The sequence below is a fragment of the Ochlerotatus camptorhynchus genome, unplaced genomic scaffold, assembly GCF_037179485.1.
Source record: "Ochlerotatus camptorhynchus isolate MF236.1 unplaced genomic scaffold, CSIRO-AGI_Acam_v1.1 ptg000078l, whole genome shotgun sequence".
Classification (NCBI taxonomy): domain Eukaryota; kingdom Metazoa; phylum Arthropoda; class Insecta; order Diptera; family Culicidae; genus Ochlerotatus; species Ochlerotatus camptorhynchus.
In genome coordinates, this window is record NW_027040568.1 from 2,280,063 (window position 1) to 2,352,151 (window position 72,089).

The 72,089-nt window shown below is 38.9% G+C and overlaps 2 protein-coding genes across 2 annotated transcripts; one reads left to right on the plus strand and one right to left on the minus strand.

The window, feature by feature from the left end:
* The first annotated feature begins 11,328 nt into the window (after positions 1 to 11,328).
* On the plus strand, positions 11,329 to 13,043 carry LOC135697876 (uncharacterized). Its single transcript, XM_065217737.1, has 4 exons — positions 11,329 to 11,631; positions 11,679 to 12,143; positions 12,471 to 12,675; positions 12,778 to 13,043. The coding sequence occupies exons 1-4, from the start codon at positions 11,329 to 11,331 to the stop codon at positions 13,041 to 13,043; spliced, it is 1,239 nt and encodes a 412-aa protein (XP_065073809.1).
* A 7,100-nt stretch (positions 13,044 to 20,143) lies between these two features.
* mts (protein phosphatase 2 catalytic subunit mts) lies at positions 20,144 to 53,068 on the minus strand. Its single transcript, XM_065217631.1, has 5 exons — positions 52,459 to 53,068; positions 25,875 to 26,084; positions 25,455 to 25,808; positions 25,197 to 25,387; positions 20,144 to 21,020 (listed from the first exon to the last, which is right to left on the minus strand). Exons 1-5 carry the CDS (start codon positions 52,558 to 52,560, stop codon positions 20,948 to 20,950), a joined length of 930 nt encoding a protein of 309 aa, XP_065073703.1. The 5' UTR covers positions 52,561 to 53,068; the 3' UTR covers positions 20,144 to 20,947.
* Between the last annotated feature and the right edge of the window lie 19,021 nt (positions 53,069 to 72,089).

Here is a 72,089-nt window from a genome sequence, read left to right on the forward strand (position 1 = left end):
AAATTCAAATGAACATTCTCTAAGCGTAAAAGTATCACTCTTAGCTTCTGAACTACTTCATTATAGCATAGAGGTAACTCTAAGACTAGAAGGTCCCGAAATAACGTGCTCAACTTTTTGGCGCAGCTCTGGTACTCTCTTCGGTCCCAAGCTAATCGATTCACCTCTCGAAACATAGGAAAATCCACTAACCCCTAATTTTATCTGTCAAACTTTTATAGCTAATCAAAACAAACATGGTGTAGAACTAGAATTTCGACTATAATGGGGTACGTTAATCGTTTGCATGGGACCAATAGGCTAGTCAAGTAGTGAGCCAATTTAAAATCGTTAGTTTCGTATTGATTGCTGCTACAATGCCTGAATTGAGGCATCACTATCAATTAATTGAAACATTGTTAATAAATAATAGGTAAATAGTTTCTTTAATTAATCAAAAATCACCTTTTTTAAAACCTCACATGGGACAGGGATTCCACCCATACATTTATTAATAAAATTATACAAAAATATCAAAGAAATTGCCTCATTGTGAATACACACAGCAAAAAAAATGTAATATCGATCAACGTCGTAATTCAAGCTGATGTATGAAAAAATGATGTAATAGCAAAAAGCAGATACAATATTACATCAATGGATGTAATTTTGTTCGCAAAATCGATGTAAATCGTACAATGTGATATTACACAACCGATGGATTGACCTGGTTGCAGCATTTCGATGTAATATTCAACAACTTTTTTTGCTGTGCATGTCTTCGGTAAGCCTGTTTTCACCAAATTTGGCAAAACCTGCTACATAAAATATCATCAACAATAGTTTTCAATTGATTTTATTTGTATTGAATAATATTTGTAAAATTCAATAGCTAAATTGAGTAAACAATAATAGCTGATTAATCAAAAGGCTATGTTTATAAACAAGATTTAATCGATTTCACTCAATTCAAGACGCATGGCCAGTGATCCAAAATATCATGACTCTCACGTGACACTCGTCTACGCATCAACCGACTATCACTGACAGAACGTTTTGTCACGCAGTGAGAGGTAGAGCCATGGCAAACAACAATCACCAGTAATGGTCGCCGCTCACAAGCGAAACGTTACACTCGCTGCTGATGATGAAAAGCACAACGAAAACAGTGAAGACTTCTGCAGTACGATCATGAGAAAACGCGAAACGACAGAAGAAAATGAAAACAATGCCTACGCATTCCATGTTCGTCTCGGCACGCGCGACTCTGTGAGTTACAAACAAAGAAGGCAACATTAAACGGAAGCTGTTGCACTCACTCACCAACACACAAAGCAAGCAAAGCAGCAACTGCTTCAAAGCGAGCACAGATGAGTATCGTGATTGTCGGGAATGACCAGCAGATCGGTAATGGATCACAACCGAAGACGACATTCACCAGTTGCTTTTTACTTATTTCGTCAACTTAATGGATGGTCATGGAGAGAGCTTCGACGAGCACATCGATAGGAATGTACAAAGCGTTACTACACAGAAAAAAAAGTTGTAGAATATTACATCCAAACTGCTGCAACCAGGTCAATCCATCGGTTGTGTAATATAACGTTGTATGATGTACATCGATTTTGCAAACAAAATTACATCCATTGATGTAATATTGTATCTGCTTTTTGCTATTACATCATTATTTCATACATCAGCTTGAATTACATTGATCGATATTACATTTTATTTGCTGTGTACCATCAGCTGTTTGGCGATCGTGATTGTGATAGGTCGCAACTCTGCGCATGGCTCATTTGCCCCATAAAGGTTAACATGGCCCCATTGCAGTTTAAAAAAAAATTTAGATGGCCTTTTGAAAAAAATCGTAAACAACTTTTGACGAGATTTAAGTTGCATTACATGGTTGATTTATGAACGTAATATGAACATGTAATACGTTGAACTAACTCCACTATTTGGCACTATTTGGTTGATCGTACAGTCAACCGGTGGAAACTATCGATTTAAATTTTAGTCGAAATTCTAGTACTACACTATGTTTGTTTTAATTCGCTATTAAAGTTTGACAGGTAAAATAAGGGGTTCGTGGATTTTCCTAGGTTTCGTGGGGTGCATCGATTAGCTAGGAACTGAAGAGAGTACCAGAGCTGAGCCAAAAAGTTGAGTACGTTTCTTCGGGACCAACGACAAACAGAATTTAACAGTAAAATCACGGGCTCGACGTTTCTACCAACCGGTGGAAACTAACGATTTTAAATTGGCTCAACACTTGACTAGCCTATTAGTCCCAAGCAAATCGATTAACGTACCCCATTCTAGTCGAAATTCTAGTACTAAACTATGTTTGTTTTGATTCGCTATGAAAGTTTGGCAGATAAAATGAGGGGTTCGTGGATTTTCCTATGTTTCGAGGGGTGCATCGATTAGCTTGGGACCGAAGATAGTACCAGAGCTGAGCCAAAAAGTTGAGCTCGTTTCTTCGGGACCTTCTGGTCTTAGAGTTACCTCTATGTTTCTACTGCGAATATTTGACAAAGTTTTATATTGCTATGGACGATGCAACTTATGTCCTGGAGGATTTTCGCGAAAATCTGACAAATTGTCCAGAGTTACGTCCAATCGAGAGATATTGGGCTCTGATGAACCGGAAGCTTTCTGGAAAGAAGCAAGGAATCAAAGATATCTAACACTTCCAACAAATTTGAACAAAGACGGCCCACGGTACCTCAGCAATATCTTAAGCAAGGATGTTGAACATAAATTAAGTCGAATTATTTAAACTAAGATCTTACTAAGTAAGAGGGGCAGTTGCAAAATATTAACAAAGTCGTTTAGTGGGAGAGGAGGATATTGAATAATACTTACATAATGATTGAATAATCCTTAAAATGTTATTTTAGAGGCTGTTCATAAACTACGTAGACAGTTATTTTGGATTTGAGACAATGGTCCATCCATTTTTTTTTTGTATTTGTATGGACCGTAGACAATCGCCAATTCGTCAAATTTGAGTCGACCAATTGTTGACTATTCCACCCTTTAACTGAAACACACTGGTCATTGTAATGTGCAATTCACTTTATATTGCTGATTGCATCTGAAACTGGACTGTCCCAAAAATGCAAAAAGTGTGATAAAAGTACACGTTTCCGTCAAATCGTTTTGATGTCTTCGAAGCACTTATTTCTTGCATCATAAGGAATAAGTGCACCGAAGACACCAAGACGATTAGACGTAAACTTGCAGTTTTATCACACTTTTTGATAAGTGAAAACGCGCTTATTAGTCCAATTTGGTGTGAAACGCGCAATAAAAGCCTGAATGAAATGTGGCGCTTATCACTTGAGTATACGATATGACGGAACCCAGGACGGAACATTGATACTGTTTGTATAAAACACAAATAAATGCTTCCCAAAATTAGTTAAGATTGAAAAATGTTTTAATTGTAAGCCAAAAAATTGAATGCGGCATTGAAATGAAATACTTTCAACCGTGGTAAATTTAAATGGTCCCTAATTTCACATTCGCTGAACCATTCTGAACGGCCATCTCGTTGTGGCTATTTCACAGGATCGGTAATCTATATCTATATCTATATATATAAAAATGAATTTCTGTCTGTCTGTCTGTCTGTCTGTCTGTCTGTCTGTCTGTCTGTCTGTCTGTCTGTCTGTCTGTCTGTCTGTCTGACAGACCCTTATAGACTCGGAAACTATTTTTTGGAGGCGAACCAGCCTCAGGCTGAAAGCCTCCTAAATAAAGATAAATCAATCAATCAATCGGAAAGTACTGAACCGATCGGCGTGAAAATTAGTATGCGGTGGTTTTTGGGGCAGGGAAAGGTTCTTATGATGGTTCGAGACCCCTACCTCCTCTATAAGAAGGGGCTCGCATACAAATGAAACAGAAATTTCTGCAAATGTAACCATATTTGGCATGTGAAGGTCATAGGGGGTAGCCCCTTAGATAAGAGGAGGGGCTACGTACAATGTAGCATGCTTTTTTTTAATTGGCGCATAAACTCAAGCTAATATTGAATCCCGAGCAAGGCCGGGCACACTCAGCTAGTAATGTATAAATCTATATCTTTTCCGATACCATGGAGTCAACAAAATAAAAGTTAAAGAGAGCAGCAAAATGAAGCACATGCGACACGTCAATGGAGTAATGCTCGTTAAGAAAATACCCGAAGATGGGTACTGTCTATTTTCCACGCTGGTGTTACAATTTTATAAGACGTAACTAGGAATTCAAGATCATCATACAAAGATAATGGACTTACGTTGAAATGTCGTGGTACACATCAGGGGAGAATAGTAGTAATTCTGACTGTAGAAATACGAAGAGTACTAGATATTCCAAAACAAGCAACTAAAGGCGGCGGAAGAGCGAAATATGGTGAGACCTGTCCAATTATTCTTTATAAATTAAATATCAAATTTAAACTAAATAGGGGAAAGGGATGTAATGTCAGCCTAAATGCCCCTAATTTGGGCCAATACATAAATTCAGCAAACGACTAAATTTTCAATAGCGAACAAAACTATCCATTAGTACCGTCCCAATGACGCGTTCATCTAGATAAAATTGATAAATAGCAGATTTTTACGGATGGGCCCAATCTCAGATCCATTAGAGCCATTTCCCCTACGTACCAGGTTTGAAAAGAATATTTTCGTACCTGAAAGTGTGTATGTAAAACCAATATCCATTTGATAACGGTGATGCATATATACGGGGCTTATTGTGAGTGAAAGTGACCTCGGAATTGGCGTGACTCTCCAGACATTCTGAAATGGGTTGCTGGATCTGCAATAGAGCTATCACCTTCTAACTACAGGACTAAAGCTGTCAGCAACCCCGTAACGTGGTTCCTGTTCACCTGTTCGTGGTACCTTATCTGGTACCTTATCTGGTACCTTGGATGTAAGATCTATCACCCTTTCCTAGTCCTGACTTCAAACTAGGGGAACAGGATTTTTCAGTAATCAAAGGAACACATCTTAGTCCTTGTTACTTTTTATGCCTTGTTAATAGTGGGTTGCTTGGACCGAGGATGATCTTGAAACAAGGAAAAAAATAGTTAGTTAGTCTTCATATATGTGATTCCTAATATTATATTCGTTGTTCCTTAGTTTGAAGTGGTTAAGACTAGGGTTCTGATGCATGGTTATTATCGGTGTCATTCCTTAATTTTGTTGCTAAGGAATCCAATTTTCACTGACAAAGGGGCGCGCTTTTGGAAGGTGTTCAACACTCCGAAGGGTATAAATAGCGGGACCTTTCAATTAGAGTCAGATCCTTGCGATAAACGCAAGAATGACAACTGTAAAAAAATCGAATGCCTCATTATTTCTCAATAGTGATGGAGTACCTAATACGCCCAGGCTTAATGGAGCCTCACTCGCGAGTTTGAAATAAGCCGAGCGTTTCATTTTTCTGAGGAGTAGAATGCCTACTGCCAAATCATTCCACTGAGCTTCAGAGCTTGTGAGCAAAGGGGGATAAAATTAGAGTGAGCCCAAGTAACCAACAAGCCCGTTAATCGCCGTTTTTGGTATATAAGGCTGCTATACGACTCTTATAATGTTCGGAAACCCTATATTTACCTTATATTGCAAAAAGGGCGATTATCGGGTAGTTAGCGGGCTTGGTAGTTACTTGGGAGGTTTGCTGCCATTCATGCTCATGTTTTCTATCACACGCTCTTACTCTAACTCTGGGTGAACTCTGAGCTTCTTGCGTCGAACAAAAAAGTCATCCGGAGTCTCGAAAAGCGCACCTCACGTCAAATCATCCTCTCGCTGAAGTTCACTCTCCCTCTCTCTCGAGGAGTTTTTGTTTACTTCTTCCATATTCCTGACGCCACTCACTCGAGGTGAGGGCTGGCTAAACTCGCAGGACAAGAGTGTTTTAAAACCTCCAGTGAGTTTGAGGAGTTTCAGCAAGCCTGAATACGACATGCACTAAAATAAGGACACGGGATATACTACAATAGATCTAATTACTGGTTGCAGTGGTGTTAGGTCCCGAACAGAGGAAAAAAATGCTGTCCAGAGCCGCACGAGCTGTTTATTTGAAAATAACGTATTTTTAAGTGAAAATCGTTTATAACTTTTCAACAACATGTGATAGCAACTAAGTTGCTTAGGAACAATTTAAATATGCAAAAAAAAACAGGAACATACCTTATACGAGAAATCAATGTATAAAAAGTTACTGTTGAAAAACCTATTTTTTAGGGCCCACCCTAGGTTACTTATTTTAAATCAGTTTCAGTAAAAATCGCGAACTATTAGAGATAGAAAATGTCTTCCTTCAGTAATGTTGTTTCAAATAACTTGTTCTACAACTTTGTCCAACATTACGCTGGTCTATCTCAAATAACTAAAAAGTTGATATTTAGAACTAATCAGCTGTATGGACCACCCTAATGTCTTGCACATGCGCATGCAGATTGACCAAAATAAATGAAAAACTTGTGAAACTGTGAATGATAAAATCCGAGTCAAATAGTCAAATCAGGCTGAATCAAAATGATCAATTCGAAATTATCCGACTCTAATTCTATTATGTTGTAAGGGCAATGAGATAATAATTATGTAAAATCATGTTCGCTCTACTGAACATTGCCATTTCGGTGACGGTGTGATATAAATATGGTAGACGAATGATTTCTCAGCTCATTTTCCATCTATTACTAGCCTGCGACGCACCGAAAATGAATTTTCTTCCCAGTACATTGTTCGCGTGCTTACTACTGATTCATTCACTACCCCATACAACACACGGTATCATCGTAGAGTACAGTACGTTTGTCATCAGTCATCAACCAACGAGCTATCTCCCGAAGAACCCGTTACCCACTGAGTTCTACGCACCGCTTTTTCTCAACGGGTTTTCAAACAGTCTGATTTTTTGCATGTGCTTAGTGTCAATGGAGAACTAGTCATTCACAGAAAATCAGAGCGATTGGTTGAAAACCCGTCGAGAAAAAGCGGTGGGTAGAACTCAGTGGGTAACGCGTTCTTCGGGGGAAAGCTGTGTATGCAGAACATCTTTAACATATTTCTCGATTTTCCACAGACTTCCCTTTGCAAGATCAGCGAAAAACGGACGAACAACAGAACACGCAAAATTTCCATGAGGTGGACGCTTTCGGCGATGATTACGTTGACTTCGGTGCGCACACCGGTGCAAATGGGGCATTTTATTGGCATGCCAATTTCCCCGTCGAAGATCGCAACGATGGATACCGGCGGGACCAACGAGCGAAAACAGAAAATAGTTTTGAATACGATTAACGAAGCATAAAAGAAAATAAACCGCAGTTGGACAGAGTTGGATGTGTTTCATTAATTCCACATGATTGCATCTGTTGCATATTCGTTTTGTTTTAGCTCGGTGTTCTTTTTTTTCCTGGATTTGTTTTCCAACTAACTTGTTTTCCATTCTGAGTACCAATGTTACCGACGCCAGGGAGGCAGCTCCCACACCTGGACCCTATCTATCGACCTATCATCAACTCATGGACCGGGGACCAACGGCTTTATTTCCATTCCGAAGGAAGGCATGATCAGAGATGTTATGCCTCAGAACATCCCGGCGGCACCGACTGGGATTGAACCCAGACCTGCTGGGGTGAGAGGTAATCACGCTTACCACTACACCACCGGCGCCGCTGGAAAATATTTAGTAGGTTAAGTGTACTAGTGATGGCTTTATTTGCTTTATATTAAATATTGCCGAGATTGAGATTGGCGACGTTGTCGTGTAGTCGACGTTGACTAGCTCCGCATTTTATTTAGCAATAATGTCAGTACCGCTTTTCCCTAAGCCTATGTCAGTATCAATCTTCTTTATCATGCAAGGTGATGTTAATTATAACATTTTGAGACCCACCAGTTAGTTTGATTACTCTGTGGTAGGTTCCGGATACCCTCGGGGAAGCAACTAGAATTTAAATAATACCAAAAGTGGTCATACAGCACATCAAACAGTGTCAATAGCTAATCCATTCATGGTCATTTTTAATCTTTAGGATCACAATTGGTCACATCCGGACATGATAAGAACTTCTTTCGGATGATCCTGGAGATATCCAAATTTGGCTAGTGCCGAATATTCTGCCCAAGCCCGTATATTATACATTCAACATAAAAAAAATAAATCTAGTCCAGTTTTAGATGCTAGATAAATCAACTCAATTAATCTCTTCATTCTATTATATTCGCCTAAAAACCATTTGTCCGAAAACACTCATTTTGAAAAAAAATATTTTAAATCTTATAGACCACCCTCGTGTTTGATTCATATCCCCAGAATAGATCAGTGCACGGTCCCTAACCTCACTTTTTGCTCCCTATCATTTTGCTTCTGAGTAAAAGAGATAGCAACGAATGGGAGCCAAAACAAACCACCCAAAACTGTCAAAACTTACGGGTGAGAGAAGAGTGCGGCAAATCTTCGTGAACTGATCAATATGCCTGCACTCAAAGATAAATCAAATCAAAAAAGCTTAAAAAGTATGCAGATTCCCGCTTAACCTTATTGAGTCCGAGCCATGATTACTTCGGCAGCAGTCATGCATGATTAAATTCGAAATAATCTTTCCAGTATTAAATTTAATTCTTTTTCAATACTGATATAGGGGAAATGGCTCTAATGTTTACCTTTGGATCTAAGATTGGGCCCATCGCTAAAAATCTGCTATTTATCAATTGTATCTAGATGAACGCGTCATTGGGATGGTACTAATGGATATTTTTGGTTGCTATTGAAAATTTAGTCGATTGCTGAATTTATGTATGGGCCCAAATTAGGGACACTTAGGCCGACATTACATACATTTCCCCTATAATCAAAAAAGATTAACATTCAATCAAAAATTATTAAAATTTATTCAAAAAATATAATCTTCAATCTAATCAACTATGATTAAACTGGGATTAATTTCAGATGCTTATTTTTTAAAAAGAGAGTACACTCAGGTCTTTTTTACACTGGGGATACGTACCGTGTAAAAAAAGACTTCAGTGTATTATTTTTTTATCAATCGATATGATTAATCTGAGTTTAATGTCAAATCGATTAAATTTCAAGCAAAATGGGAATAGTTTAATTTATCAATGTGTGCAAAAAAATGGGAAAGTTTGATGAAGGTTTGGCGCGCAAACGGTACGAAGTTTAGAAATAGATAATTGCTTATCCCGTGGATGAGCGTGGGCGATGTTGCCCACGGATTCACTCAAACCGTTGTTGGCCCTTCATACAATTACATATTGAGTACTGTACGAGACGAACACTTCCTAAAGCGATCCAAGTCAGCAACGTCTTTAGGAACAACAACTAGCAAACAACGTTGTTCTAGACGTTGTTAGGTTAGCAACAGTAACAACGTCGTTAGTAACAGGCTTGTTTCGAATGTTCTCGAAGTAAGCCAAACTTGGTATAAATATGGGACCCCTAAACCGAGGATGATCAGAATAAAATTGGAAGTCAACCAGTGAAAAACAAAGAATTAAAGAATAGAATAAATAATAACTAGTTAATAGCAGCAGTACGTGAATTGTTTGGATTATACCTGCCTACCCTGCCCTGGAGTTGGTACCCGGTGGTGAACCTTGTGCTGTCCGTAACTCCCAGTCCACCGTTCCGCCTATATCGTCGTTGTGTTTACGGCCGAATACAAAACATTGGTCCTTCGATCCGGATGCTGGACCGGCGTGCTGCTGCTAGGTGAGAAAAGCGTTTTGCGTGGCTTGACAACGTGAAAAAGCGTTCGCGTGGCTTTGACAACGTGAAACCCCCGTGATTTTATTCCGTCGTCGCGGCGCCCTAGTGCTTGTTGATATTCCTCGTCGTGACGTCCGTGAGTGTTTTTCGCCCTTCCGTCACAGTTACCATAGAAACGTAATCCACGTGTCGTACTAAATCGAGCGGATATTTCGTGAGTGTATGTTCCACCGTTGCGATTGTAGTCCGAACGTGAACCGTGCCAAGAAAACCTGCGAAGGGTGAAGTATTCCTTCCGAGTAACCGGAAACCTTCACGTGTGAGGAGATGTTACCTCGCACCCCACCCCGGAAAAGGGAAAATTCGGAAGATGTGAAGGTGTTGATCCAGAAGCGTGGCCAAGTAAAGGCGAAGGTCACACGGATCTTCAATTCCCTTCAACCTGTCATCATTCACACCCAGTCTTACCGTACTCCTCTACCAACCTTCGACGGTCGTTATGAAGCATGGCCACGCTTCAAGGCCATGTTTCAGGACATGATGCAGCGATCAAACGATTCCGACGCTGTAAAGCTGTATCATTTGGAAAATTCGCTGAAGGCAGATGCTGCAGGTGTGATCGACTTGGAGACACTGCAAAACAACAATTATTATGCACGAGCATGGGAGATCCTGGAAGAACGATTTGGAAACCAGCGATTGATCATCGAGTCACACATCCTTGGCCTCCTGAATATGCAAAAGGTTCTCAAGAAATCATCAAAGGATCTGCGCAACCTGGTAGATGAATGCACCCGTCACGTCGACAATCTCGTTAATCTCAACCAGCGTTTAACCGGAATGTCTCAGTTGTTTGTGGTGACACTACTGACACGTGCCTTAGACGAACAGACTTGTGAACTCTGGGAAGCTTCAATCAACCAGTCCGAGCTTCCTGAGTATGAGCAGATGATCGCATTCCTGAAGCAGCGGTGCATGATTCTGGAACGATGTGAAACCACTACTCCTACCGCAGCATTTAAGGTACCGATCGCCAAGACTGCTCCATTGAAAGGTGGACCTTCTAAGTCGTCGCATGCTACAACAGCAACATCGGTATATGCGTGCGACTTTTGTTCCGGCCAGCACCTGAATTTCAAATGCTCGACTTTTCAAAGGATGACCGTAGACCAGCGTCAAGACAAGCTGAAAGCGACGAATCTGTGCTTCAATTGCAATAAATCCTGCGGAAAGTGTTCCAAAAAGCACCACAGTCTAGTTCATTTCGAGCAACGGGAGAAACCTGAAGTAAGAACGAGTAAGCCGCCAAAGCCAGCCGAAGTAGATCCAGTACCAGCAGTGGCGGAGCAGCCTGTGAATGCTTCCTGTTCTAGCGTGTTTCGTTCACCAAGCCAGCAGGTGTTCCTAATGACAGCGATGGTCATTCTGCCTTCTAAAGGAGGCCACACTCACCAGGTTTGAGCACTGTTGGATTCTGGATCACAGATCAATTTGTTGTCGGAGTCTGTGGTGAAAAAATTAAACCTGCCGAAATTCCCAGTTAATGTTCCTGTAGTCGGCGTAGATGGTACGCGTTCCCAGATACGCCATCGAACGGTGGTGAGAATGACATCCAACTACAGCAACTTCACTGCCAATGTTGATTGTCTCGTCACACCGAAGGTGACTGGCACCATTCCGTCGGCAAATGTTAGAGTGGATTCCTGGCATATTCCATCCGGTGTACTGTTGGCCGATGCTTCATTCAACCGTCCACGAGAAGTGGAAATGCTGATTGGTGCCGAACATTTCTTCAACATTCTGAAGCAAGGCCAAATCAAACTTGCCGATCACCTGCCTACCTTGTACGAAACGCAGTTCGGATGGGTCGTGGCTGGCTCGTACGAGGAAATGCAAGAAGATTCTTCAGTATGTGTCAACCTTGCTGTGACCGATGGATGCTTCCATGCTTACAGCGGTTTTTCGACCAAGAGGAAATCGCTGAACCAGCAATGATGACGAGTGAAGAAGGACGTTTCGAAGAACACTTTCAACGGACTTATCGTCGTAATGAAGATGGACGATTTGTTGTCCAGCTGCCATTCCGTGAATCAGTGGACCAATTGAAAAGTTCCAGATCCCTGGCGTTGAAACGATTCCTGTTGTTGGAGAAAAGATTGGCGCGAGATCCTGACCTGAAGGCTCAGTATGCGGAGTTCATCGAGGAATACCAATCGTTGGGTCACTGCCGTGAAGTGAGCGAGGAAGAAGATCCTCCTGGTCTACAATCGTACTATCTGCCGCATCACTGTGTCTTCAAGCCATCCAGTAGCAGCACAAAGTTTCGTATTGTGTTTGACGCAACAGCCAAAGCGAATGAACTGTCCCTGAATGACGTACTAATGACTGGAACCAGCAGCCAAACTGACCTGTTCAGCATCGTACTACGTTTTCGAACCCATACCTACACACTTAGAAATAACTAATTTTACACGTGACGGAATCCATCTTTCACATAAAGAATGAGACGTACACAAACATGTCATGTAATATTAAGTGCTGCGAGACTGAAATATTCATTATTCGACGAAAAGTACGTTTGATGGAGCTGAATACCGCGTCTGTTATGACTCAATTTTATGTCAAAATTGACGCTCGTATATGTCAGTCTCAGAGCACCTAAATTTACATGATTTTTTCTAAGTGTGTACGTTTTCACCGTAGACGTATCCAAAATGTACCGAAAAATTCTCGTTGATTCCTCCCAGACTCGGTACCAGAGAATCTTCTGGCGAGGACACCTGTCGGAAGCACTAAAGGTCTTGGAGTTATTAACCGTTACCTACGGTACATCAGCGGCGTCGTTTCTCGCTGTGAGATCACTTATCCAGCTAGCCCGTGACGAGAGTGAGGATTATCCAGAAGCGGCCGAAGTTATCCTGAATGATTCCTATATGGACGACATTCTGTCTGGTTCGTATTCAATTGAGTAAACCAAGAAGTTACGTCGTGATTTGGAAAAGTTGATGCTGAAAGGAGGATTTCCAATTCGAAAGTGGTGTTCCAACTCAGAAGATGTGCTTGAAGGAATTCCTGAAGGAAATCGAGAGACCCTAGTGCCCATCCAGGACTCCAGCGCAAATGAAGTAATCAAGGCTTTGGGACTTCTGTGGGATCCAAAGAAAGACTTGTTCCTGTTCTTCAAGTCGTCTGAACCAACGGATAACGAAGACAAACCAACGAAGCGGCGTGTCCTGTCCCAAATAGCGAAGTTATTTGATCCATTGGGATTAGTGTCACTAGTGATCGTCGAAACAAAGATGATCATGCAGTGCCTGTAGGCTACCAACCTTGGATGGGATGAACCTATGGAAGGTGAATTACTCCAGCGATGGACAGAGTTCCAGACATCATTGAGCCACCTCAACAATGTCAAGATTCCAAGATGCGTTGTGCTTCCTGATACGGAAACAATGGAGATTCATGGTTTCGCTGATGCCTCCAAATATGCGTATGGCGCATGTGTTTACCTTCGCTGCATTCGTAAAGATGGGTCAGCAGTGTCTAATCTTTTATGCAGCAAATCCAAGGTAGCTCCCCTTCGTGAGTTGACCATCCCTCGACTAGAGTTGTGTGAGCATGGGCCGCATCATTGGAAACGAAACGAAGAAAGAGAACGTCATCTACACGGTTAGAAAAAAAATACCCAAAATTAAGTTCTTTTCACTCATCTCGGCACTATAGTGCAGGGACCCAAAAGTAGGTAAAGCGGGTCAAAGTAGTTTTCATTTACTTGTGTGCAGTTCGTATGGAATTTTCCACTAGCTTTTTAACCAAAAGTAAGACCCAACAGTAGGTAAATATGATTATACCCAACGTTGGGTTCCCACACTTAACTATCCCTGTAGGGTGGTTTTGCTCCTTCTTTTTTGACAACATTAGAAGGAGAAAGTAAGACAAACTAGTCAAAAGTAGGTAAAAGTGAACTGGCCGTTGGGTACTTTTTTCTTACCGTGTACAACATTTGCTGGCAACGTTTCCGCCGCACACACACACTGACACATAGCAGACCATCAAGCAAACAGCGCTGCCATTTATACAGATTTATCTGTATTATACAGATTTTTTAATCTTAATACAGACCCGATACAGAATACAGATTTATCACAGATTTTTAAATTACAATACAGATTTATACAGATTTTTATAAAATGCTTGAGAAAAAAAAATCTATATCAAAATAAGTTATCAAGCAGTTCTCACTAATATCAATATATGTTATAATTTTGATATTCTTCGCATATCTTTTAGCTCTCATTTTTGTTCTGTTAGCCATCAACTCCATCAAAATGAAATCAATTTGAGTTATCAGGAATAATGAAAACAACATAATTCTTGTTTTCATTTTGTTCTCACCCTCTGCTCGGGAACCTATCAAATTTCCATCGACAATTAATCATGTGATGGTGTTTTTGACAGCATTCACAACCAGAGGACCAACCGCTTTCGGATGCATATGGAGCTGGTAGTAAACTATTTGAGATTGTATGGGGATTTACAGTATTAATTGAATATTTCCAATTTAAGCATGTATGTTAAATACAAGAAAAGTGCCCGAGCACATTAAAATGGTACAAATACAAGTACTCGTAAACATTTTACTTGCATTGAAAATGTATTTCGTAAGAAATTGCGGATTTTCTGATATTCTCCATACTGCAAAAATGATTTTACCAGCACTGGCGGGGCGACATCTCTCGACTTTTCGGTGTAACTACCACACAAATGATGTAATTAATTGTATTCATCTATATTAAAAGTATCAAATAGTAATGAACTCGTGCACTTTTTTGCATTTAAAACTGCTTATCAGGAAGATAATGAATAGAAACTAAAATCTCCATACATTTTCAAACGGCTTCATATCACTCTTATAAATAAGTATGGACGATATCACAAATGGCGCAATTATATCCCGTATGGTTAGTACGATAGCCCGAATAGGTGGTTAAGCACTTTTTATGGTTATTTTGTATGCACTGTATTTGTAAAACAACAAAACATGATTAATTAAGAAAAAAATCGTCAATACAGAAAATACAGATTTTTTAATAGAGTGGATACAGATTTTTTATAAAACCACCTGGCAGCTCTGCAAGCAAAGCAGCGAAAGCGGCAGAACAAAAGTTTCCTTGTCCGGATAGCACGCCAAAACGGCGAGGTTCAGAGTACTGTGCGAACAATCATTTTCCTTTTCCAGTCGTGCCGTGGTGTTTAGATTGTCGGTATGATTCGTGGTACGGGCTGCCGTGGTAAAGAAAGAAAAAAAAAGCAGTGTAAATAGCACATAGGAACGTGCTACTCCTTGTACGGACTGACGTCCGAATGCATGGCAGAAATTGACCGTTAATCATTGCTTTGCCAAGTGAACGTTATCGGCCGTACCTTGGAGTGCGTAGAGGATCATCTCGTCGTGAGTGCTGCCACGGAAATCGAATCGAAACGCGGATCAGACAGCGAAATTTCGCGACGATTGAAAGGTTAGTCCAGCAAATTGAGATACATTAGATGTCAAAATTAACAGGTGCATTTCAACACAGTTCTGCGTCACGAACGGCACACATCAGTGCACTGTGCATCAGTGGAAGATTCGACCGTCGTCAGGCAGCGAGAGTGCGTTAAACCATCCGACCATCGGAATAACCGATCGGGAGTCGATTAGCCAGACGAAACACACGTGATTGTGACGGATCGCTGCGTTGGAGAAAAAGCCTTCCAAAAGAAGGCTTTTGTTTCCAATACTTTTTTAGGTTGAATTTTTGCGTCAATTGGGAGCAACTCAGACGAAGGTGGTGGGATCATCCGGCCCCGCATCAGCTCCACTTTTGGTCATATTTTTAAGCAGTCTACAGAGCTGCGGGTACGACGGCCAGGAACGGCGTCGGCAAGACGCACCACTCGACGAGACTGGTCGTCGGGCACTACGGGTCATGACAGAGACGAAGCATCCAACAGGGACACGGCGTGAATTCCTGCGACGTAGTGAACCGGAGCATCGATTTGTGTCTTGCCCATCCAACGCGTGAGTCGCAGCAAAAAAGGGTGCATCCGGCCGGTAACAGTGAGTACCAAGAAGATTATCTGTAGTTTGAAAGAAGAAGTTATGAAGAATGAGGAAGCAGGATGGGAGGAGGAATAAGGCAAGATAGGAAGAGAAATGAGGGGATTAATAAATGTACGTAAAACGATCACGCATCCCTACTTTGATTTTGTTGGTGCACATTGCCCTAAGTGTTTGTGATTGGTCCACCCTATGGTAGTTTCGCTCTACCGCTACCGGGGAACTGCAACAAGCGCCTATACACCAATTCGCGATATCATCCCAATTTTATGTGGTATGGTAGTACTATCTATGATATCGTTAGTGTATGGTAGTCATTTATTCGGGAGGAAAAAATATTGTTTTTGTCAAAATTAAGATAATAGCAAAGACAAACAGACATAACACATTGAATATTCATCACTGTAAAACATCGTTGGTAAAACATTACCGCCATCTGTTGAGTACACTGTGGTGGGTAGTACGCTGAACAGATGGCAGTAGTGTGTAAATGTCAAACACAAGGGGATTGACTATGCGCGCCACAGGTGGCGGTACTACTACCAACAATCAATACGAAACTATCAATTTTAAATTGGCTCACTACTTGACTAGCCTATTAGTCCCAAGCAAATCGATTAACGTACCCCATTCTAGTATAAATTCCAGTACTACACTATGTTTGTTTTGATTCGCTATGAAAGTCTGACTGATAAAATGAGGGGTTAGTGGATTTTCCTATGTTTCGAGGGGTGCATCGATTAGCTTGGGACCGAAGATAGTACCAGAGCTGAGCTCGTTTCTTCGGGACCGTCTGGCCTTAGAGTTACCTCTATGGTACTACCAAATACGATACTTTTAAATTAATCGCTAAATGCTTGTTCGATGAACAACTTGCGAGCGTTATGTCTGTTTGTCTGTAATAATAGCGTGACACTTACCTGACAATTAAGGGTATGCGGTATAAGACGGAACTGTACGAAATTTAACGCACTTTTGGGTTTTGGCTATGAAAACAGCAGAATTATAAAAGTTGAACATGCGGAAATGGTTTTGCTGGCATATATCTCAGTTGAATACAAAGCAGTACCAGGCCAAATCCTTCTCCGATTTGCATGAAATTTTGCATAATTGTTTATTATGGGCAATCAGAGTTGCGACCTATCACAATCACGATCGCCAAACAGCTGATGGTAATAACGCTTTGTACATTCCTATCAATACGCTCGTCGAAGCTCTCTCCATGACCATCCATCAAGTTGACGAAAGAAGTAAAAAGCAACTGGTGAATGTCATCTTCTGTTGTGATCCATCACCGATCTGGTCATTCCCGACAATCACGACACTCATCTGTGCTCGTTTTGAAGCAGTTGCTGCTTTGCTTGATTATGTGAGTGTGTTGGTGAGTGATCCCAACAGCTTCCGTTTCATGTTGCCTGCTTTGCTTGTAACTCACACAGTCGCGCCTGCCGAGACGAACTTGGAATGCGTAGGCATTGTTTTCATTTTCTTCTGTCGTTTCACTTTTTCTCATGATGGTACTGCAGAAGTCTTCACTGTTTTCGTTGTGCTTTTCATCAGTAGCGAGTGTAACGTTTTGCTTGTGAGCAGCGACCATTACTGGTGATTGTTGTTTGCCATGGCTCTAACTCTCACTGCGTGACAAAACGATCTGTTAGCGATAGTCGGTTAATGCGAAGACGAGTGTCACGTGAGTGTCATGATATTTTGCATCACTGTGGGCAATCATTCACATTTTTGTAAAAAATCGCTATGTTAACCATGTTGGATTTTGTAGTTTTTTTTTTCAATTTTCCGTCTTTGACATTTTTCAATAAATTGTAGCACGAAAACGTCCCTTCTGATCTGAAGTCTTTCTTGGAAAAAAATATACACAGTATTTTAAGTAATTTTGAGAAAAAATCCGAAAAAAATAAAAACTTGGATATCTTATAAAGCTTTTTCAATTTAAAAAAAAAATGTATAGAAAAAGGTCAGAAAAACTGCAAACTTTTGGAATATTTAAAACTATGGATACTTGTAGGACATCAACTTTTGGTCATATTTTTAAACTTCTTGTTAGCAAGCTTTTCCATGTAATTTTTGCACAGAAAACAATTTAGAATGTCGCAAGTATTGTTTCCTATGCAGAAATTATATTAAAAAAAAACGTCGAGGAAGCTGGGGCAAGATGTGTCATCTACCTAATTTATTAATTTTATTGATTTACAAACCATCATTGGGGTTGCATTGAACCTGATGATTTTAACAATCAAATAAATTAACAAATGTACTAGTTGACCCATCTTGCCCCGTGATCCATCTTGCCCGACTTTACCTTACTAGTAAAATGTTCAAAATTTTGCATTTTTTCATGAGCTTTTTACTAAACAAAATTTATTTACAAATTACATTGAATAGGGGAATTTACGTATTCTCGGCAAACTAAGCAGCGACCTTCTTTCTATAGCTTTTTTCTCTAAGGAACGCACACATATGCAGTATTGGTTTGTTTACAATCTATTGCTGCCAGCTGCTCTAACAATTTCAGTCGAAAGAATTGTCAAAAACTGTTTTGAAACGCTTTTACAAAGCTCCAATCTTCTCTAGTGAGAGCGAGTATTGTCGGCAACCAGTTTTTCTTCGGCAACCGTTCCATTTGAACTGCATGTAAATCTGCTGTTCTATTATCGGCAACTCGAAATCAGCTACAATTTGTAGTGCGTGTGTTTCATTTCAAGAAAACCTTGCTGGATTGCTTTTTCTCAGTGGTAAAAATATAGTCAAATTGAAGCTGAAAGCATAAAGAATCGTTTGCATGCATTCAGCGAAGTGTTTTCGTAAGAAAATCCAGTGAAAATAGTGTTTCAATTTGGGTTGCCGAAAATAGTCTGTCATGCCGAAGCCGTCATTTCCCCTATGCTTTTGAGATATTTTTTATAACTATTTTGGAATTTTTACTCATTATTAATAAAAAAAAATAATACCTGTTATATTTTTACCAAAAAGATTTTATTTTTCTCTACAACTTTGTCTCGGACGTCATTTTGATAAGTCGTGACATTTTCGAGCTACAATTTATTGAAAAATGTACAAGATGCCAAAAATCAAAGATCCAAAAAGGCCGATTTTTTTGCAAAAATGTTAACGATTGCCATGCAAATCGGAGACGGTCGAGTTTTTCCGATTTGTCATTTGGTGTCGTTTAGACAAAAATTGGCGAGAGCAAAATTTATGATTACCGAAAATTTTGAGGTAAATTATGCAAAAAAGAATAATTCATAGGGTCTTACAGAACCACACGTTTATAATAAGGTGAAAAATCCAAATTTTGAATGTTTTTATAGAATTTAAGCTAAAATTTCGTTTTGTTTTGCTGTTGTAGGGTTTTTATACCGCTTCATACTGAATATCACATAAACCCGAAAAATGTACGAATTTTGTTATTATCCGGAGAAAAAACACGATCCGAATGCTCTTGATGTACAATCAGAAAGTTCGGTTACAAATGCACTGTTTCTGACTGGAATTACTGTAACCGAAGCTATTCCACCGATGCATCTTTTGCAAACCATTCTGCCAACTTCTGCCGACGCTTGTTCAACTCCAATAAATTCATTAACCGTAGCACAGGGACGCCAGATTTAAAGAAATGTCTTCATTTTGAAGACGTTTGATAGTCTGTGTAGACATTTTGATTTATGGAGCGAATATAGAGTACAAGATATACGCGTATCGAGAGAATCCAAAAACGTTTTGTCAAATTTCGATTTCGACAGCTTCCATGAACCAACCCTTACCTCCGTACGAACATAGACGTGCGCTTGTACGACTGCAAACACTATCGAGCTTAGTTGAAGATGCTAATTTCAAATAACAGACTAAAGTGGTAATTTTTATACGATAGATGAGGAGATGAAAGTATAGAATTGATTGTTCCTATATGCAATTTTCACACTGCCGTACTCTAACGGAACTATCAATTCTATGTATACTTTCATCTCCTCATCTTTCGTATAAAAATTACCACTTTAGTCTGTTATTTGATATTAGCATCTTCAACTATGTAAATCGTTGACTTCACACAGAAGTAATACTAAAAATATAGTCAAAATACTATCGAGCTGTCGAATGTACCTGTAGATACTCATTATGGCAACCCTTGAATTTGAGTGGAATTTTTACTTATTTTGGCAAAACCGCACATGTGAGTAGCTCGAATTTAACTGAATCAAATTTGGAGGACGCTACAGAGATAGGAACCCGACTTCTTCATCATCAGTTAGTTGGTATACCAGGATTCCGAGGTACTATCCATTGCTTGTTAGAGAAAACGATCGGTTATTCTAAATTTCATACACTTTATTCTCTCGCATCTGCATTGAACAATCATCATTGACATAAAGCGTTTGTATCGAAAAAAAAACAATGCCTATTCTCGTCGTCCTGTTTCTCCTTGGATTTGCATGTCTTACTTGTTTATTTTTACGGACTAACACAGTGTTCAGTAGGTAGGTACAAATTAAAAGAACAAGGAAAAATTGATCCACGCGAATGATGGATATGAACGCGAATTTCTAGCTATATATCAGTTTATGGCAAAAAGATAGAATGAGCTTCTTCTTGTGGGATGTGTGAATGTACCTATACTTCCTTCTCCTTTTTATGTATGTGTGGATTGACGATTGTGTATGAGTATATGCACTTAATCTTCCCTTGCCTTCGCACTTTTTTCCTAGTAAATTTTTTAACTATTTTTTCTCCACGAGAATGAATGTTGCTGTGTACGTGTGTTTGTGTGTGGGTGTTTTCTTTCTCTTTGAATTCTGGCTTGTGAGTATAGCAAATGTGAGGTGAAATTACTTCCAGGCTTAGTTTTTGTCTGTTGCTCAATGTTTTCAACCTTGCAGTTTTACCGGTTATTATCTCTTCTAAGTAAGTCCATGCTTTTAATAATACGGTTTACGAGTCTCTTTTACCTTTTTTTCCTTGCAAGTCTCTAACAAACTTTTTTGCGATTTTTATTCTTTTTTTGTATTAAATAATAATATGCTTATAATTATTATTTATATTTTTTTATTATTAGGTATATTTTTTTTTGTTTAATTTGTAGTGTGTATTACAATATTCGTTATAATGATATTCTTAAAGGAAATAGTCCGGTGTTCTTCTGGTCACGTGAGGCTCACCGCGACGTGGAGCTGGATCAAATTGTAGGCTGCAAATAACAAACAAAGATTTAGTGCACTAATAACTGAGTAGTATTCCCATTATATAGCAACCCGTTTCTTAACCGTTTAAACAAGATTTCAATATTTAAATTCCCTATTCTATCCTTGAATGTTCAAAGCTTTTCTATTTTTTTAGATCAATGAAACCCAATTTTACATAACTTTCAATGGCGTCACTTTTTGGTTAGGAGAACTTTTCGGCACTGGGTGCTGAAAAGGAGTTCTTCTCGACACTGTTATTGTAGTTAGGAACTGACTTGCGTACATAATGTGGCTCCAGTTCGCTCTCAGCTATTGTAGAAATTGGTAAAAGCGCTTATTCCTCTCGGTGTGGATAACGTATAATCGGTTCAATGCCTGCAGCTCGATCATTACAATAATTATTTAAATCGAGCAAAAATTAAATTGAATATTGAATTTTAAAGTTTACAAATTCTTAAAAATGATTTGACACCAAAATGCTTCGATATATAATGTTGGTAAATTCTTGAAAGTTGTTCAAAACTATCAAATCTGTAAGCATGCCTGATACTTAAATCTTTGAGTAAAATCCAAGAGGAAGAGGAGATAACTGCCTTCTTTTTGTATGTGACGTGTTTTTCTTCTCTCGCGGAACGACCGTGCAAAAAGTATTTCATTATGGGTGACACAGTCGACTGTCAAAATACAAGAAAATAGATTCCCTGTTGTAAAATTTCTCGCGTTTCTATACGTTCGCTGAAAGTCTCTTTAATAAAGAGAGATAAAGATAAGATATACGTTCGCTCGACCAATCAGGCGCTGGTTCGCGTTTGACAGGTGATTGGTTCATAAAAGTCCCCGTATTGTCTCCTCTTCTCTTAAAGTACAATCAAATGCTGCGATCAGATAATTTTTTCTACACTGTTGCCATCTTGGGATTTTGCATACTTAATTTATTTTTGCAAATTAATTCACCTGGTGATTACTGTTTTAATTTATGATATTCTGTTTTTGGCAGTAAATTAATCATGTTACCATGCTTCTGCGTTAATTTTCCTGCAGATGTCACTGCTGTTCTTAATGCTGAATTCTATTGGAAATTACGCATACACTTAGTTCCGTTTATCGTAAATAGAGGGCAGTGCGGTCACAACATGTATGGTACCTCTATACAGTTAGATTGACATCCCATCCCTGATAACTTTAGGTTATTGTTCACTTTTTTGACCTGAATATGCATCGAAAGCGAATTATTCCCATTTATCTTAATTTCTATATTTTCATTTTCATTATTTCCTACCAGAGGAACAGCGCCGGACCAATTGGGTTCTTTAAGGGTATTGAGGTAAATGCATATTCGTAATCTGCATTAGAAATGGAATCCAAACCCAAAATTTCATCAATTTTGGTACACTGGAACTATTTAAAATCAGAATGATTACATTTGCAAAAATCAACTTATTAGCGCCCCTCGGTGTCACTTTGTATGGGAGCGAGCTGTCAGTTTGTCAGTTTAGTGTCAAACAGTGATGTTATTATTTTGCTTTAAATATTGATTTAAAAATCGAGATGAAAGTGTGTGGGTTTGAAAAAAATATCGCTGTGCTCAGAAAACGAAGCTCTTTCAGATGATGTATAAAAACCGATATATTTTTCAAAATTAAAGAACCCAATTTACTGTAGAGCGCAGAAGGAGAAGACAACAGATCGGACGAAGAGATCGATCGGTTAAACAAAATAAAGCCGCAGGTGTTGACCAACTAACAAGCGAGTTGTTAACATACACTCAAAAAATTTATCACATATCTATGGATGAAAATTCCATGTGATTTTCACATAGCTTTCCTGTGGCTGCAAATCCTACCACAAAATCACATGAATATTATGAGACCGATGAAAATCATATAAAATTAATGGAATCGCATAAATGTTATGTGCAATTCAAATGTATTCCATTAATTTTGATTATAGATAAAAATCATGTGCGTTTCCAATGGAAGCTACATAAAAACTATTTTCGGTGTACAGTAGTGAACACTGGCTAGACTGCCGCTCTTCGCATCTCCGTCCTGTGATAAACAGCAAGCCGAGAAAATCGCATTTTAAGTGATGGGACAACTAATTTGGCTGTCTTAGCAAATTGTTCAGAGCAAAGTTGTTGAGTTGATCCAGAATTATGAAAACATGGGTGATCAGCTACCATTTGCATTGAAAAACTTAGTTTTGACAAAAACGACTATGGGACCGACATGCGAAGAGCGGCAGTAGAACGCTATACCAAGATTTGGGAGAAGATGGAAGGTATCGTGTATCCATCCAATCTACAAAAGGGCGACAAGTTGGATTGCTGCAACAACCGCTGCTGAGCGCCACATACAAGTTTATCTCTTATGTGAATACAACGTGCTCACACATAATTTATTCATCCTTTTCAAAGTACGGCACAATAAATCGACATCAGTTATGCCACATTCATATTGCACATTCGAACCTCGAAGAAGGTTACCGCCAAGGTGATGGGCTTTCGCTACTGTTTAGTATCGTTTTGGAAGCTGTAATCCGAAGATCGGTTATAGACATGAGTTTCGCTTTTCGGGAAGTTCGTCCAGCTTCTTGACTTCTCCGAGAACATCGACATCAGACTGAAGGCTAAAGCCATTCGGAATGAACTTGTCATTAATGCATCGAAGGCAAAATATTTGAGAGGAAGATAATAGTGGCTTCCCAACATGACTTAAGATTGACGGCTATTAAATTGAGGTGATAATGACACCATCAGAGAAATTCAAACGAGCATTGTGACAGGGAATTGCTTATTTTAGACTTCGAAGGCCACTCCGGTCGAATAAAGTTCGCCGGAGCAGGAAGTCCACTATCTGTAAAACGCTGATTAGCCCGGTAGTCCTCTACAACTGGAGTATGCTCATATAGGACCACGGTGTTTTGAGCGAAAAGTGTAGCTTCCCTAATACAATTGTTACGGTTATTTTGCTTAACGACGTGTTCTGGGTATCTTCCAAACCATTAGTGGAAAAGTTCAATTATTTGGGTTATCGTTCGTTTATGGTTATTTTTTATTAGGGTTACCATCTACAGTGGTGTGCAGATGGAATACGGAACGTGGAAGAGCACCAGCTGCTGTACCGTGAATTGCACCAGCTGCTGGAAGAACCATCCATAGTTCACACTGCAAAAATCGTCGAATACGAAGGACTGGGGTGGTTCTCGACAATGACCCGACTGAAAAAACGAAGGGGCGCGCAAGGTGGATCGACCAAGTTGAAGGTCACAACATGTAACCATGGATCGAGTGGAATGACTTCTGTTTAGAGCAAAGGACACACAGGCCTTAGTCTGAATGGTAAAATAATAAAGGATCTACCCATTTTTCATATTGTCGTTTGATACAGGTTAAATGACGGCTCCGGCTTGGGGCATGAAGTAGTTCGCCTCCTCGTGGTGTGCCCTGGAAACGCTAATTATCGAACCCAAGGGAGAGATATTGCGGCTAAACGAACTACCGCAGAGAAGCCCTGCACAAACCCTCGTTGTGCAAAGGCAGGAGTGACGCCGGGTTCTTAGAGTGCTTAGCACACGCAGCTGGTAAGCGGTCACATCTGTCCTGTATGGGCCCTGGACAGTTGGCTGGCTATCACGTCTGCTCTAGAACTCAGGCGAACAACGAACAACAAGAGGAAGGCCCTGCACAGCTGCTCACTGTGCAGTAGCGAGTGTCACGTCGGACACAACACCTAGTGATGCGCCATAGCGCAACCGGCCCCCTCCCATGACGTAATGCTTTCGGGCGGTTCCGGGGAGGGCAAGGGCCTAGAGCACAGGGTAAGGTTTAGTGGGTCGGGAGAGCTACTTCTCCCATCCCCACACCCTGAGTTATCTTCTCAGGTGTCTGGGAGCAGATTCCCCCCTGTATAAAAAAAAAAAAAAAAAAAAAAAAAAAAAAAAAAAAAAAAAAAATGACGGCTCCGGTAATATCTTTACCTATTATCGTCAGGGGGTAACTGACTTCCTTCAGTGCTCGTTTTTTATATGAGGATACATCATGTTTCAGAGCATCGATTGCCAAAAATTCAACGCGCAAGGACTTTCTATCTTATCATTGCCTACACAACAGCTTATTTCATAGTAAAGCCACTATTTAGAAGTCGCTACAAAAGGTGTTGATAAACAACAGCAATACTTACAATGAAAATTTCAAAGAATCGTCTAATTCCATTAATGCTGCCTGATTACCGCAACGATAACAGTAGTTTGGTGCAGAGAATATTGTAACAACATTACGGTCGTGGCACCAGTTGTAGCCTTCCATGACAAGCTGATGTGCCCGAGATACTAACGTCAGACCGTTTGAGTGATTGAAAAGTTCCGAAATGTCCTGTGGAAACAGAAGAATGGTTTTTAGTAGTAAATTATAGCCGCAATTTCCCCTTTCATGAGCATACCTGGCCGAAGGTGTAACCAGCACCGCGAGGCGATATTCCCCAGCCGCCCCGGTCATCAGGATCGGACCAGAGGAGATCGCACATCGGTCCCTCGTGTGGTACTTCCTGCAGTCTATCCAACGCCCGAATGTGATCCAGCGTGTCGATCGAGGGACTCAGACCTCCATGCAAGCAGAAGATTTGGCCATCCACCAGCGCCGTTAGTGGGAGATAGTCAAACAAGTCGGTAAAATACTTCCAGACGTTCGGGTTGCCGTACTTCCGTAAGCACTCATCGTAGAAGCCGTACACCTGTGTGATCTGGCGGGATTCGTGATTACCGCGCAGGATTGTGATTCTTTCACGATATCGAACCTGGAATTGCAAGGACGTGGGTTGAAGTAGTTACGCAACGTGAAATACACGCGTGAATTACAATACCTTTAACGCCACTAGTAGCGTCACTGTTTCGACTGAGTAATAGCCACGATCAACGTAATCACCCATGAACAGATAATTAGTGTCCGGCGATCGTCCGCCTATCCGGAAGAGCTCCATCAGGTCGTGGAACTGACCATGCACATCGCCGCATACTGTTACCGGACATTTTACCTCCTGTACATTTGACTCCTTTGCCAAAATTTCCTTCGCCTGTAATGGTAAACGAGATAAGATGGAAATTAGTTGACATTTCATTTGAACATGCGGCAAATAGAAATACGAAAAAAAAAAATGGAAATCGACAACAATTGAGTATTACTTTCCTGTATCAAATCCGACAGATGTCGCCCTGCAAGAGGTAGATAAATCAGCACGGCCAATCATACCAACTCAGCGACTGAGAATAATTGACTTTCCATACGAAATTTACTCAGATTTGGCAGCTACGAGTAACTGCAGTTTCTTCCAAATCTGAGTAAATTTCGTATGGAAAGAAAATTCTCTGAGTCAATTATTCTCAGTCGCTGAGTTGGTATGATTGGCCGTCAGTTTTGCATCTGAAGGCAAATTTTTTTTTTCGATGAGATTTTTTTTTACGTTTAACTCCTTTTAGCAATAACAATAATAGAAATAATATACCTAACAAAGTACACCATTCATTCATTCTAAAGTCGATTTTTGCACCAGCCCATACGATCGAAGGCGGCTCGCAATCTGGTTGTGAATGCTGTAAGAAACAGTACGAAACACCTCATTGTAACACAGCACACAAAACTCGATGAATAATGGCAAAACGAAACGCCACAGACAGTCATCTATTAAGTCTCAACTTGCATGTCAAAGTTGTGCGACAGGGGAATGAATAGGTAATTTCCGTGACTGATTTTTACTTTTCGATCCAAATTTATGGCGAGACTCGCAAACGTCTAACTACCGCAGTTGCTGAGTAATGGATTCAGTTTTGGCAGAAATTCGTCCCTTTTAGGACATAAAAGAAGAATTACAGATCCTCACTTTTTTTCCCTGTAGAGTGAGCGCCATTTAAGCGAAATCAATATATTTAACGTAGTTCCAAGGGGGGCATTTAGGTACACATTACCCGTATGTGATGGAGAGAAAATTACAGACACCTGATGAATCACGATCAATATATTTGGAGGTGCAAAGCGATTCGAATGAATGTGTCGTGTTCATAGATAATAAACCTAATGTGATTTTTTATGAACGATCTACCATGAAGGTTTGAGCTTAGAATTAATAACTGAATGTTCAACCTGAAGTGCAAGCTCATCTGAAAATCTTTTCTATTCTACAAAACAAAAGCGCTTTTTAGTGGTCTTATTGCACCTAAGCATACCAAAAACATCCATCTTGAATATGAAGAGAAAGATTTGGAATTACCGTTAAGTGAAATTATTGAAAGAAAAAAGTCTGATGCGCCGAGGGCTGACAAAATCGGGTCATTACTGTAATTCATTTTCCCACACAAGCACAGCATACGACAACCTTGGATACTGTCCAGTGAATAATGTTTTATAACTGCAAAGATGCTTTCCCAAAGGCAGTACTATCAGTGTGCATTTTACTACACGTGACTGACGTCGCTTAGCCCAGTGTGATGATGAAGCGTCATGTGGTGGAATAAATTCTATTTCTCTCCTCATTGCAAATTTATAGTGCCTTTGCTAGCTCACCGAAGTAACTTTATTCCACATGAAGCTATTGTCTAACAACGATATAAGTGCTTTTATTCATCTCGTTATAAGTCCCGTGACGCGTTAGCCTAATGTTGGTTCTACTTAATTAGTCACATTAAAAAAAACCTTCAATTTGGCAAACCTGTTTATTTCAGTTTAAGTTCACATTTCATTGATGCGATTTTGCCATTTTTCAAGAGTCGATCGCTATTTTAAGAACTTAGCGTGCAGTAGCGATGTGTCGGTTAGTTCCGTCCTCACCCAGCTTTATTTCAAAGCAGTCTCAGCTTCCCAGCATGAAATCAATAGGAATAATAAGAAGGGTCCGAGACTTGTTTACAAAGTTGGTATGATGGAAGTGGAAGGGGCAAAGGTATAGGAAGAAAATAAGATGCGCTGATGCGTATGCGTATAACTTGCCAAAAACCGGTTATTCGCTTTATCAATAAAGCAATAATATGAGGTGCGCATCATAGCCCTCAAAATGTGTCCATCGTCAAAAGATCAGAAATTGTTCGCAAGTTGACAATCTGAAAGTAGGAATAGGTATAATCATATTTTTTTATTACGGTTGAACAACTTTAAGTAAAATTAAGTGTTTTTGAAAAAAAAAAGATATTGAGAGACAAAGCACACATGATGGGCAAGACACGTGTGTGTGAGAAAGTTTGCGCAAAAATATAATAATATCAGCACAAAAATGATTCGCAAACAAATTTACCAACTTTGTACCGTTGAGACGATTTAAGGCGGCCAGAACCAGGTACTAATTTGTTACTTAAATGTTGCGCATACGGAACATCCCATTTTTATGCACCTGTCGGAAAATGAGATGAGTACAAGCTAAAACTTGTTAAAATAGGCATTCTGTGTATAGGCAGAACATGGAGGAACCATTGAATCAAAGCTAGCAAAATCCTCGTTTCTACAAGAATCAACATATGTTCAAATCGAAACCTTCTTGAAAACTCCTTGAAGCGCTATATCTTAAGCAGTTACGAAACAAGCAATGCTCATAAAATTATAATGAAGTGACGGGAAGCTCATCATCCTATTACATTTCCACTGGATTTCCTCTTACTGTGTTGTAGTAATGGATGCATGTTTATATGTTTATATGATTGTTGTGCGTTGCTCGAGTGTTACGTTTTTGGAAACCAATAAATTCAATACACCACAGAAGGCCTAGTTAACTTAAACCCACACGTTCGATAAACGGAAACTAAATAACAAAACAGCAAAATATTCGAAACGCGAGCGCTGCTGTGGGTCGTAAACCAACCACACTACCTAGTAGCAAAAGGCATTATAACAATTAGCCAAAGCCATTTGCCTCGTACAATTGAGTGTTTGATAATGACGACGGTTTCCCATTGACTCGATTGCGTGCTAAAGGTGTGTTACAGTGTCTGTCGATGCGAGAAGAATAAATGGAATTGAATTTCTTTCACCGGTGCGAGCGTTCGACCTGGTCACTGGTCGGTCTAGCTCTCAACTCAGATCTACTGCTAGCGCAGTATGTGGATCAAAATCCGGTCAAACGACCCAACGGAGAAAGAGGAATCTTGGAGCGATAACGGAATTCCGAAGGTCACTGGTTGGATGAAGGACCGTTGGAATCACAATTGACCGTATGTATGCGCGAGAGTGGGAGTAGGGATGGGAGAAAATACGATTGCCAGCACACTTTGAATGAACACGATAAAAACAAAAGAAAACATGGGGAAAATCGCGTGCCTTCTTGGTGGGGCGGGAACAAGGCATAGCGGGTGATGTATGCCAAAGTGTGGGTTAAAGCGCCGACCTAAACCTCACTGCTTTTGCCTACCTTTCAATCCACTACTGCTGGTGGTCGTTTATTGACTTGAACTTGAAACGCTGCGGCAAGGTGAAACCTGTCATCATTTTCTTCTTGCCCTCACAATTTTGCTGTCGTCTGGTATGAGATGCAAAAAGTTAGAGGTTTTCGAGAAAACCCGTGTCTTAAACGCGCATTTCCGTTCTATCGAACAGAAAACATCAATAATATCAATGATTTCACCAGTGTACAAGTATATAATACGTGTTTTCCGATGCATTAGTTCATAAGCAACAACACAAAGCCTATTGGCATAAAGGTCACTTGACATAAAACAATAGAAACGTTTAAATTTTAATGAGGTTTAAAAACGCAAGCTGGAAACATGATAAGATAGGAAGTATCGGACATTTAGTTATGTATCAAATTAAAAAAAAAACACATTTTTATTTCATTGGTTGCGCGATATAAGAGGAACAGTCAGAAAGCGCCAATAATTACTGCAACAATAAAACTCGAAAGAACAGCTCATGTTTGAACGAAGCGAAAATTTCTATTGTTATTATTATTATTATATTGTATATTATTATTATTATTGAAAGTACTCCAGTGCGCCAGTGAGGCGGAAGTGCCAGTGTAGCTATTTATAAAATGCTGTAGTGGAAGTGCGTAGTATTATTTATATTATGTTTGCATCTGAAAGAGATTTTGATATTGTCATGCGAAACGACCATTATTTTATGCCAAACGACTTCATGTCAAACAACTTTATGCCGAACGGCGTTCCCCATTCACCCGTAGGACAAAAAAAAATCAAATAGTGTTTCAATCCGTTTGGACGAAATTGAAACTCACAGGACGAATTCGGAATCAAGAAGCAGTGTTAGATTTTTCACAACATCTCAACAATTTGTGATTTTTTTTTATCTAATTCAACGGTACGTATGATAAGGTTAATAAATTTAAAAGTCATCTATAGGACAATCACTCCATTTTTTGTTCATATCCGTTTGAAAAAGAGAGGTAAGGCGCGGGACGGAAATTAGATCAAATAACCCTACTAGCATTGAGACACTTGTCATAAAAGACGATAATAGGAGAGATTCACCAGTTCATGGGATTTAAATGGTGTAGGGCCTAAAATTGGGTCTAAGATAGCCTGGTCTAGTCTGTTAAGACTCGATTACCAAAAATTTAATCGGGTTGAAAGTTTTCTCAACTTCTTTGAGATTGTGCTCGTCACACAATATACAGATTAATGCATTGGTTGGCCAAGAAAGCTCTCAATTAATAACTGTGGACGGGTTTCAGCACAAAGAGCACAAAGCTGAAAACAGACAAAAGCTCTAATATCACATTCGCACAAAGCAGAGCACAAAGCTGAAAACAGACAAAAGCTCTAATATCACATTCGCTTTCAGAGTCACAATCAGCGATTTTACGACTCGCGAGCGGTCACTCTGAGTTAACTCTCACGAATTATAAAATCGCTTATTGTGAAGCTCTGAAAGTGATATTGACAGGTTTTATGTGTCAAACACTTGCCTTTCAACCTCTTCTTGTATCTATCAAGTACAAAATCTAGAATCTAGAGTGTGCAATGTAGTGTACCGAAATTGTTCACCATCTTTATTATCTTTGAAGGATGCAACCGTGAACGGCGCGTAATTACTACACTGTAGCCGAATTGTGTAGGAGCGTGAAAAACCGAAGAACGACGAAAACAGTAACAACCAACCGAGTACCGACGGCAATGACAAACCATGTGCACAATCGGAATTAAACAGCTGTTTTGAAACCACAACATTTTCAATTAATTTGATCGTGGATCGGAGAAAATTTGCAAAATACTGAGAATTACCATCATCTTCTTATTATTAGCATTTCAAGCTTATTGCGTGCTCTCAACGTAGTGTTCTAGATGCTCTTCCACAGTTATTAATTGAGAGCTTTCGATGTATGTACCATTTTTGCATTTGTATAATTGTGTGGCAAGTACAATGATACTCTCTATGCCCAGGTTTAGTTGAGAAATTTTCCAACCTGAAAAACTGGACGAAAGAGAAAGTCGATGAAGAGAATCGATCAAAGTCACTTACACCCCTTTCCTTCAAACCCCCTCATTTCAAAGAGAATATTTTTTTTTCATTCGGCATGTTTTCTTCATCATTTCTAAATATTTTTTGGATCTTTGCATCTTAGGATCATTGTTTATAGGATTTTTTATGTAAAATTGAAGGGTGCTCATCTTGCCCGGCGATTTTACCCCGTACTACCAACTTGAAATATTTACGGTAGCCCTCAAATGATGTATGCGGATGGGAAATCGAGCCTTTGTTGGTCGAAAAATCCAAACTACAAGGCGGTTTTCCTTATTTTACGAAAAGATTTTTGACTTCTAGTACTTTCTTTGCTAACAATGGTTCACTATCTAAAACCACCATCGAAAGATGTAGACAATAACTAATATCAGACAAATGAGTGAAATGATTTAGGGGAAATGACGGCTTCGGCATGACAGACTATTTTCGGCAACCCAAATTGAAACACTATTTTCACTGGATTTTCTTACGAAAACACTTCGCTGAATACATGCAAACGATTATTTATGCTTTCAGCTTCAATTTGACTATATTTTTACCACTGAGAAAAAGCAATCTAGCAAGGTTTTCTTGAAATGAAACACACGCTCTACAAATTGTAGCTGATTTCGAGTTGCCGATAATAGAACAGCAGATTTACATGCAGTTCAAATGGAACGGTTGCCGAAGAAAAACTGGTTGCCGACAATGCTCGCTCTCACTAGCGAAGATTGGAGCTTTGTAAAAGCGTTTCAAAACAGTTTTTGACAATTCTTTCGACTGAAATAGTTAGAGCAGCTGGCAGCAAAAGATTGTAAACAAACCAATACTGCATATGTGTGCGTTCCATATAGAAAAAGGCTATAGAAAGAAGGTCGCTGCTTAGGTTGCCGAGAATACGTAAATTCCCCTATATTATAACTTTTTTTATCAATACTTTTAACTCCAGCGGCGATATTTTTTGACATTTTGCTTTGCATGGATTTTGTTTGGTTACATTTTTCCACAAATAATGTTTTTATTGTAATAAAGATATGTACAACAAAGGTAAAGCAATGTAACGTTATTTCAAAGTTGGAGCATACTCCATTAATGATCAAACATTTGCTGTTCAGAATATGGAGCTTTTAACATTTTTAATTGTGTTGCATTAAGTCACCAAAAAATGTGTAAGCAAAGTTCTTATTATGCCCCTTCCTCCCCTACATACAAAGTCACACAACAGTGCGAATTCTAAAGATGGGCTGTTGACTAACTACGTAGAATAGAGGGACCCTATGCCTGTCAACCACATATAGATGCACCATAACTCACATGATTTTGACATTTTTGGACTATGTGACACCTTTGGGCATACTGACAGCGGTAAAACTGGCGAAGGCACGACAGAACAACACTTGCATCGCAGTGCTGAATGCTGTTGCAGTCATCCTCATCACATTGATGTGAGCTCCACAGCCCATACAAATTTAAAAAATGTGTATGGACAATTGTCTACGAAGGGGAGAGGGGGGGTCAAGAATTCAAAAAAAAACTGTCTACGTAATTAATGAACAGCCCCAGAGACATATTGAGCCTGGTACAAAGATACCTATTAGTGTGTGGTGACACACATAAAAAACTTACTGAACGATATTCTATCGAGCGTATCGGGACAGACTGACAGGCGAATTCCGTCATCGATCGATTCGATATTAACGGCGTAAAAGGGTACGGTATTATACTGCCCATAATCGCATATCAGTCCCATCTTTGCTTGATTTCCTATCCATATGGGACTGATATGCGATTATGGGTAGTATAGCAAGCATGAGCACTAGACTGATGCAAAATTTGAAATTTTCGCTCCACAGTGCTCAATCGGTTCCAAATCGGGTTCTGATTAACTTCCCAAAATTTAAGCTCATTTGGTTAGAAACTGACTTGGCACAAACCATTTGAAGTTTATATGGAGATTACTATAGGAAAATCAAACTTTGTGTTCATTGCCTTCTAGCCTTTTTCCATATTGCACTGTCAAAAAGTTACAACTTTGCAGAAAATCGTTTTTCAGGCAAACGTCAATTTAAATAGTTATTAATTGTTTAAGAGATTGATGATCTTATGGCATGATCAAGCAGCTGTTTTGTAAGCAACACTGTATTGTGCAGTGTGACATAGTAGCCATGATTTTTGTGCTCTATTCTACGCTACAGAAACACCAATGTTGCCTACTGAACAGTTAATTGAGCATAATCATAATACACCAGTGACTTGACAACTTCGTAAGGTTTGTGCCAAATCAGTTTCTTAATAAACTAGTTAAAATTTTGGGAGGCTAATCAGTACCCAATTTGGCAACGCTTGAGTACCGTGGAGCGAAAATTTCAAATTTTGCATCAGGCTAATGAGCACACTTTGTAATTATCGTATTTTTTACAGTCCCTTTTAAATTACACCTTATCCAATTCTTATTAATCTATAGCGACATGAAGAACCGTGCTCAATCCTATCTTCTTCTTCATTCCTTTATTTAACGTTGGTCTCTGTTCCGCAATCTAATGCCAATCACCGACAGGAAGGCAGCTAAACACACCTTCGTAGGATATCGCACCCATTCAAACACACGTGGGCCGGGACCAACGGCTTTACTTCCCTTCCGAAGGAAGGCGTGACCAGAGATGTTTATGCCTCAGAAAAATCCCACCGACCTCCGCTGGGATTGAACCCAGGCCCATTGGTGTGAGAAAGCAATCACGCTTACCACTACACCACCGGCGCCGGCTACTCAATCCTATGTTTGATGCTTTTTACTGTGTATGTGTATTTGTCGTGTTTGTCAAAGAAATCATAGTAAACCAAAACATGACTTCAAATTCTAGTTAAATCCAATTCAAACATTAAAAATTGAATACGGAATATCTAAGAACAAAGCATTTTCAATGAGTTTTTTTTTTATTACAAATTATGCACAGAGTTCGATCCATCAAGACAAAAATGAAGTATGTTTTCTTTGAACCGAGGACACACACACTGCTGTGCTTCAAAATAAGTATTTACAATGTTATTAATCTAGAGATTTTTTTATAAAATTGATTAACAACTATGCATTTTTTAGGAGCTATCAACTCGAGAAAGCAGTGTAACCACTAGACAAGAAAACAACTGGAAAGCTAGCAGCATTTCAAACAGTTTGCATTTGCAATTAGATTTTTTTTTCAGTTTCAGCTCGAGGTCAATCGACAATCGAATTATTATTCTTTTGTGTATCTCCCAGCCACGACAAGACAAAAAAAATAACCTAGAAATCGGAATACTGCATTGCACCCCTTCGTTGAGTACATTTTTCTTCTTTCATACACTACGACGACAACCTAACAAGCTCCAAATTCGTTAAATATGTAGAGAACGACACCATTTCATTTGCCAACTGTTTTCTCAATCCACCACCAGCCGCAGAATTTCAGATCAATTGTACGCAATCAATGTTCGCAGTTTTCACACCCAAGCAAAATGCAATGGGCTTTCCCATCTAGTTGAATCACCCTATCAAAACCAATTCATCAACGACACACATCGATTACATAACATTTTTTTTTTTCAATTGCACGAGAAAACACATCTGTCAAACATTTCCTTTCGTTAAAAATAAAGAAAACAACAACAATTCACACACATTGTGTGGCATACGGCAATGTAAATAGGTAGCTTAGCTGTGTACCAGTTAAAAATAAATCTCTGCTGCGGCACACAGCCAGAAATCTTCCGGTGGAATCATAAGGTGGAAAAATCTGTCTACGATTGCTACTGTTAATGATCGTAAACGGCGCTTGTTAAAGAAACAATTGTGTCAGACCTAGCACTTTTTCGATCATCGCCCTCTCAGATTTTCATTGACAACCCTCCTCACACATATTTTAAGTAACCTTTCACTTCCTATGCCAAACAGGTTTATGATACAAGCTCTGGCATCAGTCAGTACCGACCGGCTGTTTACCTATAAACAACATCGAATGGTCACCGCCGGCTTGAACCTTGTCCTCGGACAGGGTCGTTCGATACTCCCATGCTATGCTTCAACGTTTATTTTTGCTCTGGTGCTCTATTTTCGTTTTCGTACTAGGTAGGCATAATAGTTACATATCTATAGATACAGCAGCGAGTGGCGAGATCATCATTCTCGCCGGCCTCTTGATCGCTATCTCTCGCTACAAGCTACGAAAATGATGCAGCAATATCTGAATTATACTGATCTGATTGGTAGTTTAGTAGCGGGGCACGTAGCTTATAAGCATATTAATCTAACAATTGTAGTAGATGAAATGTAATGAATATTGTATAACTTTTAACGCAACAGTTTGTGGATATGAATAGCAAGAAGATAATCGAAATAGATTGAAAGGGTGTTGACTTGACAGGGACTGGAAAATAAGCAGAGTACCTACCGCAGGGCTGGTAGTGCTGATGCCATATAATAGTAGTGACTTTAGTGACTAAAATTACGGAAATAGTGACCAAATAGTGACTTTTAAATGCTAAATAAGTAACCATTTATATGGTAACTTAGAAATTCAAATACGGTTTGATATTGGAATAAACTTTTTATGTCATGGAACTTAAAATAAAATTTCATAAATTCCTCTAATTTAATCGAATCTTACAACGGAATCTCCTGTTAAGAGCATTTGAAGTGATTTGAATAATTTACTTTTGCCTACGTTATACATGATGACTAGCAAATAGTAATTCTCATTTTTTTATGATCTTGAATTTGGATATATCTAGGTAGATAACTTTGATAATTCGCTGAGAACATTTCACAGAATTTCTTCAGAATGATCTCGAGAACTTTTTCAGAATAATTCCCCTTCTCATAAACGTTGAGGCAAATAAGCTTTTACAAAAATAATATTGCATTCTTGAAATTCTTTGCAGAACAATCAACAAAATTCTTGGAAATATATTATTTTCGTAGTTGGAAATGCTTAACATCAAATATGAGGATTAAAGTGGACATTTTATACGATAGATGAGGAGATGAAAGTAAAGAATTAATAGTTCCGTAATAGTGTGAAATTTGTATACAGAAAGTAGAAAGCGACCAAAGGATAATTTTGAGGAAGGTACGAATCGGGTAGAGCATCTCCTTTACCAAGCTCATCCGTTAATGAGGGATGCTGAGGGGTGTTTCCCCCTGCCACCGGCAAAAGGAATGATCGCCAATTTGCTCATGTACCTCCGATCTGCGGAAACAGTTCTATTGATTGTTGCACACTCAAGTCCCATCTGACGTAAACAACTACTTGATTCGTACCTTCCTCAAAATTGTCCATTGCTTACTTTCTACTTTGTATATACAATTTTCACACTACCGTACTATAATGGAACTATCAGCTCTATAATTTAACCTCCTCATCGATCGTATAAAATCTCCACTTTAAGTCTGATATTTGAAGTTGAGCATCTCCGACTTGAGAATCGTTAAATTCACGCATGATTATTAGTTAAGGTAGATTATTTTCGATTTTTTATTGATTCATCTAGGAACTTCCTGAATGCTCCTTCCATAAATCTATTTTCAATTTATTTGAATTCTCCTTAGAATTTCCATAAAATTAACCTCAGAAATTTCATAAATTTGCTGCTTAGAATAATCTTAGACTTCTTCTCTGCATTCGATTGGAAATTCAATTCGTATTCTCCTTAGAATTCCAATATTTAGTATTTCCTCAAAATTCTCAAAACAAAAATCCATAACAGAACCCTCAAAATTCGATTCTATTGGAATTCTTCTAGGAATTTATTTTAAAATTTTTAGAATTCTCTTAGAGTTATCTTCAGAAATCACCCCAGAATTTTTTTTTTTGAACTACCATCTTTGGAGTTCACGAGGTTTTCATGGAATATTCATCAGAGCACCTTATGCAAAATTTCAGAACCAATTTTGAATTCTTATTAGAATTGGACCTAGAATCCTCGTCCAATCATCATTATTTCCAAAATAGCTGAATTTTGCGGCTCTATTAATTTAAACAATAATCAAAAGCAACTCTCGTATGTGTTAAGCCAAGTTTGACCTGGCTTAAGATTTAAGTTGAAATAAAGAAATTGGTCCTCAGAGCACTTAATTTTACATGAAACTTTCGTAGTCTGTGCTTTGGTATTCTTCTCTGATATATCTTGGTGTCATCTCTAGAATACTTTAAAATTATCTTAAAATTTACTTTGGATATTTTAAAGTTCCTAATCATCCTTGAAGGACTTTTGAAAATCCATCGCAGACAAATACCTTTGGAAAGTTTACAAGATTTACAATCTATTTTCTGGAAAAAAAAAGTATGTTTTCTCAGATTTTTATTCGAAATTGATGGCATTTCCCAACAGTTTTCTTGGTCTTCTAAAGTTTTGGTCATCCTGGTTAAAATTTTCAATTTTTTAACAGATGCGTATATTTTGTTAAAACTACTATAGACATTCTTAGTGCCAAATACTCAATCAAAACATTTTGTTAATATTTTTAAATTTTACTCTATTTTAGTAGTGAAAAAGTGACTTTAGTGACTATTTTTAGGGAAATAGTGACTTTAGTGACTTTTTGGTGTAAAAAGTGATTTTTTAGTGACTGGCTTCAAAATAGTGACCAAGTCTACCAGCCCTGCTACCGCAAGCAAAGTAAAGCGTTTTTTTAAAACCTAGCCCAACCAAAAATAACTCTTACTACTCTCTTACTTTAGGGGTGATCCTTTAAATACGTCACGCACTAAGCGCACTAAGAAGGGAGAGGAAGTTCAGAAATTTGCGACAAGCTATGTATCTTCTTTCGTCATTTTATGCTTTATTACGTACCCACTGGGACTTTACGCCGGTTCTCAACTTAGTAGTTGAGCACTCCCACAGTTGTTCATTAAAAGTTTTCTCAGCCTGTAACATTTTTTTTTTTTTTTTATTAGTTAGTATCAGTGATGGCATAATCATCACTCAAATGATTTTTTTTTCGCTCTCAAGGGCTCCCAACACTCAAAAAATTCCACACGTCATCACATCATCTGTTTCACACTTAATTGAGCACTTATTGTGAAACACATCCATTTCATGTGTGAATCTTATGCTGTGAACCATTCCTCAACACTATTGGTTCGAATTGTGACACAATTGGAGCCTAAGTGCCTCACATAATGATATCAAAAGCTTTGCACATCATAGTTCAATGTTCTACAATATTCTACTTTATCGACTTCTACTTTACCGATTCTAAAATTATTCGACAAGTATTTAACCAAAGCTGCCAGAGAGGCTAGAGCTTACACATGTCTATTTTAATCTGTCTGATTAGGGATTCGATCCTGGACTGTTGATGAGGTGTGCTGCTGCCGTTGTCTTCGTTCGATCTAACTGGATCACGGTTGTTCTCATATATGAGGCTGGTTGATAGTTGTTTTCCGTGTTTACCTCGCAGAACAAGCAATTCACATCACAATGAAATGCAAAACACTTCAAATCCATCTGTTTTGAACAGTAGTGCGATTCAATGTGCAATACACTTAAATTTATAGAGGAAGATTATCAACATTGCAAAGTTTCAAACACTAGAAATCAACGTTTAGAACACATTGAACCATGGTAAAATACTCTTAAAATAAATGTGATTGTGCATATGAATAATCAAGTGTCAGATGTCGACTTCGATCAGATGTGTGAACTTTTTTGGGTAATGTCACGCGTTATATGTATTTATTGGGTATTGGGTATCAAGCTGGAGCTGTGTGACAGCTTAGTTTTCAAGACTTGAATCAATTTGAATAAATGGTGCTTCTATCTTTGACAATACAGCAGAAGGACTAACCTAGGTTGGCAGCTTGAACACTGGATTCCGTGTGTATTGTTTCAAGATAGTTATAGAAAAATGGTGTGACGTGTGCGCGTAGATACATCCGTGTAGTAAACCGATTGAATAAGTAAATCCGTTTCGAACGAAATATCTAAATTGTGTAAGTTACGAAATACGCGCGAATTCCGACCGCTGTGCGAAACAACCGAAGCGAAAAAAGGCTTATTTAAGGTGATACGATACATCACGCTTTTTTTGCTTTTTTTCTCTCCTTTCTATGTGTCAGTGAATTGATTATCATTGATGCTGTAGTGGTGTGAGTGTACTTCATGCACTACCGCAACTACCGTAAACATAGCTGCTAGAGTTCGTTATTATTAGGTCGAATGTGTAACAGTTGTTAAAAAATAAGAATGGTAAAGAAATAGTTATGTCCATCTTACTGTAAATTTCAATCTTCGTCATTTTTAAAAAAGATAAGGATATCTCTTTATCATCCAATATTGAGACTATCACTACATTTATATTCAATTTGCCAATATTATCGACCCACCACCTCCCAAGACACCCCTTCCTATACAGAAAATAATTATGAGCCTAGCCACCAAGTGTCAAGTCATCATAGTAATAATTGATTCAACATCACACTTTGCACACTTTTGTTACATACGACCTGTCCAAAAGTGATTCCAGAGCTCAAACCTCCAGGTACACGGTAAGAATAGAGATCCCAAAGTGACTCATTTTCACAAATCTCGGCACTATATTGCAGGAAGCCAAAAGTAGGTAATGTGGGTCGAAGAGTTTTCATTTGATTGTGTTCAATTAGTGTGGAATTGACAATTCGCTTTCACCCAAAAAATAGTTAGCTGTACCCAAAAGTAGGTGAATATGATAATACTCAAAGTTTAAATTAGGCAAAAATGAACTGGCTGCCAATATTTTTTCTTATCGTGTATGTTTTTGTTTTTGAATCATCCTTTTGCCGCCTTTTTCATATCAGCTGATGGCTTCGAGCAGTGCAACCAGAACGACACATATGTTTTCCATAGAAGATTTCTAGGTTCATTTACTCTCATTTTTTGGCTTGAGGAACAAAATAACAAATTGTTTTAAACATTTATTGGGGATGCTTTCTAAATTGAACACGGTTTAAGCACCTTAAAAAGCAATAAAATCATTGTTTTTACACACTTTGCTTCAATTAAATCGACAACACTGGATACGATGATAGATGATTCTTACACACACCTTCGTAATGCGGTGTGTAGAAAAAAGTAAACAAAATAGTTTCAGCTTGCAAAATTATTCGCGGCTCGCATTTTTAACGATGCAAATGATATTATTTAAGTAAATGTCGTCTTTAAAAGTGAATTAACTTGAAAGTGCTTGTAGAAGCACGTGTCGTAATTGTTTTTAGTGTGGTTCTGAGAAGTGAAAGCTAGTGAAAACAGTTATTGAAATTTCATGCCCTGAGCAGAACAAAATTTGGCTGATCGTACTTTTTATTGCAAATATTACCAATGCGTGAATGAATTGGCAATATTTTAGTGGAAAAGTTTTGTAATATGTATCCAGATCTTATTCATACAATTCAGGCCCATTTTTTAAGGTATGTAATTAGTAATTTACTGTTTTGTAGGAAGATGTTTTTCGTACGCATACCAAAACACGTTTATTTAATGATTGTAGGGACAGCCATTGTTGCATGACGTGCCGTATCACCTTAAAGGGTGCCTATGTTGGCAATTTGATTAATTTTGGTTTCCTCCCTAGATATTCTACTTATTTTACTATTCAGCAGTTCCACACAGATTCGCAAATCGTTTCGGATCGACCTTTTACGATTATGATGTTAATGATGATTATATCTTAACTCATGCGTATGATTGAAAAACTGTGAACAGCAAAGTTTAAGGAAATTTATTGGGCTTTTTGTTAAAAATACTTTCAGGATTGAACACTCACGAATAACATCTCAAAAGAGTGAAAATTGCTAAAATTATGCAACAAGTGAATTTTAACCTACGAGTATCTCGAAAATAACAACTTTGGGCAATTTAAGCATTATGAGCTTTTTTGTTGTAAATTTGATCTGTTTTAATATTAACACTATTTTAAAGATATTCGATAACTGTAGGTGGTATTTTGGAAAATACTTATTTTTTCAATAATTCATAACTTTTTTGTTTATGATTTGCCCAGCAAATGCACAGTGTCAGTAGGAATTACTTTATCTAAACTACAAAATAAATATAAAAAAAAAATTGAAATATAAGCAATTTGAGTAATTTTAATTTTTTTTTTTTTTTGATAATTCTGATTTTTTTGTAAAAAAAATTATAATTTTTAACAGTGTATATTTTTTCTTGGAAGGCACAGGTATCATTTTTGCATAAGCCCTTTTCTCGTGTACAAAACTAGGGAACCAAATATGTAAAATGGCATGTTGGACAATAACAAACAACTGTGCAAAGTTTCAACATAATCGTAGAAGATCGATCAAAAAATTAAAAAAAAAACCGTCATTTGAAATGGAATTGCTGTATAGAGATTTGTTTCTAATTAATTAATTTAACGGAAGTATCAATCATTTCAAAATTTCGCGACCGTACCGAACAAATTCTATACTACATAAGCTCAAAAAACTTTTGGCACACGTAAGCTCCGTAGGCGTAGGCGCGTTGAATCCGACAGCCGCGAAAAGTTAAACATGCATCAATACTACATAAGGAAAGATCGATGTTACAGTCACGTAGGGTTTAGTTCATAGATTAACATTGACTGCTGTTTACAAATGTAAGTACTTGAACAAAAATAAATAAGTTAACTCAAATGCTTTAACTGCATATATAAGAGATTTCGCATATTCAGAGAATAATATAGTAATCGAATACAATAAACGCATGGGAAAATTGTCACATACCTCATCCATAGTAAAATTATTTCCTAAACTATTCCTCTCCTTGTTAATCTGCTTAATGCTATGGTTTGCTTGCGTTTTCTTATTGAAGTTCAAGACTAAATAGGAAGATTTATTCTACAACTTTAAATGTTAGTTGCCTCCCTAAGTGGACCCCCCGCATCTTAATTCTTTTGTTAATCTACTTAATGTTATTAGACTTTCAGAATTTTCTTATTTAAGTTCATTTGATGATCATGATATCTCATTAGTCTAATTTAATAAATAATTGAAATCTCTAATTCACCTCATCAATCATAACCCATGCTTTATGAAGTACCTGCACTGTAATCTAAAATTAAAAGTGTTTCAAGTACTTTTGACTTTGACCTATATTTATTATATCTTAGTTCGACCCAGATGACACCTTCAAGTGACTAAAATGCTTCACTTTGAAGTTAGTTTCCTAAATGATTTTTAAATGATATAGGGTATATGCTCCAACTATGCTCACGCGTTTCCACTATGTCGCATCACAAAAATATGTATGGGTATGTCACAATACAATCACACCACAGAGGAAATCCCGAGCCATAGTTCAAACACTTACCCCAAATCAAAATGAAGCACATATAAGATTAGTTACAATACCATGTACAAAAATGGTGTTTAACATTGTTCCCTGAGTAATACTTCAATGAAAACAGCAATGAAAACTTGTCACGCAAATAGAAGGAGCACTGTTGAACACTTTCTGAAATAAGTCAATAATACACACCAAATTTTGAAATCCTGTTCCAGCAAAATGAATTGCTGAATCGCATCCAGCAAAACTAACTTAAACTGAAAAATCAGTTAAATGAAATATTTTGCTGAACGTTCCAGTAAACTGTATGAAACGTCAAAATCAGGCCAAAATCTATCATTCGTACCTTGAAGATTTATGATTATTTTTATGTTCAAAGTGTTCGACTCACAAAATGTCATGGATATTATATAAAAAGAGCTTTTGTCATGAAGTAAGTATACTAAACTACCTTAGCAACCTGAATTAAGTTGAAAAACTTTCGTTTTTCTCTGAAATTTACAGTTTTCTTCATTCGCAAACCTACCCAGGAGTCTCCTTAATAAAGAAACAACAACAACAATAACTCACCCAGGATGGCCCATCATAGCTTCTTCAAGACATGATTTTTTAAAGAAGTGCAGTCACATTTAATAAATTACTATATACAACTAGGTACATGAAAGTGTAATAAAATATTTATTCCAACAATGATATGCCTCTGTAAAAATACAACAATCGAGATTTGCTGCTTTTCCAGCAAAATGATTGATGTTCCGTTTTGCTGGATAGTCAGTAAAGTGCTGTCAATTTGACATTGGCCTAAATTGCTGGTCGTCCAGCAATAATATTTTGCTGGATGGATTGCTGAACTTACAGCTCTGAAAATCCAGCAAAATATTGCTGGTTTCCAGCGATAAAAAATGAGTGTGTATAATTCCCTTCCAAACCCAAATAAATCTATCTGCGTAAACATAAATAAAATAAGAGTGATTTGCGGAAAAACCCGCCAGTATCGCACCCAACGTCAGTGCCTATACATAAGCGTACTACAACGTGGCTCTCAAACAAAGGAGTAACAAGTGTGATACTATCACTGCTAGACTAGATCTTTGGTTCTCTCATGCAGTGGTTCATCAGAGAGGGGAAGCTCAGTAATCCCCATCGCCTGCCCATGGCGCCATTCTATCGCGGCATGAGCCAGCAATGCCGGTCATAAATCTACCGTCTCCAACACACCACTAAAAAGCATAAAATTAAGCCCGCCAACCAGCAACAAGGTGCAAAAACTAGCCAAGGGGAGGGTAGTTCAGCGCAAGGGCTTTCTAAGCCTGTATCATTTTAACATTAGTATTATTGTGTGTCAAGTACCGACTGAGCTGCAAAAAATATTAAACTGCCCAAAGAAACCCACCACAACGGTACAATGTTTAAAAAGGAAAACAATTTTTTTCTAAAAATATAAATGCTGCAGGACAGCAACATCCCAACCGCATTTATCATTGACACAATTATTTGGGATAGTGATGATTCGCACTAGAAACAAGTGACCACTTGCAAAAGCCGGATGGAATAATAATAGAAGACATCAGTGAAATAAGAGCAAATGAAACTGAATGCCACTGAACGAGAGTGTTGATGTGCCGGGATGCTGCTTGGTTTGGTCTAGAAGCATGACCAATACTAGCTCACAACGACTGCAATTTCGAGGAAGTAAAACTACCTACATAGCTGCCCTCACAAGATCCTGACCTAAGGAATCACGCGGAACTACCGCAATAATCTACCATCACCCACCACCAACAACAGTTGTGTAAAACCGGTTTTCCACCGATGCCAATTTATTTCACTTTTTCAGAGCTAATGGTTACTCTTTCATTTCATATGTGTAAATGAAAATGATCCGTTGTCGAATTTGTGAACCATTCAAACTGATAAGATCCAATGACAACAATAAAGTAGCCATAAGCAAGTAACATGTAGGTACCTACTATGCATGTAATTGCGAGCATAGGATTCCACAACCTTGCGTAGAGAAATGCTTTCAATCTCGCAACGCTTCCGTTCGGTTACAATCGCGACGATCTTTCCAAGGTCGTTGCCATCGTTGCAGTAAATGCATCCGACTGTAGCATCATGTCAAGGCTATGTGATATGATGATTGAACTGATACTGTTAAGAAAAAAAAAAAGTTATTGCTCTCTCGTCTCTATGTGCTTTATTCACCGAGTGTGTTGTGTAGGTTTGTATTTTATTAGGTATAATCGTAACAGCTCGTCTTCATATCACCAACACTTTGCAACAGGATTTAAACCGTCAGATCAGTCAAGCAAAGATAGACGGAACACTACGTGAGTACACGTTGACAACAAATAAACCACTCAAAACGTATGATGATATCATCCACACTCTTCGCGTCATCGCTCTTTGACGTGGTTTCGCGTGCTGTCGGTGATGATAAGTACTGACTGTACCAATGGAAAAAATAGACGTCTGATATGCGCTGAAAATAGGCGCTAAGCAAGCTTGCAGAGAAATAGAAACAGCTGCGTACTATATTTGTTTATCAATAATGTAGACACTTTTTAGTATAAGTCGGAATCGGAAGTATGAGACGAGACGGTTTGTGAGAGACTATTATTATGTTAAAATTTCAACTGTTTTTATAATTAAAATCAAGATCCCCTACTTCTTCAAGAGTGGCCTTCATTATTGAATTCCTTGATTTGTTTTCCGTCGATCTTGTTTTCCGTGCTGAGCACCAATGCTACCGACACCTGGACCCTATCACCAATCGACCCATCAAACGCATGAACCGGGGACCAAAAACTTTACTTCGCGAAGGAAGGCGTGATCAGAGATGTTATGCCTCAGAACATCCCGGCGGCGCCGACTGTGATTGAACGCAGGCCTGTTGGGGTGACAGGTAATCACGTTTACCACCGCTCAGTTAACGTGTTCTGTAACAGTTAATTTTATTATAAAAACGTAACAACAATTGTCCTTTTAATAGTTATTTTTTCAACTTTTGTTCGAAGAGTGTGGTTTTTACAATTATTTATTTCTTCGAACTACGTATGTTCAATTTAATGCTTAACTGTGCGAGTGGGGCCCCTCAGTCAGAAAAGGCACATTATTACCAAGCCGGAGGCGCGGCGGGTTTCGATTCCCGGTCCGGTCGAGGGAATCTTACGGGTTGGAAATTTTCTCGTCTTCCCTGGGCATAAAGTATCATTGTGCTTTCCACACAATATACAAAATCATGCATTGGTATTGGCATCGAAAGCTCTCATTTAATAACTGAGGAAGTGCATTTAGAACACTAAGTTGAGAACACGCAATAAGCTAATATGCACTAAGCTTGAAATGCGAATAAGAAGAAGAACTGTGCGGGAGGCATGATTCATCCAATCCACAATCCAATTTCATCTGGCGTTAAAACAGTCAACGGTCCAGGATTTTCATTACAATATTTACTCCGGAATTTATCGCTAAATATTCTGGCCGGAACACAGCAGTGGGTAGCAGCATGTAACATTGGCATTCCACGTTTTGCAACGGGCACTATAATATACATCGCCTTTGTGGAATATACAATCTTCTTAAGAGACGAACCAGCTAAAGGTGAAAGTCTCTATAATAAAGCAAAAGGAGAAGAAGAATAAGTACAATCTTCTTTGAGGCTGTCCATATACCACGAGGACACTTTAGGGGGGGAGGGGCAAATCCATGGTCCATGCAACTTCTGAAAATAATGTATGCATGGTTGTCGACGCATGGGGCAGGAGGGGGTGGTTTGGTCCGAAATCTCTCACAAGCTGTCCACATGGTCTGTGGACAACCCTTTACAGTTAAATTAATCCTAAACAAGACCAAAGTAAAAGAATGTTGCACCAGCTCTCAGAACGTTTACAAATCACAAAATAATACTTGCTATGTATAAATATCTGTAAAACTAAAAGTTTCTGTACATTATTTTTGTTTTATTGGCTATCAAGCTGGAGCTGCGTGACAGCTTAGTTTTCAAGACTTGACCCATTTGAATAAATTTTGCTTCTATCTTTGACAATACAGCAGAAGGACTAGCCTGTGTTGGCCGCTTGAACACTGGATTCCGTGTGTATTGTTTCAAGATAGTTATGGAAAAAATGCTGTGACGTGTGCGCGTAGATACATCCGCGTAAGAAGAAGAACTTCTTAAGTAAATCCGTTTCGAACGAAATATCTAAATTGTGTAAGTTACGAAAAACGCGCGAATTCCGACCGCTGTGCGAAACAACCGAAGCGAAAAAAGGCTTATTATCATTTAAAGAGTGCCACCAAAATAAATGTGATAGCCTATGTTGGCAAGTTGATTAATTTTAGTTTCCTCCCTAGATATTCTACTTATTTACTACTGAGCTTTGTATCAAATTAGTTAATTTAAAGAACGTATCAATCATTTCAAGATTTCGCGACCGTACCGAACAAATTCTATACTACAGAAGCTCAAAAAAACTTTTGGTGAGCTCTACCGCATTGCGAATCACTTCGGCATAAGCTCCGTAGACGTAGGCGTGTTGATTCCGACAGCCGCAAAAAATTAAACATGCATCAATATCACATAAGGAAAGATCGATTTTACGTAGGGTTTAGTTCATAGATTAACATTGACTGCTGTTTACAAATGTAAGTACTTGAACACTAAGAAATAAGTTAACTCAAATGCTTTAACCGCATATATAAGAGATTTCGCGTATTGAGAGAATAATATAGTAATCGAGTACAATAAACTCAGGGGAATACAATACCTCCAAAAGTTTAAAAGTTATTAGTTGTCACATACCTCTAACTTTTACTTATTTCCTAAACTCTCCTTGTTAATCTGCTTAATGCTATTGGTCTGCTTGCGTTTTATTTTTAAAGTTCAAGACTAAATAAGAAGATTTATTCTACAACTTTAAAGGTTAGTTGCCAGAGTTGCCTCCCTAAACGGACCCCCGCATCCTAATTCTTTTGTTAATCTACTTAATGTCATTAGACTTTCTGAAGTTTCTTATTTAAGTTCATTTGATGATTATGATATCTCATTAGTCTAATTTAATAAATTATTAAAAGCTCTAATTCACCTAATCAAGCATAACCCATGCTTTATGAAGTACCTGCACTTGTGCTTGTAATCTAAAATTAAACGTGTTTCAAGTATTTTTGATTTAAGCCTATACCTATTTAATATATCTTAGTTCGACCCAGGTAACACCTTCATGTGACTAAAATGCTTCATTTTGAAGTTAGTTTCCTAGATGATTTTTAAATGATATAGGGTATATGCTCCAACTATGCTCACACGTTTCCACTATGTCGCATCACAAAAATATGTATGGGTATGTCACAATACAATCACACCACAGAGGAAATCCCGAGCCATAGTTCAAACACTTATCCCAAATCAAAATGAAGTACATATAAGATTAATTACAATACCATGTACAAAAATGATGTTTAACATTGTTTCCTGAGTAATACTTCAATGAAAACAACAATGAAAGCTTGTCATGCAAATAGAAGGAGCACCGTTGGGCACTTTCTGAAATATTTTAATAGTATAATTCCCTTGCAAACCCAAATAAATCTATCTGCGTAAAAAAAAATAAGAGTGATTTGCGGCAAAACCCGCCAGTATCGCACCCAACGTCAGTGTCTATACGTAAGCGTACTACGACGCGGCTCTCAATCAAAGGAGTAACAAGTGTGATACTATCACTGCTAGACTAGATCTTTGGTTCTCTCATGCAGTGGTTTATCAGAGAGGGGAAGCTTAGTAATCCCCATTGCCTGCCCATGACGCCATTCTATCGCGGTATGAGCCAGCAACGCAGGCCATAAACCTACCGTCTCCAACAGTCCACTATAAAGCATGAAATTAAGCCCGCCCACCAACAGCAAGGTGCAAAAACTAGCCAAGGGGAGGGAACTAAAAGTTTATGTACATTATGCAATCAATTTGCATTTAATTATTGCTAGATATCACGTTTTTAAAGTTGGCGCACAGGTAAAAAGTGAAGTAACGTGACGCCACTGGATTTGCAGTGTACCAAAAACTGCTCAATAGATTTTGATTCAAAAACAAGTAAAAGCACTGTGGTTCTCAAGAAACATTGTTTGAGACATGCATACTACACTGCCCATGATAAAAAGTAGGCATAGAAAAAATGGCAGTTGAAGTCAAGAAGTTTCCGATTTCCATGTAAATATTTAAAAAAAAACAGTAAATTAATCGATAATTGTCAATTTAAAATCAGTTACCATGAAGCTTGCATATTTTTGTTTTATCAACGGAACAGCAGAACTACTGTAACTTGACTTCTGAATTGCTGACATGATTGAATGTCATGATAAGACTGATATGCGATTACTTTGCTTGATGGGACAAACTGACTTGACGTTGTTTTCATATTTTTCATGATCAAAGTCCTTATTTTTGTCACGTAATGCTAAAGTAGATGCCAATAAATTAATAATCATTAGTAGATTACTTGTGCTATTATTCTTGTATTGTATAAATAAAAAATAAATCATTTTTAAAATAGTGGATAACGTTATCTCAAAATTTACGAAAAGCTATGTGGGACTGATATGCGATTATAGGCAGTGCATTCAAATTTACCCACCTGTGCTGATTTTAGCCAAAAACCACTAAAACAACGTAGATTTAACTAAATTTCAAAAGGTTAGACAAAACAAAAACAACGCGTAACGTGACATTTTCGTCGCTCATGCAACTGAAAAAGACGTTTTTCTCAGCAAACGTCATAATAATCCATTAATGTTAGGGGGTTTTTAACGTGTGGTATATGGGGCATGAGCGGAGGCTGGTTAATTTATGGTATATCCCGTGTCTTCAGTTTAGTGCATGTCGTATTACCATAGAGCTAACTCTAAGACCAGAAGGTCTCGAAGAAACGTGCTCATCTTTTTGGCTCAGCTCTGGTACTCTCTTCGGTCCCAAGGATTCACCCCTCGAAACATAGGAAAATCCACTAACCCCTCATTTTATCTGTCAAACTTTCATAGCGAATCAAAACAAACATTGTGTTGTACTAGAATTTCGACTAGAATGGGGTACGTTAATCGTTTGCATGGGACCAATAGGCTAGTCAAGTAGTGAGCCAATTTAAAATCGTTAGTTTCGTATTGATTGTTGGTATTACTCCGTCACTATTGAGAAATGATCAAATACCTATTCGGATTTGATACAGTTGTCATTCTTGTTTTCATCATTAGGAACCGATTGTAATTGAAAGGTCCCGCTACTTATACCCACCGAAGAATTCAAACACCCTCCAAAAGCACATCCTTTTTTCAGTTAAAATCGGATTCATTAGCAACAAAATCAAACAATGACACCGATATTGAACCATTACAACCCTAGTCTTAACTACTTTAAACTAGAGATCAAGGAATAAAAGATTAGGAATCACATGCAAGGTAAGAAAAAAGTACCCAAAAGTAAGTTCTTTTCACTCATCTCGGCACTATAGTGCAGGAACCCAAAAGTAGGTAAAGCGGGTCAAAGTAGTTTTCATTTACTTGTGTGCAATTCGTATGGAATTATCCACTCGCTTTCTACCCAAAAGTAAGTTAGTTGTACCCAAAAGTATGTAAATATGATTATACTCAACGTTGGGTTCCCACACTTTTTTTTTCCTCTGTTCGGGACATAAAACCACTGCGACCAGTAATTTGATCTATTGTAGTATATCCCGTGTCCTTAGTTTAGTGCATGTCGTATTACTCCATCACTATTGAGAAATGATGAAGTATTCGGTTTTGATACAGTTGTCATTCTTGCCTTTATCGCAAGGAATCGATTCTAATTGAAAGGTCCCGCTATTTATACCCTTCGGAGTGTTGAAACACCCTCCAAAGGCGCGCCCCTTTGTCAGTCAAAATTGGATTCCTTAGCAAAAAAACAAGACATGACACCGATAATGACCATGCATCAAAACCCTAGTCTTAACCACTTCAAACTAGGAAACAACGAATAGAAGATTAGGAATCACATAGGTGAAGACTAACTAACTCATTTTTTCCTTGTTTCAAGATCATCCTCGGTCCACGCAACCCGAGGACTTATCACTATCAACAAGGCATAAAAAGTAACAAGGACTAAGATGTGTTCCTTTGATTACTGTAAAATCCTGTTCCCCTAGTTTGAAGTAGTCAAGACTAGGAATCGGTGGTAGATCTTACATCCCGTAACGTACCACGAAAAGGTGATGTACCCTTCGTTGGGTACTTTTTTCTTACCGAGTGGATGAGAAATAACTAACTCATTTTTTCCTTGTTTCAATATCATCCTCGGTAAAAACAAAACCCTCTAAGGCACTATTTACTAACAAGGCATAAACATAACAAGGACTAAAATGTGTGCCTTTCATTACATAAAAATAATCCTGTTCCCCTGGTTTGAAGTAGTTAGGACTAGGCATGCGTTCTTATAGACTTTGTTTTGTACTTTTTGAAATAAACTATCGTACCAAACGTATGATTGATTAGTCCACGTCCAAATCGAAATCACTGATATATGTTTTGACGTTTCTGCTCGATATGACGGGAATACGCGCTTATGCCGAAGTAGTGGATGAGCTCATTTTTTATGAGAAACCACCGTCACTGTTATCGATGATCAGCTTTTGGAACACCAACACCACACAGGAATCGGTTTAAAATCATTTCGGTATCACTTTCTTCCACATACACCAACGAAGAGGATGGTGATGATCGAAAGAAACTGTAAACCTGCCAACGCTGCAGCATCTGCTGTCTATCATTACCAGTCTCGACCGCGCCACACTACCTTCATCATCTCTGCCCTGCCTCGTCAAATCGTGGCGTTTTGCCTCCAGATATTGAACCCATTTTCGCGCTATCATCGAACAATAATTATTAGAGCGATTATTCTCCATTCAAAATATACAAATACACGAGGGCAAAACAAGCACTTGTTCGCAAACAGTCAGACACAAATATAAACACCAGAAATTGTCAAGAGATAGGTACCTATTTTGTTGCAACTGTGCCAAATAGAAATAAAAAAAAAACACAAATTGTCGACGAATTCCTTCACCCAGAGCCTTGTCCTTCCCTTCGTTCGTCGGTCGTGAGCAAGAATTTAGTAATTTCCGGGAGTCACACACGCATCACTCGGGCAGCGCACCACCGACCGAGGCAAGGGATCCAACCCCGAAGTGACGTCGGAACGGTTTTACGCAAAAATAGAAAAGAGGAAAGAGCTTTCTCGCTGCGCCAAGAAGCGAGAATATTTTTTTTTACTCTGGCTTGCACGGTGGATGATTGTTTCTTTTTGGTCTTGCTCATCAAGTTTAGTACTTCTTTTTTTTCTGCAAATACACCAGACCGTCATCGTCGTGTTCCGCTGAAGGACGAATTACATGAGAGTTCAAATCTATTGCCACAGACAAGGAAAAAAGGGACAACAAAATAGAGATGGAATGAAGGAAAACCCTGCACTTTACGATTGCTCTGCTGCACTTCCACTCCATGAACGTATCAGAAATCTATTTTCCGCATTCACAGCGACATGAATGAATAGGAATAGGCGGAGTACTTTTTTTTTCATTCGTGTGTGTATGTTCCGGAATTTCTGCCGATTTCCAAATTTAGAATCCCAACCCACAACTGCAGTCTAAAGGAAAACAAATCCCTAAACGGAGTAATATTCGGCCCATTACCTTATCACACAGGGTTTTCACTTGGGTTTCGGTCAATTGTTTGCACTCGTTCAATTGTTCGATCCACTGGTCCAAATCTTTGAGTGTCGCCTTGTCCTCCATCCTTTTTTTTCGCTGCTGCTCCTACTCGGCTAGGTCTGCTGCTGCTACTACTGGTCGGTGTGGGTGCTGATTAGCCAAATTCTACTGCCTTTACCAACCAATCACACACGGATAACGGGCATTCACTGGCAAACTCGTAGCGCGGGGACCGTTCCGGTACGGTTACAACCGGATTCGCACACGGAAAAATCGAACAAAATCACTACCGAGTCAAACTTCCGAACGGACTTCCAATCGCAAGCACACTTCTAACAAAATGGCCGCGACGTTGTGGAAAATCGATGACGGACGTTTTGAACTAGACTGGTCGAATGTCGACACGATTTCGCTCCCGTCTTGCGTAAGCTGTCAAAAAATACACCGATCTATGTCGACTCCCCGAGCCCGTTGTATTATTTTTCTTCCACTTCTTTCTTCCTTTTTCGAAATCTGACAGTTTGTTGTCTTCACTTCGCTTTAGATTTTTCACGCACACTTTCTTCTTCTTGTATGGACTTGATTTTTATCTTCAATTTTAATGATTTTCTTCGAGCAATTTGATGCCCTCCCTTTCATCCGAAAATCACGTGCCAAATGGGTTCAATCTAACGAACACGGATCGCTTTATTTTTATTTCAGCAACAATTTGCGCTAACACCTACACACCGCAGTTGCACAAAATCATTTATACGCCCTTATTCCACCTGTAAAAAGATGGACGGTTGTAGTGAAAAGAGTTGATAAGATACCAGGCAGAAAAGAACCTGCTGACGTAAATACAAACACAAGCGATGTACGCACCTTTTCAGGACATACAGCTGATAACGATTTAAAACTGGAGTATGATTAATAAATCGAATTTTTTCCCACCGAATTTGAACCGGGATTACACTATAGATGTTACCGGTTCGAAGACCTTACAAAGAATGAAAATGAAAATGATTGAAACAGCGCAAAGGCAAGCAGAAAATCTTCACCCACCAACACGAACAACCAAATCAAAATTCAATGCTCTGCATGTTGAAGATTTTGAAACACAAAAATGAGTCAACCAAAAATCAACATGATCAATTTCACGTGCGCCAGAAGTAGGAAAATATATATTAGCATACCTACAAAGGTAATAGGAAACAGATTATTGTTGTAAACATTTTATAAACGTTGCATCATTTTTTTACAAAACATTAAAATAATAATTATTAGTCAAGATCAACAATTAAAAAGGCCTCATAAGCTTTTGTAAACAAACTTCTTGCGGCCTCTTCTCGCGAATCGGAGCTCACCTTTGCAAACCCGTACAATATCAGAATATTATTCTGATTTTGACCGTTCTGACGTTTATAACACGCACACTTGCGTAATCCCATTTTGAAGCGCGAAGTTTGTTATCCTCATTTTCGCTACAGCTAAAAAAGTTTATTTATTATTGTTATCCTCACTTTCGGACCATCAATACTCGTGCGCATAGAATGGACTTACTGGGTTTTGCAAAGGTGAGCTCCGATTATTATTCGCTATATTTAATTTTATATTGAGATTGCTGACGTTTATCGTACGCACACTAAACGAGCTCCGATTCCCCAAGAATCAGAGAGAGGAAAGCACACGCTTTTTCAAAACAACTTAAATTTGGGTAGAATCCACCCAAATCGGTCAAAACTGAACCTACCCAAAAATGGGTAAACTGTGTTCGGAGTTACAAGTTGACAAATGAACAACATCGACATGAATCCGATCGACGTTGTTAATTTGTCAACTTGTCAATCCCAACATAGTTTACCCATTTGGGGTAGGTTCAGTATTGACAGATCTGGGTGGATTCTACCCAAATTTGGGTAGTTTAGAAATAGCGTGCAGATCGTGATTTATTGTTGTTAGTAAACCAAAGAATCAACATAAACGCAATTAGTGACGTCACTAATTGCTTGTATCGTTTTCGTATTTATGTGGTTTCACTCACACAGCTTAACCGATTGCTTCACCTCGGTAATCCAGCTAATTCACGCTTAACATTTGAAAAGAGCCTATCCTCGTTGATCGATTCTCTTCATCGACTGGTTTACCGTGCACGGCAACATAAACGAATTCAAGAGCAAATTTTCATTACGTCGAATGTAACAAAGGTAAACAAAGTCGAGCTATCAGTGTCAATCGATTCTCCTGCTATTACACTAATACTGTCCGAATATAGGATCAAATCCCATTTTTAAAATTATTTACCAGTCAAATTGCTTTTTGACGTAATCACCTTCCGATCAAAATAGTTTTCGATGTTACTTAAGTCACCCAATTTCTATGGAGATGCCGTTTGACTTAAGTACACAGCAAAAAAAGTTGTTGAATATTACATCGAAACTGCTGCAACCAGGTCAATCCATCGGCTGTGTAATATCACATTGTACGATGTACATCGATTTTGCGAACAAAATTACATCCATTGATGTAATATTGCATCTGCTTTTTGCTATTACATCATTATTTCAGTGCTAACATTTGAAAACGGCGCAAAAGCCATTTGTAAACAAATGGTTTGTGGGCCCTTTACTCGCTACCCGAAGAACGCCCACGCAAACCAACAGCATCGTCAGGAAGGGGAAAATTTCCCCTACCCGATGTTGCTGTTGTGTCGCGTGGGTGTACTTCAAGTAGTGAGTAAAGGGCCCACAAACCATTTGTTTACAAATGGCTTTTGTGCCGTTTTCAAATGTTAGCACTGATTTCATACATCAGCTTGAATTACGTTGATCGATATTACATTTTTTTTTGCTGTGTAACAGCGCTGAGAAACCCGTGAAAAGTGTACGTTCGTCGTTTCGCTTTCTCATTATTAAAGTGAATAAATCGAACTGTTTGTTGCTAAGATGATTTCGGTGGTCCTAAAATGATGAATGGGCTGCACGTAAGGAGACGTAATTGATAATTCTCCCGAATATCCTGGTAAATACACTTTGACTTAAGTAACAATAGGGGCCACCAAACGACGTATAATAACTTTTGACTCAAAAACCAGTATTTTTTAGCATGAAAGCTAGCGATTTGCATTTGTATGATTAAAACCCTGCTAAATATGTTAAACATTGCTATCACTATGAGATTATATGTGTTTACTTGGAAATAGGAATAAGTTTTCGGTCATCAAAACAAAACTTTATTTTTCTCGGATTGGTGCGAATGTTACTTACGACATAATGAAAATTTGCTCTTGAATTTCTCGCAAAGCTCGCAGCACAGTTCGACAGAAGATGATGCTATAGCTTGCGCCTAAAAAACATACTCAACACGCTAACTTGAAAGTACTCATTAATGAGTAAAAAAAGACCCATTTTGAAGAAAAGTGGCTTAACTCATTAATGATTAAACAATGAGTATCTGTTACCCATTAATGATTAACAATTTTCTCTTTGCATTGCTGCAGCTAGGAGAAACAATTTTCTAAAATTTGTTCAATGTAGAGTTGTAACAGATTGTATTGGCTATCAAAAGCAACAGCAAACGCACCGAGAAACGTTAAATCTAGCGAGTTATTAACAAAAGAGAAAATCGACGAAGAGAATCAATCATCGCGCCCTTATGCATGCTCGTAAAAAAAAATCCAATAAAAATATAATGATTTTCATTGTCATTGTAACCATGATATTTATTGTCAAAACATTGGACATTTTTGTCCATTACCATAAAATCACAACGAAATTCATGGTTCACAACCAGGGTTGCTTCCACTCACTTGCTATAAAAAGATGTTTTTCGGAATTGTGCAATCAGTAGATGTTATAATGGTATGTTGTACTTTTAAGTAACAGGAAGAGGGTGTAAAGTATGTGTATGACACATAAAACCTGTCAATTTCGCTTCCAGAGCGTCTCAATCGGCGATCTTATGATTCGTGAGCGTTCACTCTGAGTGAGCGTTCACTCTGAGTGAGCGCTCACGAGTCGTAAAATCGCTGATTGTGACGTTCTGGAAGCAATAATGACAGCTTTTATGTGTCAAACATATACTTCATGACCTCTTCTTGTAACTTACAAGTACTAATGGGCATTATACTATTTCATGATTTCATAATTCCCACAAACATCTTTTTATACACGGACAGAAAATTGTTTGCATTGAACCAAACAAAACTTAAGTTGTATTTAAACAAACAATTCCGGTTGAAATTATATTGCATTTTATTGTTTCTATAAAACTTATTCAAATAAACTCAACATAAGATTCTTTTTGTTTTAATAAGCCACTTTTCAATTGCAACTATTGTAAAAATAACAATATTCTATTATTAAGCCAACAATAGTTAATTTTAATTTAGCATTTATTTGCTGTGTCCATTCCCTGGGCCATGAATACAAAAATAACTACCAACCATTCCCTCGTTTTCACCCGGACAAAAATGTAAACAATAACAAAAATTTTCTCATTTGATTAAGTATTGTTTTTAATTGTGAATTTCGGGAAATAAGTACGAGATTTCCGAAAATCTTAAGACTTGAGGTAAGCAAGTAAGCTGCAGTTCAAGCTGCAGTTGTTAAATATAATCAATTTTTAAGTTTTTTTTTCCTTGATTTTTTTCCGTCGATCTTGTGTTCCGTACTGAGTACCAATGCTCCCGACGCCAGGAATGCACCTCCCACACCTGGACCCTACATATCGACCCATCAACTCATGAACCGGTGACCAACGGCTTTACTTCCCTTCGGAAGGAAGGCGTGATCAGTGATTTTATGCCTCAAAAATTCAATTGCAATTCTGTTTGTTGTCACAAAAAAAAAAAAATCGACATTATTTTTGAATCAATAAACATATTGTTATTTCTACTGCGTGAATTGTCAGCCTTCATAAAATAAATTTGATTGAATCAACAAGAAATCTCTTTTAAAAACAAACATATTTTTCTTGTTGACCCAGCTGCCAAATTTGACAGCTTACGTCAAAACCATGAAAGCTCTTGTAAATTCGAAAAGATTTTCTCTTTGATTTAACAATCCATGGGTTTTAAGGGACAATAATGCTGGATTGTTGAAACAATAATGATTTCTTTTTGCAGCCAAAACAAAATGAAATTCTTATTGCATTTACGTCAAATATTATTACGTTTAAAATATTTTTTTCTGCGTGTAGCAAGTAAGTGGAAGCAACCCTGTTCACAACAATGAAAATCATGGTATTTGAGAAAATTACAGAAAAAAAGGGGGTTGTTAAGTATCTTAACAATATAAAAAAGTGATTTTTCCCGAACAAATTTGATCTCATCACACTAATTTTCGTTGGTTGAGCATTGTATCGTTAAAAATCGAAAACTATTTTTTCTCCCGTACAATAATTTAACAATAAATTTTAATGTACTCAAAATTCAACAGTAAAAATAGGTAAAAATCATTGTAATTTCGTTGTTTTATTATAATTATTTTTTTTTTCGGGTGCGCACTGTCGAATTGTCGATTCCCAAAATTGAGCAAATATACTATAGAGGAAGAATAGCGCTGGTATTCCCTTTGTTCCGATGTTGAATAATACCGGGTACATAACTGGAAAACTGCATAGCTTTTTCGCGCTTTGACAGTTGTGTTCCTATTAGATGTAAGCAAAAGATGTTTCGACAGTGACGGCAGCGCTATTCTTCCTCTATAGTTTATTAGCTCTATTATTCACGACAAAAGGCCGCAAGAAGTTTTGTTTGCTGATGCTGATGAGCAGGGTTGCCAAAAGTAAATCTGTGTTTTTGTTAATTCCGCAAAAAAAAATGCACGCTTAGATATATAAGTTTTTTTTAATAGTTCCATTTTTCCAGGCTCATTTGCTGTAGCTTTGCGGAGCCAATATTCATTCATCGAGGTTAGGGGTAACAAATTGTAACAAATGGATGGCAGGGTAGGGATTTTTTTTTTAACTAGTTCGTTTATTTGGGAGGCTCAATCGCGTTAGCTTTACGGAGCCGATAGTTCATTGTTCTTTGTTTGTAACAAAATTCACTTAATTCTATGTCTAGTAGGAGTTGGGCCGAATACTCGCGGCTTACTCGAGGTTAGAGAGGTACATTGTCGAAGGATAGGATCAGGGGAGGAGTTTGGGGGTAAGGTTGCGTTGTCTCATCAGAGCGTTGTCGCCAGTATGAATGGTAGTGCGGTTCTAGTTTTGTCTGGAGTTCGACCGGCTATGGTGACCAGTGGGCGACGATGAGACTCATCGAGACGGGGGGACAAGACAAACAAAAACTATTAAAGAGAGACAAAAGACAAAGGAATTAAATTCTTATACTAGACATTTGAAGAAACACATAAACCGACTGCATATAGCAGATATCGCGAGTTCCCAACACGTCTCTGATAGGAACATAGGGTTGTCTTCCTTGGGCCTCAAGGGTATTCAAAAGTCGCTCTCTGGTGGCGTCTCATTATCCGTACATTGCCAAACTGCGTGATCAATGTCATCGTAACCGTTTCCACACCGACAGATGTTGCTGTCTACGAGGTTTATTCTATTGAGATGAGCATCTAGCGAGTAGTGGTTGGACATAAGTCTACTCATCACGCGAATGAAGTCACGACTTAAGTCCAAGCCTTTAAACCACGCTCTCGAAGAAACATTAGGAATAATTGAATGTAACCACCGTCCAAGATTTCCATTGTCCCAATCGGTTTGCCAACTCGAAAGGGTACTCTGACGCACTAAATGGTAAAATTCATCGTGTGAAATTTGCCTGTCATAAAATTCGCCTTCCTGCGCGCCCACCTTTGCGAGAGAGTCCGCCTTTTCATTGCCTGGGATTGAGCAATGTGATGGGACCCATACAAAGGTAATCATATATGATCTTTCGACCAGTACACTCATCTGCTCCCTTACCTTTGAAAGGAAATAAGATGAGTGCCTACTTGGTTTCATCGACCGAATAGCCTCAATCGAACTGAGACTATCCGAGAAGATGAAGTAATGGTCTGCGGGCATGTTGGAAATCATCCCCAATGCGAAGTTGATTGCTGCCAGCTCAGCAACAAAAACGGAACAAGGTTCCTGGAGTTTGCGGAAGGCGCTAGAGTTTTCATTGAAGACACCGAAGCCAGTGGATCCACTGAGACGAGACCCGTCTGTAAAATATCTGTTTACGCAATTGACGTGTTGGTACTTTTCAGTAAAAATACGCGGGATAATAATAGTTCGAAGTTGATCTGGAATCCCGTTAATCACTTGTTTCATGGACAGATCATATTCAATTGAGGAACTGCGATTGGTGAAGTGAGCACGGTCTGGAGTATAACAAGGAAGACACATATCCGACGATATGTAGTGGTGGTAGATTCTCATAAATCGAGATTGTGTGTTCAGCCCAAGAATTTCTTCAAAATTTGCAATTATAAGTGTGTTCGTCACTCCGCATTTGATTAGTATTCTGAGAGAGAGCTCCCAGAAACGGTTCTGGAGGAGTGTTACTCCTGCCAGAACCTCGAGACTCATGTTATGCGTTGAGTGCATACAGCCAAGAGCAATACGCAGACAACGATATTGAATTCGTTTCAATTTTATTAGGTGACATTTTCTTGCCGAGAGAAAGCAGAAAGAGCCGTACTCTAGAACAGAGAGAATAGTTGTTTTATAAAGCGTTATGAGGTCTTCCGGATGAGAACCCCACCATGTGCCGCAAATTGAACGGAGAAAGTTGATCCTCTGCTGACATTTTTGCTTCAAATACGTAATATGGGTATTCCAAGTGCACTTTGAATCAAACCAGACCCCAAGGTACTTGAAAAACAATGATTGAGTAATGTTTCTGCCCAAAAGATTAAGATGCATTTGGGCTGGGTACCGCTTTCGAGTAAACACTACCAGTTCAGTTTTCTGTGGCGAGAATTCGATCCCTAGATTCCTAGCCCAAGAAGACAAGTTATCTAAGGAACTTTGCAATGGTCCTTGCAAGTCCACGGCATATGGACCTCTTATGAAACCACACCGTCATCTGCAAGTTGTCTTAGCGTGCATTGTTCTGCCAAACAGTTGTCGATATCTTTGACATAAAAGTTATAAAGAAGAGGGCTGAGACATGAGCCTTGGGGCAGGCCCATGTAGCTAATTCTGGAAGTTGTCAGTTGTCCAAGGGAAAAGTTCATTTGCTTTTCTGACAACAAATTGTACAAGAAATTATTTAAAATTCCGGAAAGTCCACATCTGTGCAGATTGTCTGACAGAATTTCAATGGAAACTGAATCAAAAGCCCCCTTAATGTCCAAGAATACTGAAGCCAATTGCTCCTTGTGCGCAAAGGCGAGTTGAATATCTGTGGAAAGCAGCGCTAGACAATCGTTTGTTCCTTTGCTCTTGCGGAACCCAAACTGTGTATTTGATAGCAAGTTATTTGTTTCGACCCACTGATCGAGTCTCCGAAGGATCATTTTCTCCAACAATTTCCTAATGCACAAAAGCATCGCAATCGGACGGTATGAGTTATGGTCAGACGCTGGTTTGCCAGGTTTTCGAATGGCTATTACTTTGACCTGTCTCCATTCAGGCGGTATAATGTTGTTTTCTAGTAAGGAATTGAATAAGTCTAGCAAGCGTCTTTTAGCGATATCTGGGAGATTTTTCAGAAGATTGAATTTAATCATATCGCTTCCCGGTGAGGAGTTGTTCGATGAAAGAAGAGCCATAGAGAATTCCAGTATTGTGAATGGTCTATCCAGAGAGCTGCCGCTCGGAGACGCTTCTCGAAGAATGTGTTGTGCTGGAACTGAGTCCGGACAGACCTTTTTAGCGAAATCGAATATCCATCGGTTGGAGTATTCTTCACTCTCATTAGAAGATGAGCGGTTACGCATGTTGCGAGCCACCCTCCACAAGGTGGTCATTGAGGTTTCTCGTGAGAGTCCCTCGACGAAATTGCGCCAATAACCGCGTTTTTTGCTTTGATTAATTGTTTCAGCTTTGTCTCAAGCTTTGAATATTCCTCGAAGTATGTGGAGGTTTTGTGTCTACGAAAAGCTTTGAAAGCATCAGATTTTTCTACATACAGTTTTGTGCATTCTTCGTCCCATCCAGGTGTGGCTGGTCTCCTTTTGAAGGGCGCACTTGGAACTTTTCTTTTTTGTGCTTCCAGTGAACTTTTGTAAATCAAATCGGCGAGGAATCGATATTCTTCCAATGGTGGAAGCGTATCTATTGATTCGGCACCGATTGTCACCGCCGTTGCATATTTATGCCAATCTATGTTCCTTGTAAGATCAAATGGAACTCGAGATGGTTCTGCAGAGTGAGGGGCACACTTAATTGAAATGATGATTGGCAAATGATCGCTACCATGGGGATCATTGATAACCTTCCACAGACAATCCAATGATAGCGATCTTGAACACAAAGATATGTCGAGTCGGCTTTCTCGAGCCGGAGGTTTTGCTATACGTGTCGCTTCACCAGTGTTCAAAATAGTCAAGTTGAAATCGTCGCATAAATCGTAAAAAAATAGCCGCTCTATTGTCATCGTATAGATCGCCACACCCAGTACCATGGGACTTCATATCACCCAGAATTAATACTGGGGATGGAAGAATCGAAACTAGATTCCAGAGTTGACTACGGCTAATGGAGGTTCTTGGTGGAACATAAAATGAAGCTATGCAAAGGTCTTTGTTTTTCACATTTATTTGGCAAGCGACGATTTCGAAGCCTGATAGAGCAGGAAGGGAAATTTTGTAGAAAGGGTAGCACTTTTTGATCCCTAAAAGTACTCCTCCATAAGAATCGTCTCTATCCAGGCGTATAATGTTAAAATCGTGGAAGTTGAGTTCTTCATCGGAAGAAAGCCATGTTTCACAGAGAGCAAATATATCACAATCAGAATTGTGAAGTAAAAATTTGAACGAGTCTAGTTTAGGCACTAGACTACGGCAGTTCCACTGTAGCACAGTGATCATATCTTCAACCTCGTTCGACGAATTATCCATCGAAAGATATGATTGATGCAAGGAGGGCCCATGAAACAGTCAATTGATTAAGATATGATTCTAATGTTGGAAGCAAGGCAGAAACTAAGCTTCTAAGAGGGTCTTGTATGTTGAACATATTTAATATGAATTCCACAATGTCCGAAAAAGCTAGCAAACCTCGTTCGGACTTGGATTTCTTTTGAGAAGTTTGAGGAGCAGCTTTATTATTTTTCTTATCTTTTTTGGGCAATGGTGGAAAATTCCTGCTGCATCCAGGGACGGCACACTTTCGGGGAGGGGCATTTTCTTTTTGAGGATCCGTCCATTTTTGAAGGTGCGTGTACCACCGTAGAATCACCTTCATCGGATGAGTCAGAGTCCGATTCTTCAGCTGACAAAATCGAAAATTGGTTTGCATCTTGGACGGCTGATGCAGCCTTCACCATTTGAGCATATGTCTGCTTGGAGCGTCCTGAGATTGAACGCTGCACTTTATCGGAGTGCTGCTTGTACATCGGGCACTCCTGCAAGGGGTGAGGATTCTCGCCACAGTACGCGCATTTTACTGATTCTTTGTGGCAAGAATCCTCTTTGTGGTTTTCACCACATTTGCCACAACGAGTTTTGTTGCCGCAATGGCTGGCCGAGTGTCCTAGCCTTTTGCAGTTGGTACAGTTATAAACCCTCTGTACAAACAACCGCACCGGAAAAAAAGCACCATCAACTTTGACAAAGTTTGGGAGAACTGAACCAGCAAAAGTCACCCGAAACGAGTCTGAATGCTGATAGACTTTCTTGCCATCTTGTAAAGACACTGAATGCAGTTGCGTAACATCCAGTTTTACAAGCTCGCTTGTGACTTTTCTGTTTTTAAAACAACCCGAGGCACGTTTCAAGTCCTCGACAGACAGACTCGCGTCGGAGACCACGCCTTCTATCTCCACATCTCGAGAAGGGATGTAGATGTTGTACTCAACACTAAACAACTCGTGATCAGCAATTTTATTTGCTACATCATAATTCGGTGCTTCTACACGCAGTTTGTTGAATCTCTCCTTATGTACCAAGATTCCCGGATACTTACGCAGCAAGTCTCTCGAAATATCGAGAGTTTTCAAGGGTTTATTTTTAGGCCGAAAAAATACAACCCATGGTCCTTTCGAAAGTCGTTGGTAATACCTGGTTCGCGCAACGTTGGCATCGGAAGATGCCATAAGTGTTGCGCAAAAGCGGTGCGCAACCGCTTAAGGAAAAAAAATAAAAACCTTCTCCAATTTATTAATTTTAATTACTAGTAATTAAATTTTTTGCACGGCGTACAAGCAAATTAAAGCGAAAAAAAATCGAAAAAAAAACTTTTATCTAGTTGCAACAAGTTGTCTCACTATGAACCATACTCCCTTACCAGGGGTGAGAGATAGAACCACGCGCCACGAGGCAAAACAAAACTACAATTCGCCTTGACACCAGTCCCGAAGTGACGTTTTTTCACACACATTTTGACAGTTCCTTATGGGGTTTTGCCTTGGAGTGAGAGAATAAGAAAAAGTCCGCCATGTTTCACACATAGACTGACAGTTACATATGAGATTTCTCCATAGGAGTAAAAAGTTACAGAGCTCTCGTCAATGCCAATAGGGAGGCAATTGACTTGCAAAATGTATTGTACTATACTTATGCCGGTTGTGTAAACAACCTATCAGCCGTTGCAGCTAGGTATTCCGTTTGCTGCTGCTACGCTGCGGCTATTGACGAAGATGATGCAATGATGATGGTGATGATTTGATGATGATCGATCACTGGGGTAAAGGTGAACAGTCTATACGTAAGACTCAGCTTACGATAGCTGCTTCCGAAAACCGTGCGCGATTCACCTGAACACTTTTTTTCAACAACGATAGCGATGGAAACGCGGTAAAAAACGAGTGTCGTATGAAGAGACCAGGACGCTGTTAACTGGCTCAGCGCTCGATACGGAATGAGGGTAGGGATTGTGAACACAAGGTTTGGAGAGCAATGTGCTCTTGATCTCGAACTAGGCGACACTCTGCTGAAAAAGACAAACATGGGGGTACACCGAGGGGGGCGACACATCTAAATCTCAATTTTAGATACTCAAAAAATCTCACACTAGCGAATCAATCTTCGAAAAATCTTCTTGCATTTCTCGCATCTACATGCATCGCGCATCATCTTTTTGCAGGAAATCTTCAGAATCGTCATCAATCTTCTTTCTATCTATTCAGCGTGCGAGCAGCTAGCCACAGCACAACACAATTTTTACTGCAGCGTAGATAGAGTCGTCCCCCTCGGGGTACACCGATGGACAGCTAACAACTTGGGAGAACACAAGATGACACTAACTACTAAATCCTCAAATCTATCCGTTTTAAAAACACATACATTAAATTCAAATAGTCGAGGTCTCGGCTCGCCAAGATATCTCTAACGGGTATCGCGGGTTGTTTTCCTCGGGCCCTGAGGTATGTAGATAACTCAGATCTGGCAACACGGTGTAAGGTACATGACCAAACAACATGCTCGATATCGTGATAACCACTGCCACACGCACATAAATTGCTGCCTGAAAGCCCAATTCGATACAAGTGCGAGTCTAACGAGCAGTGATTGGACATAAGCCTTGCTATAACGCGTATAAAGTCGCGGCTCATGTCCAACCCTTTGAACCATGGTTTGTTCGACACATGTGGGAGAAAAGAATGTAACCATCTTTCTCAATTCACCATCATTCCATTTTTGTTGCCAACTGATGAGGACTTGCTGACGAGCAATGGAGTAAAATTCGTTGAAGGCGATTTGTCGCACAAAAATATCGCCTTCCATAGCGCCCACCTTAGCCCGAGCCTTAGACAATGAGTCCGCTTTCTCATTACTCGGAATTGAGCAATGAGATGGGACCCAAGCTCTACTGCGTAAAATATACGTAAAATATAAAAAAATACGGAGCATGGTTTCTGCAGTGTATAGGAGGCGCTATGAAATTGATTAAATATACCAAATCCAGGGGAAGCATTTATGGTTGACCCATCTGTGAAAAATCTTTTATCATTACTTACATAATGGTACTTGATTACAAAAATTGAGAGAACAACCATCGACCGATGGTGATCTGGATTGCATCATGGTCAGATCAAAATTTACAGAGGAACTATAGAAGGCTTGAAAGCAATCACGATTGGAGATTAATGAAGAAGGACCAACCTCCAGCGTCATGTACTCATAGTACAAACTCATGAATCTTGTTTGAGGATTTCGGTCGAGCAGCTTCTCAAAGTGTTCTATTACCAAGGATTCATTACTTCACAACGAATGAGAAACCGGAAAGACAGCTCAGCGAAACGGTCCCTCAGTGGGAGAACACCCGCGAGTACTTCGAGGCTCATCGTATGAGTCGAGTGCATACAGCCTAGCGCAATACGAAGGCAACGGTATTGAATCCGTTGCAGCTTAAGGATGTGTGTTTTTGCTGCGGATTGGAAGCAAAAGCTGCCGTACTCTTAAACCGAAAGGATGGTTGTTCGGTACAACCTGATTAGATGTTTCGGGTGTGCTCCCCACCAAGTTCCGGTAATTGTACGAAGAAAATTAATCCTTTGCTGGCATTTTTGTTTCAGATACGCAATATGTTTTCCCCATGTGCATTTGGAATCGAACCAGACACCTACACTGAAAATCTTTTTTCGTTAATTCTCTTACGTTTATTTCGTAAACATGTGATTCGTAGATAAAACAATTGTTTCGTTAATTGTACGAAACATCCGTATTGTATGCCGTTCGGTGCATCGCCAATATTACGCATAATTAGTTCAATAAATTAAATGAGTTTCGTATTGACATGCAAGCTACATACATATACCATACGAAAAATTTTCGTCTATACGTGCTATTGTCGCTGTGTTATTCGTGAACTCTATGAAATTATTCGTTTGAAGTTCGAATTACATTTCGTTGCCTGTCATTAAATTCCAAACAACTAGATTTTCGTTTGTTGTTTGTTTTCGTGAAAATGTTCGGTCGCAGTAATTTTCGTTGCAGCACAATTTATGGCGATATTTTATCAATCAAACTATAGTAAGTTATTTGCAGTAATTTATGATTCTAACGATGTCTAAAAGTTATACTCCTTCAAGGTTCCTTGCCGTGGCTTAAAATATCCCAGATTCTAGATTGCCATTAATCTGTGAAACCGAAGCACATCATGAACAGTCACAGGCAGGATTTTCTATTCAGATGGCAGGAAATGGACAGGGAAACCAGAATACGGAAGTGAATCGCTGACGAACTGAGCATACAATTTTTATCATGTTTTTCGAGACTGAGTGATCTGTGCGAAGAGTCAATCCCGGATTACATTCGGAAGTAGAAATACCAAAACCCCCGTCATACTGCTGCCCCGCGGTACAAGCCAACAAGTGGAGAGATCTTCAGCCCGGTCCGGTTTAGCATCGGAGCTGACATCACCAGACACCCAAGCCGTTTATGTTTTGTAAAACCCCGTAATATTAAAAGCATAATGACGTATTATTAAAGCATAACGACAAAAATTGTACAAATTGAATTCGTTTATGGTATGGAATAAAAGAATATAGCTGTACGAAATGCTTTCGTACTTTCAACGATATCCAAAACAACAATTTGATTTGTTTACGAAATGTTCGTGTCATTGTACTGATTTTTGTACATTGAATGAATGATGTTTTATGGATATACATTAAATGAATGATGTTTTTTTCAATGCTTGGATTTTCTCAAACGAATAATTCGTATATATATTTTAGAAACGCTTCGTAAACTAAAAAAAATGTTAGGAATTGATTTTAGGAATCAAAACGAAAACCGCTTCGTATAAAGTACGAAACAATTTCGTTGCAGAAAACAACGAATGGATTCGTAGTACAAACATAGAGGTAACTCTAAGACCAGAAGGTCCCGAAGAAACGAGCTCAACTTTTTGGCTCAGCTCTGGTACTCTCTTCGGTCCCAAGCTAATCGATTCACCCCTCGAAAAACCAATAACCCCTCATTTTATCTGTCAAACTTTCATAGCGAATCAAAACAAACATTGCGTAGTACTAGAATTTCGACTAGAATGGGGTACGTTAATTGTTTGCTTGGGACCAATAGGCTATTCAAGTAGTGAGCCAATTTAAAATCGTTAGTTTCGTATTGATTGTTGGTACAAACGAGCGATTTCGTTGTATAAACGAAATTTTATTTTTAGTGTAAATACTTGAAAGATATACTTTGAGTGATTGTTCTACCCTTTAGTTGAAGCTGTAACTGTGCAGGATGATGCTTCCTAGAAAAAACAACCAACTTAGTTTTCTCCGGAGAGAATTCGATACCCAGCTTCATAGCCCAAGTAGACAAATTGTCTAAGGCATTTTGCAATGGTCCTTGCAGGTCCGGTGCACTTGGCCCTATAACGGACACAACGCCGTCATCTGCAAGCTGCCTTAGCGAGCAATTTTCATCAAGACAACCATGAATGTCTTTTACATAAAAATTATAAAGAAGGGGGCTTAAACATGAGCCCTGGGGGAGACCCATGTAACTAATTCGTGAAGTTGTCGAGTTTCCATGAGAAAAGCTCAAATATTTCTCAGACAACAAGTTGCTCAAATAGTTTTTCATAATTGGTGAAAGCCCACTATCGTGGAGTTTATTCAAAAGGACATCGATACAAACAGAATCAAAAGCCCCCTTAATGTCCAAGAAAACTGAACCCATTTGCTGTTTTTGCGCATAGGCCAGTTGAATTTCAGTTGAAAGCAACGCAAGACAGTAGCTCGTTCCTTTGCATCTCCGAAATCCAAATTGCGTATCTGAAAGTAAACCATTCGACTCGACCCATTTGTCTAGACGAAAAAGAATCATTTTCTCCAACAATTCCCGTATACAGGACAGCATCGCGATGGGACGGTACGAGTTATAATCCGACGCGGGTTTACCGAGTTTTCGAATGGCGATAACTCTTACTTGCCTCCAGTCATCTGGAACAATTTATTTATTTATTTATTTATTCGTCAATAAATCAAATCATAGATTACATATTAACACGAGTGCACACAATGTTGTACTCCAGAAATTGATTGAATAAGTTCAACAAGCGTCTCTTCGCAACGCCTGGAAGATTTTTAAGCAAGTTGAACTTGATTCTATCCATTCCTGGAGCTGAGTTGTTACATGAGAGGAGCGCAAGTGAGAATTCCACCATCTAAAACGGGGAATCTATTTCGTTATTACCCGACGGACGATCACGAACGTTGGTTTGAGCCGACACCGAATCCGGGCAAGCTTCCAACTGTTCGAGTACTCCTTGTCTTCATTAATCGGTGATGACGCGTTTCGCATTCTCCTGCCGACATTCCAGAGCGTTCTCATGGAAGTCTCTCGTGACAAACCATCGACGAACCGACGCCAGTAACCGCGTTTTTTGGCTTTAATCAAGCCCTTAAAAGTTTTCTCGAGGTCGGTGTACCGCTCGAAGTCCCCGACCTTACCGTGTTTGCGGAAGCGTTTAAACGCGGCGGACTTCTCGCTGTTTGCGTCGGTGCAATCCTTATCCCACCACGGAGTGAGAGGTCGTTTGCGAACGGAACCACCCGGAACGCGTTTCGGCTGTGCTTGAAGAGCGCAGTCAACGATAAGTCGCTCGTCCAGCGGAGGGAGTATCTCAACCTCGATCTCAACCGATTCAATACCACCGAGAACCGTGGCCGCAAATGTTTGCCAGTCGATGTTTTTCGTGAGGTCGTACGTGATGTCAACCGAGCGAGTGGAAGATGAACCATTGATAATAGAAATTTTGATTGGCAAGTGGTCACTACCGTAGGGATCTTGAATTACTTTCCAGCAATCCAACGATAGTGAACTCGAACTGAGGGAGAGGTCTAATCTACTTTCTCTTGTTGGAGGTTTGGCCACTCGTGTTACTTCCCCAGTATTTAGAATTGTCATATTGAAGTTATCGCAAAGGTCGTATATCAGGGTTGAGCGGTTGTCATCGTACAGTTCCCCCAGCCAGTACCGTGCGAGTTTAAATCTCCTAAGATCAACCGAGGCTCAGATAAAGCTGAGCAGATATCAGAGAGACCTTGGCGAGAAATCGCAGGTCTTGGAGGAAGATATACTAAGGCAATACTTAGGCTTTTACCTCGAATATTTACCTGACATGCGACAACTTCAATGCCTGTCACGCAAGGCAGATCGATTCTATAAAAGGAATGGAGTTTATTAATCCCGAGAAGCACCCCTCCATACGAATCTGCTCGATCAAGGCGAATAATGTTAAAATCGTGGAAAGGGAGATCGGTGTCTGAAGAAAGCCATGTTTCACAAAGAGCAAATGCATCACAAAGTAAGTTGTGAACTAAAAATTTGAATGTGTCAAGTTTCGGTATAAGACTTCTACAGTTCCACTGAAGAACAGAGATCATATCCCCGACCTCATTCGGAAAATTATCCATCAAAGGACATGATCGATGCAAGGAAGGACCACCTAGAAGCTAGTTGCTTCAAAAGAGTTTTCACAAATGGAAGCACTAAATTAATAATGTTCCTAGTTGAGTCAGAGACGTTGAATATATTGAAGATGCTCTCCACAATTCCAGAAAACGTGAACATGGCAACATGTTCTTGCTGATTATTCAGCTGTTTTTCTGGCTGAAAAACTGGGATATCTGGGGTTTTAGATGATCCCGGAAGTGGCGGAAAGTTCATGTTAAAATTACAAGATTTAAATCCCGGTGGTGGGGGTTTCGGTATATTTCCGCTACCTCTTAAATTTGTCAAGGTAGGTTGGGAGTCCATACGAGAGGTCATACGGGAATTTTGAGTGACGTTTTTTTTAATCGCTTTCTCGTGTTGCCTTTAAAGACAAAGGGACTACCTTCACCAACCTCTGACCTCTGAGTCAGAGCCCTGATCATCATCTGGCAAAATGGAGTATGTGTTTTGGGAAGATTCAGTGGTGTTTCTTAAGAGTTCTGCAAGTGACCTCTTGGAGCGAGCTTGCAAAGACCGCTTAAGTTTCTCTCCCTGCTGTTTGTACTTCGGGCAATCAACCGAAGCATGCAGAGTATCCTTGCAGTAAACACATTTTGGGGTAGCCCGGTAAGGACCATCTGCATGCAGCTCACCACATTGCACAATGGGGAAAAATACATTTAATTGTGTATCACTGAAATTCGCTCGATCAAAAATAAAGTTCTTATCATTTCTGTAGATAAACAACTTGCGGGATCGAATGGAAATGGTTTCATCCTGGGGAGAATGCAGCATGTTTGTGTTTTTTACTTTTTCATCCTAAAAAAAAATTTCCCCTTAGGATAAAAAAGCAAAAAACTCACACTTCCTGCATTCTCTCCAAGATGAAACCATTTCCATTCGATCCCGCAAGTTGTTTACCCACAGAAATGATATGAACCATATTTTTGTTTCAGCGAGTTTCGGAAATGCTACAAAATAAAATGTACACACAGAGTTTAGATTACCGACGTCGGTAAAATTTAACTGGGTTTTTAAACAGCTGAGTTTTCAGCAATCAACTCAGTAGTTTTTGGTTTACCTGAAAACTCGGTAAATGGAAAAATCCCTGAAATGTCAAAATTTACCGTTTTAGTCAGTAAAAAAATTGCTGATTTTTTCAGTAATTTATTTGTTTACATTATTTTTGGTGAGTTTTCCAGTATTTTGATGAATAAAAATCAATGAGTAATAAATAAAATATTTCGGATATTTTAAGATTTTTATTAGAGGATTCAGGTTTATTTGTTTAGAGGCATAATAGCAATGATGCTGTTTAAACTAATCTTGAGCTATAGTCCAGCTTAATACTTCCTCGTGGTTCAGCCGGCTGGTTGCTTTCTTGAAGTGCCGGATTGCGTGCGTAAGTCTGGAGCACTGCTACACACAATTGAAATTTGCTGCAAATTCAATGGAACATCTGGAAGCCGATGCAGGAGTGCAGAAACTGCCCGATTTCGTATGATTTTGCACTTCTGCGTTGACTTCCAGTCGTTTAACTAATTTTCACAAACATGTTGCTGTTTTCACACACAAATTTCTGAAGTCAAGTGCGCGAGATGGAACGGAGGAGAATGACGTAAAGGAGTCCAATTTACAAGTGTGATCAGTAATTTTGGAATTTCGTTTGATGATTGTTTCAGTAAAACATAATCAGTACTGAAAACGCGGTGTTCTATTTTACTGAGTTTTAGTCATTTCCCGTAAAACTGTTATTTAACGGTCAATTCAGTGATTACTATTGCCGCATTCAGTAGTTTCTTGCAAAAAATAATGAACGTCAGTAATTTTATTGAGAACAGCTGAATGTTCGGTAGTTTTTGTGATTTACAGTTCGAAAACTGTAAAAAAAATTACCGAACAAGGAAACCGTGATTAAGTGTGTAGTTTTTCGTTCATTTTTCCCCATTGTGCATTGATCGCAGCTCGGTTTGTTGGAGCAGAAGTCAGCGGTGTGACCAAGTTGCTAGCATTTTGAGCAGTTCATTACCCGCGGTACAAACAAGCGTACAGGCAGTCGAACCAAGTCGAACCGTACCTTTTTAACCTTTATTACACCTACATGGCTGACTGGTTGATGTTTATGAGAAATAAATA

Bases quoted from the DNA above. Each gene is read 5' to 3' on its own strand.
- LOC135697876 (XM_065217737.1), top strand. From the start codon at position 11,329: ATGACATCCAACTACAGCAACTTCACTGCCAATGTTGATTGTCTCGTC. The intron at 11,632-11,678 runs GTATGTGTCAAC...CCATGCTTACAG, and splicing joins AAATGCAAGAAGATTCTTCA to CGGTTTTTCGACCAAGAGGA. The intron at 12,144-12,470 runs GTACTACGTTTT...GATTCCTCCCAG, and splicing joins AAACTGACCTGTTCAGCATC to ACTCGGTACCAGAGAATCTT.
- mts (XM_065217631.1), bottom strand. From the start codon at position 52,560: ATGGAGGACAAGGCGACACTCAAAGATTTGGACCAGTGGATCGAACAA. The intron at 26,085-52,458 runs GTAATGGGCCGA...TTACCATTACAG, and splicing joins TGAAAACCCTGTGTGATAAG to GCGAAGGAAATTTTGGCAAA. The intron at 21,021-25,196 runs GTAAGTATTGCT...TGTTATTTGCAG, and splicing joins GATTCTTTGAAATTTTCATT to CCTACAATTTGATCCAGCTC.